At 57.9% G+C, this 69,340-nt stretch overlaps 2 protein-coding genes across 2 annotated transcripts; both read left to right on the top strand.

The window, feature by feature from the left end:
• The first annotated feature begins 21,416 nt into the window (after positions 1-21,416).
• Positions 21,417-28,362, top strand: FGF3 (fibroblast growth factor 3). The gene is made up of 3 exons (XM_032414830.1): positions 21,417-21,636; positions 23,714-23,817; positions 28,000-28,362. The coding sequence occupies exons 1-3, from the start codon at positions 21,417-21,419 to the stop codon at positions 28,360-28,362; spliced, it is 687 nt and encodes a 228-aa protein (XP_032270721.1).
• A 27,191-nt stretch (positions 28,363-55,553) lies between these two features.
• On the top strand, positions 55,554-57,315 carry FGF4 (fibroblast growth factor 4). Its single transcript, XM_032413814.1, has 3 exons — positions 55,554-55,893; positions 56,474-56,577; positions 57,139-57,315. The coding sequence occupies exons 1-3, from the start codon at positions 55,554-55,556 to the stop codon at positions 57,313-57,315; spliced, it is 621 nt and encodes a 206-aa protein (XP_032269705.1).
• The last annotated feature ends 12,025 nt before the right edge of the window (positions 57,316-69,340 follow it).

Genomic DNA, 69,340 nt, shown 5'->3' with positions numbered 1-69,340 from the left:
CCAAATTCAAGGTGCGGCCAGGGTCGTGCCCCACCCGCCCTACCCCTGCCAAGAGGCTCGACTCGATGGGAGGGTCTTTCCTGCCTCATCCAGTTTAGGGTAGATGCCTGCAGTCTGGGCTTGTGGCCACATCCCTCCCATCTCTGCCTCCTCTCTGGCTATCCTCTGTCTCCTTTATAAGGACATATATGTTTGCACTTAGGGCCACCCAGATAATCCAGGAGAAGCTTCTAATCTCAAGATCCTTCCTTTAATCACACTTTTTGTCATATAAAGTAACAGTCACAGGTTCCAGGAATTGGGACATGGACATATGTATTGAGGGGACCCATGCAATTCCATACATACCCCAATGTTCACATAACCCCAGCTCCCCGAACCCTGGGAACACGAGGCACATTTCCAAGGCCCTTCTCCCCTCTGGTGCACTGCCCCTCCCCATGGCCACCCCTAGTGGCTCACTCTAACCTCTTACACAAGACTTAGTGGTCACCTGTACTCCTTCTAAAACAGCACAACCTGGTCATTCTCTATCCTGTTCCTTGGCTTTATCACCACCTGACTTGAACACATTTGCAGGTTTATTGCCTTATTTCCCATCTCTCTCAAGCAGCGTGAATGTTCCAAAGGGCAGGGGCTGCATTTCTACAGCATAGGGGAGCGTTCTGACACTGTTGTGATATTCTGTGGTCATCAGGGACTCTGGCCCTTTCTATCTTTCTGCCCCTTGCCCCTCAGCATGTGACTTCCTTTCTCATGGCCTCATGATCTAAGATGGCACCTCCAGCTCTGGCCATCCTGTTGGCATCCCAGGCAGGGAAGGAAACAGAAGGAAGGATAAAAACGGTTTCTTAAAAGCCCCACCCAGTATCTTCTGCTCACATCCCATTGGCCACATCACCTTACAGGGCTTCCATTACCAAAGAAAGAGGCAGGGACATGGAGGAGGCAACTGGCAGACTCCACACACCTGGGGATCTAAAGCAAGTCATCTAATTTTGTGCACTCATGAATCTCAGGAGTTCACTTAGGGATTAAACCAGTTGTTCTCCATGTTCACCACCATCACCCTTAACTTCTTCACCATCTTCATCATTATCATCATCTTCCCCACGCTCATCGATATCAGCTTCCTCTTCATCATCAACAATCACATCATCCATCACCATCATCATTGTTACCACTGCCACTACCACCATCATTGTCATCACCATCATCACCATCACCACCTTTACCATCATCATCACCACCATCATCATCACCATCACCAACAACATCACCATCATCACCACCACCATCACCATCACCACCATCACCACCATCATCATCACCATAATCATCGTCACTTTCACCATCATCACCATCATCACCATCACCATCATCACCATCATCATCACCATCATCACCACCACCATCTTCACCACCATCAACATCACCCTCATCATCACCATCATCATCACCACCATCATCACCATCATCATCACCACTTTCACCATCACCATCATCACCATCATCACCTTCACCACTACCACAATCATCATCATCACCATCGTCATCCCAGCTCATCCTGAGCACCTACTGTATACCAGGCGCTCTATGAAATCACCTCAGTTGATCCTCACTGCAATGGTGTCAGGAGGTACTGCTGTCTCTCTCCACCTCCATCTCTAAATTGAGGAAACTGAGAGGCTCACGAAGGGTAAGTGATCTGCCAGAGGCATATGGCCAAAAAGGGCTGGGACTCAGAGGCAAACTCTGCAGGCCCCTGCCAGGTTCCTTCTGTGTGGTTCCAGCTTCAGCTGATCCACCCTGTGACCCATAGGATGTCGAAGCCCTGGCTTCACCCCAGTGTTGATAGAGCCTCCATGCCAATTGCTTCATAGACAGCCCTTTTCCCCCCCGTCCCCTCCCCTGCCCCCAAGGCAGTTGGGATGAGAAGGCTCCCTGCTTCAAAGCCAGGCACTCTGTGCAGGGCTGCCTATTGATGAGCCCAGTTATCAAAGGGCCACATCAAAGCCTGCCAAGGTGGCTTTCAGAAAGGCAATTTACAAAACAAAAAATGACTCCCAGGGAGCAGTGGAGGCCAGGTTGGTGAAGCCTACTTGAGAGTGCTGGCTATGAAGTTGGTTTTCTGCTAAAGGTGCGAGCTCACAGAGCCGCCCCTGCAGCATGATCAGCACCTTCCAACATGGGACCGGGGCTCTAGGCTGCTCCCGCCCACACAGGACTCAGGATACGGGAGGGTGAGCCTCTAGCTCTGCAGGAGCAGTGAACTGAGGAAGGAGCAAAGCCTGCATCCACTCAGGACCCAGAAGGGTAGCCTGCATCTTCCTCGGCCCAGCTGTATGTGCCCTCGAGGTGCAAGCGGTCTTTGCCATCGGGTGCTGCAGGGTGGCCACCCAATTCCCCATCCCCTCTGAGCTCACTTCTGGGCCAGCGAAGCCCCCCGGGCCCTCCTGAGCGAGGATCCTGTTGCTGCTCCTCTCGGGGTCCCCCTCCCTGAAAGTCAGGCTTGTATTGCAGCCCACCTTCTGCTCACCATTAACAACAGCTATACTTCTTTGAGGACGTACAATAGGCTAGACACTCGAATCATCATCACCATCATCTTCCTCATCCTCAGGATTAACTCATCGATCCTGATGACAGCCTATGAGGTGGATGTTGTCATCACCCCCTTTTTATAGACGAGAAACTGAAGCCATAGAGGGTAAGGAGTTGCCCAAGGCCACTCAGCTGGTAAGTGGCAGGACAAGGACTGGAACTCAGGTCTATCTGACTCCGGGCATCTGCCCTCTGGTTTGGGGGGTCTGTCTAATGCAGGGCTGACCACTCGGCACTGTGTGGTGGACTCAACTCTGGGTGGAAGATGGGACTAGTCAAGAATAGGAAGGCTTCTGTGGGACCATCCTCTCTTATCTGAAAGGATGCTCTGTCCTGAGCGTCAGAGACTGAGCACCTGCTTGTGGACACATGGACCTGGGGCTTCCTAGGGCCTTATGGGGGCCGCCTGTTGGTGAGCGTGAGGGAAGCCACAAAGTGGCAAAAGCACACATTCGTCCCCAAGCTGGGAGCCATAGCCCGACTCTGGGAACGCATCAGTCCAGTGGCCGCGTGTCGATGGCTAAGAGAAATATCTGTGCTAATGACGCAGGAACCGGACCCCATCATGACAGGGTACATACATATATATTTATATTTACATTGTTATATATACATATTCTACCTATACATAGATATCTCCTTGATTTATCCAGGCATTGGATCATGTGACTGTGGGGCTAGAAAATCTGAAATCTATAGGGCAGGCCGGCAGCTGGAGACTCTCAGATGGTTTCTACATGGGAGGCCACACTGGGACACTTCTTTAAGAGTCCAGCCCCCGGGCAGGTGGCTCCTGCTGGTTCCGCAGGTGCAGCGCTGGGTGTGCGCCGGACAGAGGCTCAGGGTCAGCTCTGCTGGCGGGCATGGCCTCCTTTGCAGCCCAGACCCTCCTGGCTCGCTGTTTGCTGGCAGCAAGCTGGTGGCCGGCTGCCCGTGGGCGCTCCTTCCACTTGGCTCCGGGTGGGACCCCACCCCATCCTGCTCTTCCTCCCACGGCAGGGGTTCTGGAAAGGCCCAGGCTGCCAGGGGAGCAGTAGAGGGGGGGCTGCCCCTGCCGGCCGGGCACCGTGCCGCTCAAGGTGCGCCAGACTGCAGCTGGCCCCCCGCCCCCGGCCCTTTCTTCCCGCTCCTTTTTGTTCAGGACCTTTTGATTTGGGAACAAGGCCCCTTTATGTGGCGCTGGGCCTCGCCAGGCCTCCCCGTCCCACCCAGGGCTGGGGATTTCCTTTTCATCTGGCACTAGGAGCCCGGGGCTCGGAGCAAGCCGGCAGGAGGGATTTGGTGGTGTCACAAAACCTGGGTGACTCAGCTTTCAGTGGGGCATTGTGGCCCCGCAGCTTTGATATTTTAAGTGGGAATCGCAACAAAGGGGAGGCCAGGGGCAGTGGGAAGGTAATGCTCCTCACGAGGGCTCTTAATGGCGAAGCCTTCTCAGGCTCAGCCGCTGAAAGGAGGCCCCGATCCCAGGAGGACTATTCCCTTTCGGTGGGAGGACTGGCCTGTGACCCGAGTCTCTTAAGGACGACATTGAGCAGGGCTGCTGTCTCAGGGTTTGGGGGGTCGACTGCAGGCGCATCCCCCCCAGCCCAGCTGGCTCCTCACCTGCCCTTCGTTCTGCAGCTGCCCACGGGGATGCAGCAGCAGGCTACTCTGGCCAGAGGTGTCCAGGCGGAGGGGCACCTGGCGGGCCTCTAGCCCAGGTCCAGGGGAGCTCAGGCAGCCTGACCAGGACGAGGGAGCCCAGAGGCGGGCCAGCCAGAGGGACTCAAGACTGCGCGGGCAAGCAAGACCCAAGAGCAAGCTAAAGCTCTTCCCTTTCTGCTGTGCTGGCCTCCAAGCAGCGCAGGGCTCGTGCAGAAACACACATAGGTGGGACCTGAAGCCAACGATTTAGATTCTCTGTGCCTCAGTTTCTGGTCTGCACGGTGGACCCCAGGAGTACTCACCCCAGTAGGGAGCTGTGAATGGCTGGTGCCCGCAATGTGTCTGAAGCATGAATGAACTAGCCTTAGGACGGTCACTTTGTGTTCGTCTGTTTGCTGGATGTTGACGCAAGACCACCTAGTGATGAAGCTCGGGGTCCGGATCCGGTGGTCCGGGTTCTAACCCTGGCCGGGAAGCCTGGGCTCCGGAGCCTGGCTCCGCGTCAGGCTCCTGCTCTAAGCGGGCGTGGCAGTTGAGGAGCGGAGTGACATACTGTGGGAGGAGGGTCTGGTGCTGTGCCTGGTCCCTCCCGGAAACTCGGCCCACGCGCGCTGTTTCCATGACGATGGTTTTGATGTGTGTCTGGGGGTTTCTGGGCTGCCTCGTGGTTGGATGGAGGCAGAGCCCTGTGGTTATGAGTGCTGGCTTCGCAGTCACATGGCTGGCTTCAGATCCTGGCACCTCCCCTCTGTGGCCGAGCGACCTTGGGCAAGTCACTTCACTTTCGGAGGCTCCGTTTCCTCTTCTGTCAAATGGAGGTGCTAAGGAGATCACTGTGGGTGATCACTGCCCGAAGCTCTCAGGACCAGCGCTTGGCGTCACTGTCCGGGAGGGCACTCGGGATGCCCTGACAGCCAAGGCAGGGGTGGTGGCGTGGGGGACTCTCGCATGTCCCTGGGGGCCTGGGAAGCCCGTCTTGTTGGCTCCCGTGGCCCTGGCAGGGAGATGCCGGGTGCACGTGGCCCCTGCAGCTGGCCCTCAAAGAACGGGCATCCTAGAGGTGTAGACACGGCGGCAAGGTCTTTGACAAGCTTCCCGCTGGGAGGCAGGGTCTCTGTCCGCTCACCCAGAAGATGGGCAGGGCTGGCACGCGGTTTGGGATCGGCCGTGCAGCTCGGTGGACGACAGTGGCCATTTTACTGCATGTCGATCCTACCACCAGAGCTAGGGTTAACTCCCAAGTGATGTGTGTGTGCTGTGTGTTGATCTTGGGGCTCTGCCCACATGTATGTGTCTATCAAATCATCACATTGTACACTTCAAATATATATCATTACCTTGTTCAGTTATTACTCAATAAAGTGAAAAAAAAACAGGAAACGCGTTGCATCCCTGCCTACTTCTCTTGCAGCGCTCGCCCTGGGGACACCCCCCCGACAGACCCAACTGAGCCCAGCGACCACCCCAGCCCCCACACCGCCACACCTGCAAGGGGCCCCAGGCGATTCCACGTCCAGCTGTCCAGGTGCCCTCGGCCTCCTGGTCTCCCAGACATTGTGAGGAAGAGACAAGCCATGTCCACCGTGTCCTGTCCGTGCTCCTGACCCGCAGACACTGAGAGCACAGGGTCGACGTGTGCCCCTGCGGGCCGGGCTATTTGTTACGTGGCCAGGTGTAGATTGAGCAGAGGAGTCTCGACGGCCAGCGCTCAGCCCCGACGCCAGTGGTTTTGCATCTTGGACATTGCAGGAGTCGGTGGTTGACTGTGCAGAACCACAGATCCAGACTCGTTCTGTCCAGTGGGAATGAGGGTATTTTTCTGTTTTCTAGCAGCCACATTCAAACAAGGAAAGAGAAACAGGTGAAACTAATTTAATAATATATTTTATGTAACTTGGTACATCCCCCAAATAGCATCATTTCACTATGTTTTGATATAAAAAATATTGATGAGCCACTTTACGTTCTTTTCTGCCACTAAATCTCCAAAACCTGGTGTGTGCACTTTGCTTATCGAGCATCTCAATCCAGATGTGACGTTTTCTTTGGGTATACTGTGTTTAGGTCTCATAAAATCTACGGCTGAAAAGTAGATTCACACGCCCAGGCTGTTCCAGATATACATAGATGTTTTCCAATAATGAAATGAGTCAGTTTTTAAAAAGATTTTATTTACTTATTTGAGAGAGAGAGAGCACGAGCAGGGGGAGGGGCAGAAGGAGAGGGAGAAGCAGGCTCCCAGCTGAGCACAGAGCCTAAGGAAGGGCTTGATCCCAGGACCCCCAGATCATGACCCGAGCAGAAGTCAGATGCTCAACCGAATGAGCCACCCAGATACCCCTTGGTCAGTTGTTTTTGAATCTAAGTTTTAATTAACTAAAATGAGGTAGGATGAAGCTTTTGTCCCTCACTCATGATGGCCACATTCCGAGTGCTCATTCACCACACACAGCTCTGCAGACAGTGCGGACCTAGACTCCTCCTCTTTTCCCAGTTGGGTAAACTGAGGCCCCAGGGAGGGGAGGTGTCTTGTCCAAGGCCGCTCAACAGGTCCTGCCTGAGCTGGAACCAGCTTGTGTGTGTCTGGCTCCTAGTCCGTCACGTTCTGCTTCAGGAATTCACAACTCACTCCGCTAAGGCCCGAGGCTTTACTGGCTAGAGATGCAGTGTGTGGTGATGGGCGGCCCTGGGGCTCGGCACCGGACAGCATGAGCTGCCAGAGGGCGGGCTACTGAAGTGTCCCGTTGTCCCCTCTAGGAAGGGGGCTCACAGTCCCTTCTCCTACAATCAGTCAAGGTGCCTAGGCTAGCAAATGAGCACAGGGCTTTGTGCCTCAGTTTCTCCATCTGTAAACCTGGAACCATGATGGTAATGGCAGTGTGTCTCCCTCACAGGGCTATTGCAACAGCCTCATGACGGTGATGCCCATCAAGGGACTGGCCGCCATGGACATCACTTGATGTAGGGGCAGAATTGTGTCCCCCTGAAAGAGATCTCCAAACCCCAACCCCCAGAACCTGTGATGGGACCTTATTTGGAAATAAGGTCTTTGCAGACGCAATCAAGGTAAGAGGAGGTCACCCTGCAGGAAGGTTGGCCCTGGTCCAAGGGCTGGTGTCCTTATAAGAAGAGAAGAGACACAGCTACGGGACAGAATATCATGGGACCAGGGAGACGGAGACAGGAGGGAACGCCTGGAGCCCCAGAAGCTGGAGGAAGCAGGAAGGATCCTCCTTCCGTGCCTCCCGAGGTGCTCAGCCTTGCCCACACCTTGACTTCAGACTTCGGGCCTCCAGACTGGGGAGAGAATGAATTTCTGTGGCTTTAAGCCCCCAGGTTGTTGTCCTTGGTTATGGCAGCCCCGGAAAACTAAGGGAAAAGTCAGCTGGTGTTTTTACAACCCCCTTCCCAGCAGGCACCCCAAGACAGCTCCCACCCCGTGCCCAGGCCCAGTGGGCCTCTCCTGGGGGCTCCTGGTTTCCCAAACCACAGCCAGAAGGGCTGCCTTGGGGCTACAACATGGCTCGGCTGGGCTGTGGGGCGGGGACACAGCTTGGCCACCCGCCTGCCCTCCCGAGACCGCCCCCAGCTCCCGGAAAGTGGTTGACCGGCTCCAATTAGTCATCATTTCAGGCACTTAGCAAAGTTGTCCCGGCCACTCACAATGCCGGTCAGCCCCTCTGGAGCCTTTTCTCTTCCAGGCTTTGAAGATGAATGATTTTTAAAGACCACAGTATTCCTTTAAAACCAGACGAATGGGGGGCAGGGATGGTTGGAGTCCAGAATGCTCTGAAGAGGGACTGCACTGGGCTCTGCTGGTCCCATTCCTGCCCTGCACCTTCCCCCTGGCTCGGGGAGGGTGGGGGGAGGAGACAGCAGCCCCAGGAGCAGAGCCTGGGTCCAAATCCTGCACCCCACTTTTAGGCAGTGAGATCCTGGGCAAGTCCCTCAACTTTCTGGGCCTGTTTCCCCCTCTGAACAGGGTGTGGGGATGTGGTCATCACACGGCGAAGGTCATTGCTGCTGACATTGCTAATAAAGAACCCAGTCTGGGGTGTGGAGGCTGAGCCCCTTGGTTGCAGCCTCTTGCTGGCTGTGTGGCCCTCCGGAGTCTCTTGCCCTCTCTGGGCCTCTGGCTTAGACTGTGAATAAGGTAGCGAGTGGGCGGAGGTGGTGAGGGAGAGCACCCCGGAGAGGGGCGGCGGGAAGGGCAGCAGGAGGCCCAGCCCAGCCCAGGCGGCCTCTGCCTTGAAGGGCAGTCTGAGCGGCACCAGGCCCACGGCTGCGGGGGATCCTCAGGGCTACCACTGGGAGCTCGTACCACTTTCCACTCCCCCACGCCTATAGGCCCAGGGCCTGGCAAGTCGCTGGCCAGAGGAGGGAGGCTGTGGACAGGGGGCGTGCTGGGCAAGGGTGCAGAAGGTCGGCTGCCCACGGGCTCCGGGGCTGCAGGCCCCTCAGTGCTGGAGGCCTGGAGCAGGCTGGCCTGTTGCTGGGTCCTGCGTGATGGGCCCCTCTACTCCGCATTACAAGCCATCTGCTGGCCAGTCTGGGGAGGTCTCCAGGGCGCGAGGCTGGCCCGCAGCCACATACCTGCCTCCAGGGAAGCCGGGGCGACCATGTAGCCATGACACGCACGGTGAGGAAGCTCTCTCCCGGCTCAGCTCCAGCCAAATTTTCTAAAACCAAGTGCACTTCCAATGCATGACCCCAAGCCCTGCACCTGCACCTATGATGTTAGCGTCCCCAAATCTTCAAGGCCGTGTACCCCATGCAGGCAGGGCTGGAGCTTCGGGAGCCTCACGCTCAGAGCAGCACACATGGGGTCCAGTGGGGTCCAGTTACCTGGGTCCCCTGTCCTGAGCCCAGGCCATGCCCCCGCCCCCCCCCCACCCGCTTGCTCCCACTGCAGGCACCTGAGTGAGCCGGAGAATCCCAAAGGAATTTGGAAGTGACACTTTAAAGAAACCCATTCATGGGGAAATGAGTTATTTTTGTCGTAAAGACAATGGGATGGGTGATGTGAGAGGAAATGGGGGAAAGAAGGTCACTCCCACCCCATTCCTCCCCGCTAATCACTCTCCTGTCTGGTTTTTTGTCTGCCCCCCCTTCCCAAGACCTGCCCCAGGTAATATATGGATACCATCCTTTTTCTATAAAAACATGCCTCTATTTTTTTCTCCTACTTGCAAACAAAATATACATACAATGTTGAATGCTGCCTTTCCACTTCCCATTTTACCAAGAGCTTTCCCTGTGCAATACGTAATCATCACAACTGTCCTGGAACTGCAGGACCAACAGCCTGACCAACAGCCCAGAGAGAGGCAGCAGAGCCTGGGGGCTCAGGCACCAACTCAGGAGCCGGCTCCCGGCCTCTGAATCCTGACTCTGTCCCCCAGCCACTGAGCACCTGCAGGCAAGTGGCTCAACCTCTCTGTGCCTCCGTCTTCTCATCTCTGAAATGGGCTACTCCTAATTGCTGTCTACGAAAGTGGTCACAAGCGTGTAAGTGAATGAGCATTTATAAGATGCTGGGAAGGGCACGTTATGCGTAGCGGGCACCATATCAAGGTCTGACAGAGAGCGTCACCTTGGGTCACGCTGGCTGTGCCCACCCCCTTTCGGCTGCAGACCAAATCCAGAAAAACAGCACTGTGGGCTTGGCTTTCTCTTTCTTGTCGAGGACGATGGGAAGGGGGTGTAGCCTGTGGGTTTGGGTCCTGGATTCAAAGCCTGACGCACCCACCTACCTGCTGCATGCTCCTCAGCAAAGTGGTCACTTTCTGTGCCTCAGTTTCCTTTTCTGTGAAATAGAGCAAGCAGTACCCACTCCGTCTGCTACGGGGACCTCGGGGCAGCACAAAGGGGAGCGTGGGTGTGAAAAGGAAGGTGCTGTGAAGGATAATGAAATCTGAGGGACTTGGAGGGTGGGAGGGACCTTGGTGCTTGCCGAGTGGTTACGTGAGGGTGCAAAGCTAGTGGTTCAGTGGGGGGCTCTGCTTCCTGGTCCTGCCCAGGCAGTGGGTGCCCGCCTGCACGACCCCAGATGGTCTGGATGTGTCACCCTCCTGCTCCCCGGTCCTAGATGTTTGCAGGCCATCCCTCCCCACTACCTGCTGCCAGGAAAGCCTATCCACCCTTGTGTCCCGGCTTGTGGCCTGGTGCAGAGCAGGAACTCAAAACGTTGCTGGGTGAATGTTAATTAAAAAGTGATCAGACTGTGGTCTGGTCTCACAGATGGTCTAAGAGAGCAATTTCCACAGCTGGTGCATGTCAGATTGGCCTGGGGAGCTTGTTACAGACATTTGGAAGCAGCGAAGCCAGGGGTCCCTATGGTGAAGACTGCGACATCTCAGTGCTCCTTCCCTGTGCAGGAGTTGGGGAGGCTGCCGGGCAGCAGCTGGGGGGCCCCGCCCTGATTGGGGCCTCCAGGTGGGCATTAGCGTCCTCCAGGTGAGCACGTGCCCTCTGTGTGGGTGTCGGGGGCCTTGAGGTCTGTCTGGCTTCCGTGGGTCATAGACGGTCACCCGTAGTTTGAACAAATACTTCCGAGGCCACCTTGAGAGCTGTCACCCATCACGGTCATCCCAGTGGAAGAGGTAGAGACGCAGGGGCTGAGCGGCTCTCAACAAGCTCTCTTTGGGGAAGGAATTAAGGTCCGGGTGTGTTGAGCACACTTTTGCAAGAGGTGAGAGATGGTGAGAAAGCAAGCATCTTCCCAGGTGGTCTTGTACCTTCGGGGCATCGGGGGCAGGTCCCAGGAACTGGGTCCTCGGGCAGCAGTACCCGAGGGACCCAGGCTTCTGGGGCTCTCCTGTCCTTTCTCCATCCGGGGACCAGCGATGGGCTTACATCCCAGGGCCGAGCTGGCCTGCGGAAGGCGGAGGCCACCCTGGCATCTAACACGGCGAAAGCAAAGACCGAGAAGACATGGAGGTGAAGAAAGGGAGACGCTGGCCCTTCCATGGGGCCTTCTGGGGGGCCCTCCTGCTCTTCCCCCTGGTCTGCGCAGCAGCAAACAGCACACAATTCTCCCCAGCTCCCCCGGCTGGCCGGCTTCTCGTCTGTAAGGGCTGGGAGTCAGCCATGGCTCCAAAACCCGCAGCCCAGGCTCGCGGGCTTAAAACTGACCCGGGCAACTTGAACCGTGTGCGCATGTGTGTGTGTGTGTGTAAGGGGAGGAAGGAAAAGAGAGAGGGAGGGAGGGAAAGAGAGGGGGACGGCAGAAAGGCAGGGGACAGGAAGGGAGGGAGGGTGTATCTGACCACAACGGTGGCTTTGCCAGGCCTGGGGCCAGTGGGCTTGGGCCCTCCGGTGGGTTTGGCTCCGAGTGAGGGCGAGAGTGCGGACCTGAACAGAGGCAGGCGCTGTGCCGGGGCTGGGGAGGCAGAAGAGATGGGGAAGGCTCTGGGCTCCCTGGGGCAGGGTGGCATCCCGGGGTGGCATCCCGGGCTGGGTGTGAGAGTCACAAGGAGGCGTTCATAGTCCCGTTCTCCTCAGAGGTGATGTGGCTACAGGGAGGGTGGACCAGTGTTGGGGGGCGGGGGGGACTGGAGGAAGGGGGGGGGGGGGGGGGGGGGGGGAAGGGGGGGGGGTTGCTTGCCCGCCCCCCCCCCCCCCCCCGCCGCCATGCAATCCTCACAACAGCCTCACGAGGGCATTGCTATGGCTGTGCCCATTTTTCAGATGCGGAACTGGGGAAGGTTCCAGAGCTACCCAACTCCCAGGTTTGGGAAGCACAGATACTGGGGCTCCTGCGGTCGGGGGGGGCAGAGGAAGGGGCTCCCTGTGCCTGGGGAGCCCCCCGGCTCTCGGCTCAGGCCGTGCGGAGGAGGGAGCCCAGCTCACGGAAGGACACAGGTGTGGGATCGGTGAGTGTGGGCCCACGCTGGTGAGGATTCCAGAGGCTCCCGGACCTCCAACCCCACCGCCGCTCGCAGCATGAGGGGTCTCTTCCTGTGCTCACAGTGCTGACTGTCGCCGCTATTCCTTCGAAGTTAGGCCAGGCTGGTCTGACGCGGGCAGCCCCTGAGAATTTCCCGAGGGTCTCCGACCACCCGTTTTCGGAGGCTAGCTCGGAAGTGGCCCAAATGCCTGTTGTCTCCACGCCAGGCGGGGGCTAGGGCCCTGCCTCCCTGCCACCTGGTATGTGTGGGTGGCTAGGGCGCTAAGATGGGGGGCACCAGGGAGGAGAGGGGGCCCTTTCTTGGTTTCAGAACTAAGGCCTGTCATGAAAGACCACCTACTGCGTGGTCTGTTTGTATGACGTTTGGGGAGCAGGCAGATTCATAAGCACCAAGTGCATGCAGACCTGCTGGGGGCCTGGGGGGATTTAGGATAAAGGAGGGGACTGCTGACGGCTATCGAGTTTTTCAGGGATCTTAAAACGCCCTACCGTTCATGGTAATGGTAGCTGCACAGCCCTGCATTTGCTCGAACCCACCGAGCTGGGCGCCTTGTGCGGGACGTGGGCTACGCATCAGCCGCGCTGCTACAGAAACAAGCCGGTTTGTGTGTTGTCCTTGCAGAAAGCACCCAGATATTGGCCTGAGGCAAAGCTCCCCGCCTGCCCCAGCCAGGTGGGCAACCCACCGGGCTGTCCCCGTGGCGCCGGCGAGGCACCTGAGAGAGCGGCAGGGAGCTTGGGTCTCTCTGCTGCCGGGCCAAGGCGACGAGATTCGGCTCTGTAGGTATGGGAAAGACCCATTTAGAAGCTGGTCTAAAAGTTATCAAAATGCAGCTGAGAACATCACCGTTTCACAGATGAGGCCGTCCCAGCCGCAGTGGGGACAGCTGCTTCCTCCTCTGCCTTTACTGGGAGCCCTGTTTTGGGGGATCCATGCTCCTCAAACCCCTGGGAGCCCCACCTTCATAGCAGGGGCTACTGGCAAGAGGCCTATGCCTGTGGGCAGAACTCCATCCTCGTCCAGGTGTAAATGGGCCCAAAGCCCCCACCCCACACCACGGCATGGCGACCCGAGAGAGCACCGTGAGGCCCCACAGGTCGGGGAAGGGACGTCTGGGGGAGCAATGGCTGATCTGCAGGGTGGCTGGGGACCAGGCAGCTCTTTCCCAGTCCTGTCCAACGGTGGGGTGCTCTGGATGAGCAGTGTTTGACTTGGATTCTGGTGCCGCTTTTTGCCCAGAACCAAAGAGCCCAAGAGCTGGCTAAGAACCTTCCGGATTGAGAGCCCAGAGCCCCAGGGAACATCTCCTCTGTGACGGCCAGCCGGCCACCCATCATGAAAATGTCACTGTGGCTCAGAGACATTCTTTACATCTGTGTGCAAGTCCCCGGGAGAGACACATGGCACCTTGAAATCAGCCAGGAACGAGACTGGCCCAGGAGTGGCCCTGCCTTCCGCCTAATGACGGCACCGTTCAGCCCATTGTCCCGTAATCTGTTGCTAAAAGGATTTCAAATCCAAGAGAGAACAATGCTGAGGCCAATTAGCTACATTGTGCAGGCCTCCGACCGGCAGCGGCCGCGGCCGCATGGGCCCCAAGTTCTCCTCTCAAGTCAAGTGGGGGCTTTGCTTAAGCCCGTCCGTCTGTCCCACCGGCCGGCCGTCCTGGAGTCGGAGCGATTTCATCCTGCAGCATCAGTGTTTTGTGTGTAAAGTGGGAGAGTGGGTCTAGGGCCTGGTGTCCCCGAGGAGCCCTGCCCAGGCCTCCACACTGGCTCCTGGCCTCTGATACTGAGGGGGAGAGCCGAAGGCTCTGGGTTGTCCTGAAGTGTCCACCTAAGCAATCTGCAAGGGGGTGCTTGGTCCTTCAGATTTTCTGCTCCCAGGGCTGTGTCGATGGGTGGAAGAGAACAGGGACCTTGACAGCCAAGCGGTCGGGGTCTGAACTCAGCGCCGGGGCCGACACTCGACGTGCCCATGCTGCCCAGGTCTCCACCCCGGGTGCTCGCTGCCCCTCCCCCGCCTCCCCCTACTGTCACTGCTGCTGTTTGTCCCGACCCTTGGGGTGCCTTGCCCCTCCTGCAGGGCAGCCCTGCACACTGACTCCTTCCATAGGTAAGTGGCGGATGGAATTTTCCTCCCCAGGCCGTGATCTCCCTTACTGCCACTTGGGGCGGGGGGGTGTTGGTTGTTTCCGGTTTGATATCCTTCCGGGTGAATGGTGCTGCGGTGGACGTTCTTGGCTGTATTTCTTTATGGACTTTGTGGGATCCCTAGAGCAAGGGGACACGGTTGCAGAAAGGCCTTGGTATGCGTATCCCCCCGACACCACAGGACATGCCTGCGCCCCATCCTGCTCACTGCACCGGACTCCTTCGGGGTTGAAAAGTGTCTTCGGATCAGCGATACACTCTGGTGTGTAGTCCTTAGGATGGGGGGTTTCCTCGTCTGCAGTTTTTCTGGAGTTTTGCCAGATGGAATGTTCCAGATATCCCCCTCCACCCCTCTTGGGAATAGGGCCTCCAGGGGGGCCACCGCCCCCTGCCAGGCAGCAGGAGGGGCCGGTACTATTCTGTCGCCTGCGCCCCGTGTGCCGGCCTCGGCAGGGCCCACATAGAACCTCCTTTCCTTCACTGCGCCCCCCCAACGACCAACAGCATCGGGCCAAGGGATGCTGCAATTTCATTCATTCGTTCACTCGTTCATTCGCTCACTCGTTCATTCACCCATCGTCTGCGGGGCGGTGAGGAAGCAGAGAAAAGCAGATCAGCCTGGCCTCCTTTGGACCCCACAGCCCCGTGGGTGAGACTGACCTGCAGCTGTCCTTCCACGAGGCAGGGACCCGAGAGGAGGGGAGACCCTTGGCCTAACCAGAGGAAGTGGCAGGAGAGGAGGGGTGCAGGGACTCCCTGTCCACGGAGGGCCTCTCTCAACTGGATCGCCAAGTACAAAAGAATCTAAACCAGTCAGATGTGGGGGCAGAGCAGTGGGGAAGCCAGCAGAGTCCCCGAGGAGGGACATCGCCACGGCTCCGGGGGACTGGGAGACGTTCACAGTGACTGGCTGAGGCCAAGGGTCAGGGAAGGAGCCAGAGAGACGGGCTGCGTCCAGACTGCACCCAAGCGGGAGCAAGGGGTGTGGCCTGCACCCCGAAAACACAGCAGGCTTGCAAGCTGCATGTCAGGGGGCCTGACAGCTGGTGGCCATGGACACGGGAGGTTGAAGAGGGCAGCTGGGGGTGAGGAAGGGGCACCAGCTTGGTCTCCAAGTTGGGAAATGGGAAACGTTTCTCGTTAACAAAAGCGTGTGCCCGGCCCGCTCCTTCCTGACCCCGCTCCCCCCACTGCCTTTGTTGGACTGTGGCTTCCGGCCACACGGGCGCATCCGGCACCAGCCCAGGCCGGCAAGCACAAAATCAAGGGGGGCTTGGGGCAGCCACGTCTTAGGGGCTCAACTTTGATTTGTGGGGCAGGTGGGGCTGGACCTGGCTCAGAGGGAGAAGGGAAAGTGCCTTCCCCAGAAATTGCCTGTGCTCACAGGGCTGTGGTCTGCAGAGCTACCCTGGCCAGGATCTGTTAGAGAGGGCTGGAGGCCTTCAGACTTCCTCAGGAGAGGCTGAGAGCTGTAGGAGTCCCCACAGCTTAGGTGTGCATGGCCAGTCCCGGGGACACAGGCCCCTCGAGTTCCCATGTCCAGTGGCCAGGTCAACCCATTGCCTGGGACGCTCATCCCAGGGCCCAGCTCCTCGGGCTTCTCTCAGCTCAGGGGACTAAGGCAGAGACTGCAGGGCCCTGACTCAGAGTCAGATGGCACGTGGGGGCAGGGGAGGCGGCAGATGTTTGGTGTGATACACTGGGTCTTGCAGGAACAGCAGGAGTTTCTAGAAGGAAAGGATGCAAGGGGTGGAGGGACCCACATGCATCAAGGCCAGAGGGCAGGTGGGGCAGGGGGTGATTTTGTGGGTGTGGGTTTGCTCCCAAAGCTCTTATCAGGCTCACAGACCCAGCCCCCACTCCACTCCACCCCATCCGCGGGCCTGGGGCACACCTCATTGTTAACATTTCTTATGGGCTGAGTTGTGTCCCCCAAATTCCTATGTTGAGTTGTAACCCCCAGCACCTCAGAAGGACTGTATTTGGAGACAAGGTCTTTCGATAAGTGATTAAGATAAAATGTGGTCCATAGGATGGACCCTGATCCCATGTGACCGGGGTCCTTACAAGAGGAGGGGATCAGGACACAGACACGCACGGAGGGACGACCCCGGGAGAACCCAGGGAGAGGACCCCTCACACACTCAAACAACACGGCTCTGAAGTGCACGGGTCCGCTTCTGTGTGTTTTCTATATAAAAACACAGCACTGTGCTGTAAATGTATTTCTCTTCCTCACAGTTTTCTTCATATCATGTTCTTTCCTCTGGTTTGCTTTATTGGCAACATACAGTATACGACACGTACCCCATACAAAGTGTCAGTGGACTGTCTATGTTATCCGTAAGGTTTCTGGTCAACCATAGGCTGTTAGTAGTTAAGTTTTGGAGTCAAAAGTTCTACTTGGATTTTCAAAGGCTGGGGGGAGTCGGCACTCGTAACCCCGAGTTGTTCAAGGGGCAGCGGTGCGTGTAGTGGGGGTTTCTGTCCCTCCTCTTGCAGACCAGGAGTCTGGGGCACACAGAGATCATAGACACAGGCCAGCGTCCCTGGAGGCCGTGCTCCGGGTCACGCTGGCTGCCCCATGCCAGGCACGGAGGGGTGCACAGGCCTGAGGTTGCCCTGGGTGTCATGGGCAAGGACCAGAAGTGTATGCCCACCCCACTCGATCCCAAAAGAATTCCTCTTCCTCCTTGCAGACTTCACTTGGAGCTTTACAGTAGCCAAACCACCGGGAAGGAGCCCCAAAGTCCATCAACGGATGAATGGTGTGGATAGACAAATGCGGAATGGCCATAGGATGGAATAGTACTCGGCCCTAAAAAGGAACAAAGCCCTGACACACGCTACACGTGGATGAGCGTGGATGAATCTCAAAGCATTCTGAGACGCGCAAGCAGGCAGACCCAAGACGCCTCATATTATATGAGTCTACATAGATGAAATGTCTCGAGCAGGGAAATCCGGGGAGACAGGCAGTAGATGAGTGTTGCCGGGGCCAAGGGAAGATGGGGGAATAGGGGATGTTAGCTGAAGGCAGGGGGCTTCTTTCTGGGGAGAAGAAAAGCTTCTAAAATGGACTCTGAGGATGGATGCACAGCTCTGTGGACAAACTAAAAGCTACCGAGTTGTGCTCTTTAAATGGGTGAATTGCAGGGTATGTGAATTATATCTCAGTAGAGCTCTTTAAAGTTAAAAAATAGAAATAAAATTTTCAGAAGACTCGGCTTGGGTGGTTGCAGTGCTAAGCCTCCAGCCTTAGGGGCCCTTCTGGGTCTCTCATTTGCCTCCTTGGGGAGCCACTCTGCGCTTGGGGTGTTCCTGGCCTATGATGCCATTCAGAAGCTGGACCCAGCCTGAGGTCCTGCGAGCACATAGGGAAGTGGGCGTCCTGTACCTGCCTGTGCCCAGCAGCCTGCGTACTTGGCCCAGGCAGGGTTCAAGCCCCCTGGGGGACCAGGAGCCCCACAACCCCTCTAGCCCAGGGTTCCCGGGACATTTGGCTAATGGCAAATGCCAGGTGCCATCCAGGAGCACCCTTGAGGGAGAGCTGTGCCCCCCAACTGGTGGGCTCCTGCCTGGCGCTGGAACCAAGTCTGCCCCTTTAGAGTGAGGAGGGCAACCCGCTGCTCCTCCCAGAGCCTTCCAGGCCGAGAACGGGAGCTGGCTGGGTGCAGACATTCTGCCTTCAAGTACTCCCCCTGCTGCTCCCTGGTTTCCAACTTAGCCAGAAGCAAAAAGGGGAGACTGAGAGCAAAGACGCCTCCACCCCACACCCCCACTTAGGCCCTGGACCCCGCAGCCTGGTGGGGGATGAAGGGCCAGGTACCCAAGCTGAGGCCTACAGATGGAGGTCCCAGTCTCTCCCCCTGGGCTACCAGTTGTGTGACGTCTCCGAGAGGGGCTGAGCAGGGCTACCTGCAGGCTTCCAGGGCCCACCGGCTCCAGGCGGCCACACTCAGGCCAGGTTCCTCTCCCACCACTCTTGGGGGGCTAATTAGAGTCAGTTTGGGGCCTGGAGCCAGATAGTCACCCCAGTTGGCAGGCGGGGACCACATCACAGGACACTGTTCTCTGTCCCTTTTGCTGGCTCCCTTTCTAGGGTGAAGGATTAGAGGTGTGGGGCCTGGGCCCAGGGGGTGACCGGGTACCTGATAGGGCTGGGAGGTGATCCGGGGGTGAGGGCACCCAGAGCAGAGATCTCAGGGACTGGGAGCTGGTGGTGAGGCGGGGGCTGGGACCAGGCCTAGGGGTGCCCATGCCGGGGTCTGGACGAGACCAATTAGTCAAATGGCAGCAGTGACCATTTGGAAGCAATTAACAGGGTCGCTATTACCACATTACACACCCCCCACCTGGCTCCATACTGGAGGGGGAGGGGCGGAGGTCGCCGTGATGTGGGTGGTGCGGCTGTCCCAGCACAGCCCAGCCCACCCCACCCCAGCATGACTGTGAGCATGAGATCAGGAAGACACCACGAAATCAGGCATCCCTCCCTCAGCTGGGCCGGTGTCTGAGGGCCTGGTAGCCCGGGGCGCGAGGGGGTGCCTGGGGGGCTGCCTGGGCCAGGAAACCCTGGGGGCAGGAAGCTCTAGATGAAAAGGTTGGGTGAGCAAAAGCTGGAGCCTGGAGGGAGAGGTTGGGGCTGCGGACTGGGGTGCAGGCACTTCCAGGAGCTGGTGCAGGGGGAGAAGGCGGCGGGGGGTTTTAGACAGCTCCCTCTGACTGCAGGGTGGACGCCGGTGCCAGGCGCCAGGGGAGAGGAGAAAACCCAGCCCAGGGAGCTTAGCTGCCTTGGAGAAGTCACCCCGACAAAAATGCGTGTTGCCAGCCAGGTCCTCCAGACGGGACCTCAGGCCGTGGGTGCGTGCTGTCCCGGCATGACTGCTAACACCATCCTCTTCCACCCTCAAAGCCATCCCGGTTGCACAAGAAACTACGGTCCCCTACTGCTGGGGCGTGCTCTGTGCCGATCCGGTGGCAGGGACCTTTGTGGGGCTAATTCTACCGAGTTACACTACACTGGAGGCATTTTATACACGAGAAGTCAGCATCTCCGAGGGGCCGCGCTACACGGCCGAGGTCACATGCCTAGGAAGTGGCTGAGCCATCCATTCATGCAAGGACTATGTGCTGAGGAGCTACTGTATGTAATCCCAGGCCAGGTCTGGGGATGGAGCCCCAGTGAGTAAGTTCCCCTCTTGGCTCTGTCCTTGGGGGCTGCCTGGGGCTGCCTGGAGGCTGTGCTCCGTCCTCTGTCACGCAGGGACCTTCATTCAGAGTCTGGGGCTCTAACCGTTAGTGGCCTGGTCTTTAGATTGTTCGTGGGCTCTGACTAGACAGACTCTGGCCTAGAACCACGTCCTCAGGGATTGAGGTACTGGGTGGCGCCCTGAGAGTCCCCCCACCCACCCACCCAAGGCCACTGGGGCACTGTGCATGCTGAGGTAGGCTCACTGTGTCAGGCCAGGATGGTACGAAATGTCCCAATGGGCTGTGTTCCTTCCTGCAGCTCACTGGAGCCCCCCGGTACCCTGCACACATGCACTCCCCTGGGAAAGACCCAGGTCCCAAATCCTGACGCCTGTAAAAAGAACGAGGGATGCCAGCCCACCCAGTTCACCGCAGAGCCCCCACACTTGGAGCCCAATAGACCCCTGGCCCCCGTGGGTGAGCTCCCTTGCTTGACTTGAGCCTGCATGTCTGTATGTGACAGGCTTCTGGCCCTGGGGCTGCTGGAGGTGGAGGCCAAGGGAGCAAGAGAAGGGACGGGGCTTGTGGCTTTTCCCAACACTATATCCACAGCCCTTCTTCACAGCGGTCCCTAGGGGATAAGGCCCCCAGTCAGTCCAGGGGCCACCCAGGGGCATCTACACTGCTGCTCCCACCCCAGCGTGGATATACACCCCCTCCGATCACGTCCCCCCTCTTTCCTCTCCCTTCTCTGTGGTCACCAGACTCTCCAGGCTTTTCTCAGATCATTCCCGGGCTCTCCCGTCTCTGTCTCTGCTTCTTGGTATGTCCCTCCCTCTCGCGCTCGCTCTCTCCTCTTCTTTCTCCCTGTCTTTCTCTCCTCAGCGGTCTCTCTTGCTCTCTGGGGCTGTCTGTCTCTGTGCCCCGTTCTCTGGCTCTCCCGAATCCCTCCCACTTCCCCAGCCCCCTCTCCGGCCGGCAGCGGGGACAGGATCCTCCGAGGCCCGCCCGACGTGCGCCAGCCTCGGCCTTCGGGATCTGCGGGGTCGCCGTGCGCGACACCACAGAGCACCTCCCGGCCCGGCCCGCCACGCCTCGGGCCGCCGAGGACAGCGTCCTGGCTCCAGCAGGGAGCCCGGGGCGCCGACCCAACCCCGGGGTCCCCCACGCGCGCCCGCGGCCCGGGCTCTCCCCTCCGCCGCCCTCCGCGGCCCCCTTCATTATGCGCCGCCTTTAATGGGCGTTTGTCAGCGCGACTTCCCCGCAAGTTGCTTTCGCGGACATCAGTCATCGGCGGCGCTCCCATTGTGCCGGGGGATTGATGGGGGGCGGGAGGAGGTGACAGGGCCTGGGGCGACCGCCTCGAGGCCTCGGTCTATAATTTTCGGAGGCATAATTGGCCTGGGGGAGGGGGCGGGGGAGGGGCGGGAAGGGACCTTTCAGAGCCGGGAGGGCGCGCGGGGGCGCGGGGCGCGCGGAGGAGCGGAGCCGCGGCTCGACGGCGCTGCGCGGGGGGCGAGCGGGCGCGGACGACACCCGGCCCGAACCCCGCGCCCCGCCGGGCTCCCCGCCCCTCCCGCGCCTCCGCCGGGGGACCACGTCGGCCTTTTGTTGCCGAACCGTCTTTTCTTTCAGCGCTTTGCGCAGCAACGGAAATTTCACCCGATCCTGGGTGAAAATTAAAGGAGGTGCCTCTCTCTCTCTCTCCCCCCTCTTTCCCCCCCGCCTCTCCCCCCCCACCCCCGCTCCCTCCCGCCCCTCCCCTCCCCTCCCCCACTCAACGCGGAGCCCGAGTCGGCACGGCCTGGCGCGGGAGCCGGCTCCGAGCGCCTCGCCCCGGCCCGGCCGCCCCCTCCATGGGCGCCGCGTTCGCCTGCAGCCGCCGCCGCCGCGGGGCGGGCGCGATGCCACGATGGGCCTGATCTGGATCCTGCTGCTCAGCCTGCTGGAGCCCGGCTGGCCCGCCGCGGGTCCCGGGGCGCGGCTGCGGCGCGATGCGGGCGGCCGCGGCGGCGTCTACGAGCACCTCGGCGGGGCGCCCCGGCGCCGCAAGCTCTACTGCGCCACCAAGTACCACCTCCAGCTGCACCCGAGCGGCCGCGTCAACGGCAGCCTGGAGAACAGCGCCTACAGTGAGTGTCGGCCCGCGGCGCGGCGGCGGCGTCCCCGGGGAGGAGCGCCCGGGAGGGCTTGGCGCGCCAACGGTGCCCGGGAAAGCGGGCCGGAGGGCGCCCGCCGGGGTCCCCTGCCGTCCCCTCGCGTCGGGGAGAGCAGCGCGAGGGGAGCTGGGGGTCTCAAGTCCGAGGGGACGCGTGGTCGGCAGCCCCGGGGCTCCCCGCTCGGCTGGGTTCTGTGGCCCTGACAAGTTCGAGCCCTTTGAGTTTTTCGGAGAAAAGGCTCCGGACGTGGCATTTATCATCTTCTTTATTATTTTGACGACTTCTCCTCCTCCTGCCGACCCCGGGGCGCCCCGCCGGCCGCTCCGCCCTCCTTGATCGCTGTCGCCCAGGTGGCCGCCCCGAGTCGCGGCCTCCACGCGGAAGACCCTCGCCGGGCCGGAGCGGGGCTCCTGGGCTGCTGCCGCGGCGGGTAGAGAACCATGCCCCCGGGCCAGACCGCAGCCCTCGCGCCTCTGCCCTGGGCCGCAGAGCGAAAGGCAGGGTGGGCGCGCCGCTTCGGGGTGGGGGGCCGCGGGATACGAGTTAGACGCACGGAGGGACCTCCGCCTGGGTCTGGGGACACAGGTATGCTCCCGCCCCGCCCCACGGCCCGAACCGTGCTCGCGCGGGGGTCCGGCGGGGCTCCAGGGTTTGGCTCCTCTGGCCGCGGGGACCCTGGCTCGTGCTGAGCCTCCCTGAGAGGAGCGCGAAGCCAGGGGACTGAAGCAGCTCGGCTTGATGGGGAGCAGGAGGCCCGAGCTCCGAGCGCGGCAGGAACGCAGTGGGAAGCGTGGGAGCGTGGCCAGGGTCCGGGGCTCCTTTGCTGCATCCCAAGGCGCTCGCCCCCGCGCCGAGGGTAGGAAGCCGGCGGTGGACTGAAGGCAGCGGCGGGAAACCGCTGCTTCTTCTAGGAAAGTCGCAGCCCCGGAGAGGGCGTCGTGGGAGGATGCCTCTGGAGCCGCGCCTTGGGCACTCGCGTCCCCGTCCCTGTGCGCAGGATGGGGCTGCCGGAGCGCTCGTGCTCCTCTTACAGCAACACCCCGGTGCTCTCCAAATCCAGTCTCCCCCTTGGAGCCACAGAGCATCAACATTTTCGGGGTATCCAAGGCAGGCAGCCTGGAGGCGGAGGAGGGCAGCGCATCCGCGGCTGCGCCTGTCCCGCATCCAGACGCTTGCTTCTCTGGCGTCTGGGCCCTGGGATTGCTGCCATGTTGGGGGCCAGGGGCGCGCCCAGAGAGCCCCCCACCCCAGAGGGCATCGCTGTTGCTCCAGCGCCCCTTGGAGCCCTTCTGGGGGGGGCACAATGGCCCCACTCGGGCCTTTGTTACAGGACCTCTGGTGAAAAAGCACTCCTGCATCCAGAAGGAAGGTTAGGGGAGGTTGAAACTTCCTTACATGCAGTGGGGAGTGGGAGAGCCCAGGGCCCCTTCCCTCGGTGAGCTCCAGCGTCTAACCCCGCTTCCTGCTAAGAGCCTGTATCCCGCTTGGACCCTGCCCTGGACAATTATCTCCTGCCCAGGTCCATTGCCAATGAGTTTGGGTGGCCCCCTCAATGCACTGCGTGGATTATGTTATCCCCTGGCTTCATCAGGGCCCCAGCTTCGCCCCTGCCCCAGACTCCTCAGACCCTCTAGCAGGGGCTGTGCCGTTGGAGAGTTCCAACACTGGTGTCTGCAGCCCAGGTTTGAATTCCAGCTCACACACATATGTGTGGTCTTGGGAAAGTCACCTAACCTCAGCAGTCTCAGCTCGCTGGTCTGTCAGATCACGAAACTGACATCCTGCAGGACCTTAGCACCTGGCACTCAGCACGTAGACATGTCAGTCGTATTGGAATTCTTCTCCTTGGAGCAGCCTTCCCTGATGCTCCCCTTGCTTCACCTTCCATCCAGTGACTTCTCCTTCCCCTGAACTTCCCAGGTCATCCCCCCCCCCCACCGCCCCACCCGAGCGTGTGGTGCCCTCACCTCGCCCAGCCTGGGCCCTCCGCCCCCGGCACTGGGCTGTGTGGGAGGTGCGGGGAGTGATGAGCCTTCACAACTCTTCCCAGGTATCCTGGAGATGACAGCGGTGGAGGTGGGCATCGTGGCCATCAAGGGGCTCTTCTCGGGGCGGTACCTGGCCATGAACAAGAGGGGGCGGCTCTATGCTTCGGTGAGTCCGACCTCTCCCGTGGGCACTCATGCGTGGGGCAGCCATCTCCCTTGGACATCTCATCGGGGGACAGAGGGGACGTGGGCAGCAAAATGCTTTGTCCAGCAGCATGGGGACATGCAGGATCCCAGCTGGGACCAGAATCTCAGGTCCTGGGTCTTGACACCCAGTGCTGTTCCAGCTGCTTCTGTAGGAGGCAGCTGCCAGGTTGGCTGGCTTGGAGCATGGCCCACGGGGAGGACCCCACTGGGGGTGAGACTTGTCTTAAGTTCTCCAGTGCCCTTGGGTTAGAAAATGCTCCTCCAGACCTTTTCTGTTCCCTACTACTGCCCTTCCCTCAAGGTCGCTGAGAGCAAGGCAGAGATTACCCCCAAGTTTCCACCGATATAAATGGACCTGGTGAGCCTTGGGGCACAGCGTGACTGTGTATTGGGCAAAGCTTTTCTGTGGGCTCAAGCAGAGCGCTCCTGGAGGGGGTGGGGGGCGGGGAAGCAGGGCATGGCACGTCCAGTTCTCCCCAGGGTGGAAAGGCAAGAGCTGTTAGTTCTTAGGACCCAACCTAGAGGAAGGGACACAGGACCCGTGTCCCAGGCACACAGATTTGGAACCCAGTCTGTATACCGCCTGGGGCCCCCACAACAGAAAAAGGGTCCTGTGACTCCGTGGGCATTGGCAATGTCCTTCCCCCAAGGGCCGGGGCGGGGATGCATGGAGTAAAATGCATGTAACCAGGAAATTTGCTACCTCCAACTAGTCATTGCGTGCAATTCGGCTGATACCCCCTTGGGCAATGAGAGGTTTTCCATCTGCAGGGAACCTAGACAACACAATCCAAGGACCTTCTCCCTGCAGCCCCCTCTCTCCATTGAGCCTGTTTGCAGGGGCCACACACCAGCCTCTCCCTGCCTGTCTGGAAGTTGGGCAAAGTGTGATCAGGGAAGAGTTGCAGGAAAACACTCCTTTAAGCTGCTTATTTTATCATAGGTTTTTTGTTGTTGTTGTTTTTTGGGTTTTTTTTGTTGTTGTTGTTGTTTTGCTATTCTGCTAAAGGAAATGCAAGAGTTGGAATGAGCCCATTTGTTTTCTCTGACCCAGGGGCTGCTTAATAGAAGCCAGGGACCCTCTGGTTTCCAGCGTTTCCTGCAAGTGTTCCCAGAGTCTGCAGACACCAATCGTGGCTTATAAGGACATACCCTCAGGCCCGGGGCTGGTCTGACTTTTTCTTGAGGTGGACTGTGGTTTCCAAAAGCCTCAGCCCTGGGCCCCTGGTGCCCAGTGGGCAGAATGGACTTTCTGTTCCTCAAATGACCTTAGACCACCTACAGACACCTCTGTTCCTTATGCAGAGGGGCCCCGGTGAGGAGTTCTTGTTCTTGGCAGTGATGATGCAGGTCTTGCTGGTCCCAGAGGGCCCTCCATCCACACCGAGGAAGTTCATAGATTGGGCAGGGAGGGCTGAATCAGAAGGGGAAGTCTAAGGACTTTGACACCTCTTCCGGGGGGTGGGGGCAGGCCCAGGGCTTTGGGTTACAAAACAAAACATGACCTGGGGGATCCCAGTGGGTCAGAGTCTACCTGTGTCTGCTGTCGCTGAGAAGCTGCAACAATGGCTTCCTTCCTTCCTTCCTTCCACCCATCCATCCATCCATCCATCAGGCATTTATTCCTTCATTCACCAATGCCGTGGGCATTTACCGTAGGTCACACTCTCTGCTAGGTGTTTGCTTCAGGATCTTACTCAACTGTGAATTCACTGCTGTCGTGGCCTCCGGTGTCGTGGAGCTCCCCATCCCCCACAAGTTATCCCCCAGGTGCCTTGGCCCCCAGGGGAGCTGCCCAGACCGCCTTCTGCTCCGACTTTCCACCATCATTCCCACCGCAGCCTCTGGAACCTTGCTGGGTTCTCCAGACTGGAATGCCCCCATCAGAAAAGCCCACCTCTCCCTAATGACTCTCTCCTAAATGTCCCCTCATTGGGAAGGTACCTGTCAGCCGGCTTCCTCCTCACACCTTCGACATGCTCACCATGCTGCCTGCAGCCAGCCACCTTCCCGCCCTCCCTGCACACCCCTGCCTGGTCCCCTGGGGCTCAGAACCAACTGGGGAGGGCAGCCTTGCCAGCCACCTCCACACCACCCCGGGCCGGCTTTTCTGGAGCGGCTCCAAGTGCTGGCAGAGCCTGAGAAGGAAGTGCAGGCTCCCCAAGTTTGAGGTCGGGCAGGGACAAGTAGAGTTTCGGCAGGTGGCCCCGGTGGGGGGAGTGATTGGGGGGAAGGCCCTGTAGAGCACAGGGTCTGGGGTGGGACAGCAGGACCCAGAGAGGCACTGGGAACTCTTGCCACGGTCTCACCTGGGGTCCCCTGGCGTCTGTGACCCTGGCCCTGAGCCAATACCCTCCTCTTGGTCATCCTGACCTCTCTAGGAGCCCCTACAAGGTGCAAGCTCTACCTGCCCCAGGACCCCCTTCTGGAGGGCCTGCGCTCTTCACTCTTGGAGGCTTGCAAGACTGGGTCCCTTCAGTTGTCCCACAACAAGAAAACCCTTGGCTTCCTGGTTCCTGGGCCTCAGCCATGGGACAGAGAGGCTGGGGAGAAGAGCCTGCTCTGTCCCTGAGCTCCTGATGGTTGAGTGTGGGGACCAGACACCAATGTAGGCGCCTGACATGGGGGTCTGCCCTGAGCCCAGCCGCTCACCCCCAGATGGCCCCTGATCCCCACACTACATATGGGGCCTTGAGCACAGACCAGAACAGCATCATAACCCTCTGGGATTTGGGGTCTGCCACCACTCCAGGCCTGGTCTTTGTCAGCGGCACCTGTACTGTGACCCAGGGCATTCTGGGCACCCCCCGAGGGGTGGGACAGCAGAGAGAGGTTGAGGTTATGGGGAGAGGCAGCTCCCTCTTTCAGTTGAACGGGAGCCCCCACCCTTCCCTCTGGACTTGGACGTCATCAGGGAGGAGGTATTTGGTGCTTGACCATCATGCATCCTGTGGCCCTTCCAGGTCTCATGCTGTCCCTTTCATGGGTCAGGCCCCAACCAGCCTGTGCCCCCCTGAGAATGGGCCCGGGGCCCTTTGAGCCACCTGCACTCAGTAGCAGCCCCCTTTCCCCTCTGCAGATGGAGACATGAGGGTCTTGGGCTCCTTCTGCCCACCTCCCCCTGCCCCTCAGCCCTGCCCCCTGGCATGGGGTGAGGAGGGAAGCCCAGGGGGTGCTTGGCATGCCCACCTGCTTACAGCTCAGACCGAAGCCTCACCTGGGTTGGTGTAAGTCAGACACCCCCAGCCCCGACCTGGAGGCACCCCACAAGGTGGCCCAAGGGACGTTGGTGAAAGCCCCTTGAGTTACGAGTCTGCCTCTCTCCGTCCGGATGCCTGTCTCGGAGAAGGCAGAGACCCAGGCCCAGCCCACGCCTCCCAGCCTGTCCCAGAAGCACACGGGGCCCTGTTCGTCTCTGCCTCTGAAGCGGTCTCCTCCACACCCCACTTGTGCGGGCGCCCCCGCCCCTGAGCCGCCCTGACAACAACAGTGTCTGTGCCGTTGCTGAGCACAGGCTTCGGGCTGGGCTCCTGGCTTCTGCTCCATGTGCCTGGGGCAAGCACCACGAGGCCAAAACAGCCCCTCTCCGAGTTCAAGGCCCAGAGCCAGGACCTAAACTCAAGTGTAATGGACAAGCCAGGCTCATGAAAACCCAGCCAAATCCCAGTGTCCATTTCTTCTCTCTTTCATGCACATTTTCCAAGAGCAGTCTGGGGCACCATCCTCCTCCTGTGTCCAGATGTCCTGCTGATGTCCCTGCCGCCAGCAGAGATCGAGGACAGGCCCTGTCTCTGCTCTGCTGAGAGAGCCACACGTCCCTGAGCCGGGACGCCCCCCCTCCCCAGTCAGTGCCAGGGGGACAGAGCTGGGGGAGCACTCTCCCCAGGGGCTCAGGAAACCTTGGCAGAGGAGCTGAACCCCGAAGGCCAAGTTCACCAGACTCAGAGGGAGGACGGGCACAGCCTAGGCATGGGTGTCATGGGTCAGATAAGTGCTGGACCAGGCAGGAGGGAGGAGGAGAGGGAGACCTGGCAAAGGGACAGTCGGTCCCCAAGACCCTGCTCCCCAGCCTCCGTGGGGGCCTCCGCGGGGGCCTCCATGGCCTCCCCAGCGGCTGACCGAGGCCTTCTGCCCCCCGCAGGAGAGCTACAACGCCGAGTGTGAGTTCGTGGAGCGGATCCACGAGCTGGGCTACAACACGTACGCCTCACGGCTGTACCGCACGGTGCCCAGCGGCCCGGGGGCGCAGCGTCAGCCCAGCGCCGAGAGACTGTGGTATGTGTCCGTGAATGGCAAGGGCCGGCCCCGCAGGGGCTTCAAGACGCGCCGCACCCAGAAGTCCTCCTTGTTCCTGCCCCGCGTGCTGGACCACAAGGACCATGAGATGGTGCGGCTGCTCCAGAGGGGGGCCGGGCTCCGTGGCGACCTGCCCGGGCCCCCCGGCAAGGGCACCCAGCCCCGGCGGCGGCGGCAGAGGAAGCGGACCCGGGGAGGCCGTGCGTAGATCGCCAGCCCCAGCGCAGAGAAGGCCGTCCACCCTCCGGCCCCAGGCGGGCTCCCAGCGAGCGGCCAGCCCAGCAGGTGCAGAGCATCCACCGGCCCGGCTGGCCCCGTCCTGGCCCCTTCCCTGCCCCTCCCCTGCTTCTGCCTGGCTGGTGTCTGGAGGCCCAGCCCTCCCCGATTCTCTCAAACGGGGTCAGATCAGAAGGGAGTCGGGGCTCAGAGGGAGGGCTGCTTTCAATCCGCACCTTTGTGGGCTTCCGTTGGCCGGGTGCCCCCTCGCCCACGGGGAAAACCGACGGCTGCCTCAGGAGCCTCCCTGCAGCTCCGCTGCGGGACGAGTGGGCGTTTGTGTAACCGAAACATTGAAGTATTTTATTCTACTTTGTTATTTAATAGATTATAACGCAGCCTGAGGAGACACTTGCAGTTTTTACTGGAAACATATTTGCTTGGGAGGATAGCAGCGTCTGTGCCAAGTCACTATTTTAAAATGTAAGACTGTACTCTGAGGAATCAAGCTAAAGATGCATTTAAGCCCCTGGTTTGGAAGATTGCTATTTTTTGAAACCAATAGGTGGTTTGTGTGCATGGAAAGAAGAGGCTAATGCATGTGTGTGTGTGTGTGTGCGTGTGTGTGTGTGTTCCTGTTCTGTTCCTGTTCGTGTGCACACGAGGCGGGGGTGGGGGAGGGAGAGGAACTGATTTACTTCGTTGAGAACTCCAAAACAAGTCCCTCCATCGTGCCGCTGTGTGTTTCTCTGCGGACAGTCCTGAGCACCTGGGTTGTATGCCAGGTAGGACTCTCTGAACTCCTTTATCCTTGCTGCGACCTGCCACCAAAGCCTTGAGCGTTCCTGTCTTTGCCTAAGAAAGCAAACTTGGAGGCTTAGGGAGGAGACGTGATTTGCCCGGGTCCTCAGCCAGTAGGTGGCCAAGGTCCGTCTTGGACCGGGTGCCTTCCCTGCCCCCCCCACCGCTGCTCCCCCGACAATGGCAGTGGGGGGGGTCACCTGAGTGAGAGCTACAGGGCATGGGCAGTGGCTCACTTTTCTGGGACTTCGCGGGCGGCGCTGGTGAGGGATGTGGGATGGGATGGAGCCGGTGCCACCATGGCTCCCAAGTCACCAATGAGGAAGCAGGTTCAGGTGGTGACCGTGCCCCGGGCATGTAGCAGGGGAGGTGTGGCAGCATCGTACCCACCCAGCCCTCATTGCAACGCTACTGACGGATGCTCCCTAAAGAAGAAAGGAGACATCCAGGCACTGGTGGTTAATATTTAAAACAGATTGGCGAGGAGAATGTGTTTTCTGCAGCGGGCAGGCTGTGCCCGGGTCAGTGCGGACCCGTCGGTAGCCCAAGCAGCTTCACCTCGGGCCTGGCTTAGGAGGGAGTTACGGGTTGAATTGCATCTCCCAAAGTTCACCTCAGTTAGGGGGACTTACTCGGGACCTCAGAAGCTGGCCTTATTTGGAAATAGGGTCATTGCAGATATAATCAAGCAGAGATGAGGTCCCACTGGGGTAAGGTGGGCCCCGATCCATTACGACTGTGTCCTTGGAAGAGGGAGAAATTTGGAGACAGACTTGAACACAGGGAGATGCCGTGTGAACGTGGAAGCGGAGGCAGGGTGAGAGCTTCGCAAGCCTAAGAGAATGGCAAAGATCGCCGGCAAACCAGCAGCAGCCGGTGCGGAGGCCTGGCCCAGACTCGCCCTCCCAGCCTCCCCAGGAGGCAGCCCTGAATCGTGGACTTCCGGTCTCCAGGACTCGGAGACAGTCAATCCCTCTTCTTTAAGCTGCCCGGTCTGTGGGATGCTGTTACAGAGGACAGGAGTCCTTCACTGCCTGGTCACTTGGGTGGGCCCCCAAATGAGGGGGACCCTGCTTCTGTCAATTGACAAGGAGGGAGTAGGCCCCCAGGCTGAAGGCCTTGGCCCCCCTGGCAAGGGTTCAGGGGGCAGCAGCTGAGAAGGGGCCACCACCCTGCTGACACCAGGCCCATCTAACCGGGCCTTGGGGAGCCCTGGGGTGCTAAGGATGGGGCCGCAGAGGGCTTCAAAGGGAGACCTGCACAAGCAATCCCATCCCTTTCTCCTCTTCAACCCCAGGCGCTCTCCTCAACCAGCTTAGTGTTTTCTAAGCAGTGAGAATGAACCCAAAAGGGAAAAAGGATTGAAGGTCAGTTTAAAAGCTCGTAGGTAAATGCAGTGGAATCCAGCCCCGTCCCCCAGTCTGTAAGCCCCCTTACTGAGTCTTGTGCCCAAGAGCACCCTGAGGGTGGGGGGTGCTCACCCTGTGTGGCAAGTACCAGAGTGTCACCCACCTCACAGGTGGGAAAGCCAAGGCTCAGGAGGCAGGACGTGTCCGAAGGCGCACAGCTCCTGGGTGGGGGCTTGAGGGCCAGTTACAAGCTCTGCCTCCCTAGCTGCGACGCCTCGTCTGGCCCCCAGGAGGCCCCCCGGTGCCCTGCAGGAGGAGGCATTGGTCCCCCCAGCGCAGCGGGCCAGGCCACCCACCTCCCTGGCCTCCCTGGCTTCCCTCCGTCCAGTTCACATGTCTGCAGGACTCCGAGGCTGGTGAGATTCTGCCCTGGGTGTGACTCTTGCCTTGGCACCCCCAGGGATATCCTTGTCCACACCCAGCGCTTTATCACATGGCCCCCACCGAGATAGGGCTGAGCCGGACAGAGGTCTGTGACCCCAGGGACACTAAGGAGGCCCCAGATCCTCCGCGTCCCCTGCAGCTCCCGTGTTAGTCACTGCCCTGCCTCCTCTTCTTGGCAGACGCAAGGCTCCTGGGCATCCTATGGAGGCCGGGCGGTGGGTATGCAGGTAGGATTTCCCAGAAAAGGAAATCTGGATCGGGGTGGGGCTTCGTGAGCCTGGCACCCTTCACTATTTGGCCTGGACCCTCCTGCATGGGCCTGGAGGGGGCAGAGGCTGGAGACTGAGCGCCCACAGCCCCATGAGAACATGCTGTCTGAGCCAGGACAGGGCACCCCAGAAGGTCCAGTGAAGACAGCCTGTCGCCCTCTCCTGACTTTGCTGTCACCCCCACCTGCCCGGCCGGGGTGGCATGGGAGGGGAGGAAGAAGGGTGAAGCGATTGGAGCAGGGTCTTTGCTTTTGAGAGTCTCTGGGACTTTGGGTCAAGAGCATGCAAGAATGGGGATGTAAGTGGGGCAGCTGCTGTGGGAAGCAGGATTGCAGTTGCTCAAAAAGTCACACGCAGAATAAGCATGTGACCTAGCAAGTCTGCTTTGGGGGATACGCCCGAATGTACTGGAAGCAAGGACTCCAACAGATATTTGCTCACCCTGGTTCATAGCTGTGTGTTTATGATAATCAGAAGGTGGGAGATCCCAAGTGTCCATTGACAGATGGTTGGATGAGCAAAGTGTGGTCCATCTACACGGCGGAATAGTAGTCAGCCTTAAAGAAAAAAGAAGTGCTGACCCCTGCTACCACACGATGAACCCTGAGGACATGATACTCAGTAAACAAGCAGAAGGACAAACGCTGGGTGATACCATTCACAGGAGAGAGGAGTCACATCTGGAGAGACAGAGGGCGGACGGTGGGCGCCGGGGCCGGGGAGGAGGAGGACGCGGAGGCAGTGTCTAATGGGGACAGAGCTTCCGTTTGGGAAGACGAAAAGTACGGAAGCAGATAGTGGTGGTGGTCACGCAAGACTGTGAAACTCCTTAAGGCCGTGAAATTGCACACTTAGAAGCGGATAAAATGGTAAAACAAAAACAAAAAGAAAAAAACAAAAACCAAAACCCAGCAAACAACACTGCAACACCCGGACTGCTGGAAGTAGGGAGTTGGCAGCATCAAAGATGCTCAACAAACAGCGCTGAATAACTTAAGGAGTGCTCAGCCAGTCACCCGCACCTGCGCAGGGCTGACAGGAAGGCGGCAGGTGGCCTTGGAGGCTGTGAGCCGCTCTGCCTGCCCAGGCCCCGCCCACTCCCCCACCTGCCCGTGTGAAGCCAACAGACCAAGGACCCGCTGCCTGGCCCCCTGAGCCCGGACCCTGGGCGGCTCTCTCTGGGTGGCGGAGCTTCGGCTACTCGGGGTGGGCCTTTGAACCTCCCCGCAGGTTCAGAGACCTCCCGCTTCCCCAGGGGTTGAAGGACTCGGAAAGATGAACAAGTAGATCTATAATTAGCGCCCAGCCATCGGAGGGGGGCCTTGCCCTGGCCACATTCCAGGGCCGAGCCAGAGATAGCAGCCCCAGAGCTGACCCCATCCCCTCTCAGACCGCAATAACTGGATGCCAGGGTGGCGCCCACTTGTGCCTGAGCCCCCCGGGCTGAGCTGGCTGTGCACACCTCCCTAGGGGACTGTGGGGAGAGGAGCATTGGGGTGAGAAAAGAGGCAGTACAGGTGTTGGATTTGGACCCACTGACTCAACCACTGTCTTGGATGATTGATCGTGGGAACCCAGGATTGGCCCCTGCCTCTCCCCAGCCTCAGTGTCCCCATCTGCCAAATGAGCTTCCATAGGGGCCATTGGGACCCACTGAGGAGACACAGTGAATGGTGTATCAAAACAGCTGCACAGCCATGAGTGGACAGAGGAGAGGTCGAGCACTTCTCTTTCTAGCGAGGGCTGGGAGATGCACCAAGAACAGAGTGCACCTCACCAAGGCGCCTGTTCTGTCATGTTCTTATTTGAATGGCTCCAAGGTAAAGAATGAATGCAAAATTTCGTGAGGGGCACACAGGGAGTACTGATGGCAAGGTGGGAATTCCTGGGAAACCTTGTGCCTTGGGCAGGCTGGGTTCGAGATATAAATTTTATACATTCATTTATTATCACTGATAAAATAAATATATTTATCTACCTTTTGTATGTTTAGGAGAACGGCGCTGTAATTCTCCATCCATCCACTTACTCATCCATCTGTCCATCCACCGATCTACCTACTCATTCATCCATCCATCCATCCATCCATCTACCCACCCATCCATCCTTATATCCCCCCATCCATCCATCCACCCACCCACCCACTCATCCATCCATCCATCCATCCATCCATCCATGGATACATCCATACATCCATCCATCTATGTATCCATCCATGCATCTACCCACCCATCCACCCATGGATCCATCCATCCATCCATGGATCCATCCATCCAGCCATCCACCCACCCAGCCTTATGGAAGACAGAGGCACAGCTCTAAAGTAGCAGGTTGGGAGTGGTGACCTGGAGAAATTCAGGAAAAACTGGGGCAGCTCCCTGTTAGTGAGGACAATGGGACACCATCAGTCAGAACCCCATTTTCAAGAACCTCGTGATCAGCCAGCCACCATCTAGATAGATGATAGCTTGACAACATCCTCACCCCCTTCAGAGCTGCCCTGGGGAGAGGAAAGGTCCAGAATGAAGAGCTGAGGGCATGGTTGGAAGAGATGGGGCAGAAAAGGAGCTGGCTTCCTGGCAAGGGCTGTTTGGGATCACAGTGCTTGAGGTGAAGCCAACCTGGGTCTCCACTGAGACTGACCCAGTCTCAGTGCTCTGTTTATGACTTGTGAGGCCAGGAAAGATGCTCTACTCACTCTGAGCTTGTTTCCACCTCTGAAATGGGGACAATAAAGACACCACTATCATAAGGTTGTCTCAAAGATTCAAAGCAGCGAAAGAGTGAAGGTGCCTGGCACGCAGTTAGCAGGGCTCTCATGTCAGCTGTGACGTCATCACTTGGCTCTGGCATGGGTCAGAGCGTCATGGCAAGAGTGACTAAAAGCTCCGCTTGGTTAAGCGCAGACTCAGTGCCAGACCATCCAAGTGCTTTGCATGTTCTCCAAACTCATCTAACGACGCTGGTAGCCCTCAAACAACCCTGGGAGGCAGGGGTTACTAACTCCACCTTCTCCGTGAGGAGCCTGACCCCCAGAATGGGTACGGAACATAGGCAAGATGGCAAGGCTGGTCAGGCCAGACTTGGGATGTCCGCCCTGGCGGCGGATTCCAGAGCCTACACACTCACTCACCATGCCCTGCAGCCTCAGAGAGCCCCTGGCCAGGCCAGGCTGCCCGGACCGAGTAGGGTGGACCTCCCAGGTTCTCCAAGGAGGATGGGGCCCTCCCTGGAGCCCCTGCCTCTTGCCCTCCAGCCCAGGAGGGATGCTGGTTGATATGTGAGGGGGGTACCGGCTGGGAAACCTGCCCTGCTCATTGGATTCTTAGGACTGGGCTTCTTTTTCATTACAGGACATTTCTCTCTGACCTCCCCCCTTCATGAACTCTTACCATGCACAAACAAGTCTACCTGAAAGCTCAAAATTCTTGTCTCAGGAGAGCAGACTGAACCCCCAAGCACACGCAAGGCTTAATGGGTTTGTCAAGAGTCATCTCTTCACCAGGATATTCTTCTAGCCATCCCTGCCTCCTACCTCCTGAGCCCCTCATTCTTTCTCCCTTTCCTCACCCCAGCCCCACTGCTCTGCCTGTCCCAAGCTCTTCCCTGCCACAGGACCTTTGCATATGTTGCCTCTTCACCTGGCTGGCTCTTCTGCATCTTCACTTACCAGGATGTCACTGCTCAGATACTTTCTGTGACTCCCCTATCCCAAACTGGGCCCCTCCTCATTTTTTCTCACAATACCTTGTTATTTCTGTTCGCCGAACCGGACAGTATCTATAATTGTTTAGTTAATTGTACACTCACTGCAGGTCCCCACCAATCACCCACCTGAGCGGGGAGGCACCTGGCCGATATCCACCAACCCAAGTTCGTCTTTGGTCGAGGGCTGCTCACAAAGACAGTCATCCCCTGAACTTCTGGCCACTCCCCTCAAGCAAAGAAACCCAGGGGCTTGTGATGGAAGTGCTGGGGTCCGTGACCGTGGGGCAGTGAAGCCAAGTGGATAGTATCTGCTACAGCCTCTTGTTAGCTTTTGCAGAAGAGAAAACAGCTCAGAGAGACTAAGCAGTTTCTGTAAGGTCACACATTCAGCGACAGGCATGTCACACCCTGGGCTGCTCCAAGGTCTCTCGGGCTCCAACGCTTGCACTACTCCCCTACGTGGTACCCGAGGACAGGCAGGCAGGACACCCAGGAGTGGGCACAATGGTGCAGCCACTTTGGAGAACAGTCCGGCCGTTCTTGAAAGTGTTAAACAGAGAGTTGCCTAAGATCCAGCACTTCTTCTCCTAGGCATGTACCCGAGAGAACTGAAAACACGTCCACACGAAAACCTGCACACACGTGTTTACGGCAGCACTATTCCTAGGAGCTAGAGAATGGGTTCTTCTACCCAAAGAGCCATTGGCTGATGAATGCATAAACAGAATGTGTTATTGCCACACAAGGAAATAGGATCTGGCCGTAAGATGTACCGATATACCCTACAAGACGAATGAACTCGGAACACACTGTGTGCCAAGTGAAGGCCACATACTTGTGATCCCATTTATGTGAAATGTCCAGAATTGGCAAATCCACGGAGACAGAAAGTAGGCAGATGGTGGCTAGGGCTAGGGGGAGTTGGGGGAAATAGGAGGATGGACAATGGGTACAGTTTCTTTTTAGGGCATGGGAATGTCTAACACGGAGGTGGTGATGGCACGCAGTGCTGTGAATCCAAACCCACTGAATCGTGCCCCTTATATGGGCGGATTTTCTGGCTTGCAGACTATATCCCAATACATTTGATTGTCACAGCCACGTCGGCAAGCCCTTCCATGATGGTTGGGCTGGTCAGGCCCTCCCCACGCTTTGGGGACGAGTGGGGATGGGGCAGCTGGGTTGTCCCAAGTGGTCTGGGGAGGGTACCCTGCCTGCAGTGCCGCAGCCCACCAGCAGATGGCAGTGGCCTCAGCAACAAGCTCCAGGTGCGCCCAGCTGAGGACCAACCCCACGGGTCTGCCCAAGCCTGGGAGGCCACCGTGGTGCCCCTGCTGGTGACCTGTTGGCAACACCTGTTGGGTCACCATGGCCAGGCAGTCGGGGAGGAGTTGGTCATCAGTTCAGGACTGACTAACCCTGGGGAGGCGGCCCCGTCCACGCCTGACCATCCCCGCATGGCCACGGAGGATGTCCCTCGGAGGGCAGAGGGTCCCCTCCCCAGGCACAAGGGCCGGGGCACGGCAAGGGGCAGGTGGTGGGCCTGGGTCCCGAGCAGGGCACATAACAGGCACCCACTCTTGCTGACCGGATGGGAGACAGAAAGCCGCACCCCGCCCTGCTGAGCACGCATTCGTCCACACAAAATGAGGACAGTGATGATAATAGGAGGGGAAGGAGGTCGAGAGGAAGAAGAGAAGCTTGTCTGGCTCGGTGCCCCGTCACTTTGATAGATCTCCACGGAGTGGGGTTCTAAGTCTTCCCAGGTGATAGATGAGGAGCCAAAGGTTCAGAGGAGGGAGGCTACTTGCCCAGGGTCACACAGCTTCCAAGGGTTGGAGCCCGCATTCAAACCCAACCACCTGGCTCTGGTACACGGCTTGGGCTCAGGCGGTCTTGAGGAAGGACTCGATTTCAGTTTTGTCTAAACCAGTGGTTCTCAAAATGTGGTCTCCTGACCAGGGATTTAGCTTGAGATGCCTTCCTGGGCCCCACTCCAGACTTGCTGAATCAGAGCCCCAGGGGACGGGCCCAGCAATCTGTGTGTGAACAGCCCTCGTGCTGATACACTAGTATTCACAAGTCCTGATTTGCAAGGATACCTCCCCAGTTGCTCACACTTAGCACGTTAGCACTTAAAGCACTTCGCTATGGGCTGGGTGCTTCTCACCCATCACCATACTGAATCCTTCCAGCCACTCTGCAAGGCTGGCCATTATGATCCCCATTTCACAGGTGGAGAGACTGAGGCTCAGGGGTAAAGCCCCACGTCCCTCATGGCAAAGCATGAGCTTAGACCGGGAGCTGGGTCTGAGCGGTCGCTGTGCCTGCTGCTCTGGGAACAGACAATGGCCCTGGGAGGCACGACTGCCCTCTGCCTAACACGTCCTTCTCTCTGGGCTAGAGGGCATGTGGAGAGCTGGGCAAGGAAGGGCTACCTCCACCCAGGTGCGTGGGTCTGGGGAAAGTCACTGCCACTGAAGTGTAGGCATCATTGTCTGGGGGCCCCTGCGCCTGCTGGAAGGAGACAGTCTGGAGTGAGAGGTCACAGTTCACCAAAGCTCACCAATACCTCATCTGGGGCATCCCTGGCCCTGTTAGCAGCAGCTTGGGTCCTCCAATGCTCACCGCCCCCCCATGCCTACCTCGAAGTTGCCTTCTGAATCAAATGGATTTGGACTTTATAGCTCATCTTTCCCCATTTGAACCTCCTAGGGTATCTGTTTTCACTCTTGAGTATTCACTCAGCTACAAAGGTCAGAAAACTTAAGATAAAGGTACTCTAAGCAAGATAAAAGTGTATATCTCTCATGTAAAAGAGGTCCAGGGTGATGAGGCTGCTCCACATTCATCAGGGACTCAGCTTCCTCCCATTTCTTCCCTTCATTTTCATTTTAATGGTTTTGACCTCATGGTACAAAATGGCTGCTTGGGCTCCAGCCATTCCAACCACATTCCACTCAACAACAGCAAAGAAGACAGGCACATCCCCACCTCAGGACATCTCCCAGAAGCCACACCCACTAGCCTCGCTTACCTCCTATTGGCCAGACTTCAGACACATGGGTGCTCCAAGCAGTGACACAACAGGCAAAGAGAGAGACAAGGAGAAGGGGAAAAGGAGAAAGGATATTTGGGGTCTCTGCCTCTTTAGAGTGGACACTGTGATTCCTCCTCCACTCGTGTGCCTCTGGCGCCCGTCAAGTCCTTCTTCCCCTGGCGGCTTCTTCAAATGTCGGAACGCAAGAGGAGAATGCTTGGCCCTTTGGATGTCCTCCCCGGGGGGAGAATGGCATTAAGATTTATCGCCAGCCCTGCCTGAGGCCACCTGCTAGAGGTCAGAGCCCCTGCTTGTCCCACATGGGGGCTTCCCTAACCAGGCCCCAAGAGATGCACAAAGGCTTTTCCAATGGGACACTGAGCGGCTGTTGTCAGAGGCCCCTCCCCGGGCAGGGGCAGGGCAGGGCAAGGGCTGGTGCCCTCACCTGTCACTCCCACCCTCCCCCAGGGGTGGGGCCATTTAGAGCGCGGCCAGCCAGGCCAGCACCTTCCTCAAAGCCACACCCCCAAGGGCGGTGCCAGGCAGGGGACTCTGGCCCAGCCACGAGCGCCGGAAGTTCTGACGTGCAGCCCCTCCTTCCAGTGAGACAGGCCGCCGTCTCCTCCGGGCCTGGGCTCTCCGCGCCGCCTGAGTGATGCTGGCGTGGCGGCCACAGGGCGCTGGCGGTGTCTGATCTCGCACGGCCCTCCGTGAGCCAGGGGCCCGCGCTGGGCACGCACGGCTGGGTTTGCATCCGAGCCAGGCCCCGTTTGGGCTTTGTCTGCAGTCCAGTAGCTTCTCCCTGGCAGAGGGAGGCAGGCAGCCCTCCTCCCCCTGGACATAACCCCCATGTGACTCAGGAGGGGCTGGGGTGAAGGGGGACGAGGGGCTGCGGCCGGGAACGGGGGTTCAAGTCCTGCCGGCCGTGGCTCACAGCCACATGCTCTCTTGCTCGGGCCTCACGGTTATCCTCAGAGGTACCCCTTTTGCTGATGAGGAAACAGTTCAGAGAGGTGAAGCCATCTGCCGAGGTCACACAGCATGGCGTCCAACTGTTCAGAGCAAGGGCCCAGCAGTCGGACAGACCCGAGTTCAAATCTGACTTCACCTCTCACTCACCTCTGCAGGGACGGGGTGGTTCCTTTGCCCCTCTGGGCCTGGTTCTCCCCGTAAAACAGGGGTGCCCATTCCTGCCCTGGCCCCTCGCAGAGAACCTTGTAAGCCAGGCAGTGCAAGAAGCTCGGGTCCCTAAGGCAGGCCAGCTGCAGGGGTCACGGGCTCCAGCCCCTGACGGTGTAGGCGAGAGGGACCAGGCAGGCTCCTGGAGAGGGAGCCCACGCTAAGTGTCTGGGGTCCTGCAGGAGGCGCTGTTGAGGAGGACGAGGCTGGACTCCAGTCCTGGTCAGAGAGGTGAGCCCTTGGCCTTGGGAAAAACTCACCGCTGTCCAGTGCCAGGCCCTCCTCCCTGGGTCCCACTCCCTTGCTCTGTCCTCAAGGCCGGTGCTGTGGTGGCCCTGCGCTGTGGCATGCAGATGGTGCTGTCTCATTGAGAGTGGGGAGGACCTACTTGGTGCCACCCGCACTCGCAACCTCCCCTTTCTCTCTGCGTTTACAGACCCCGCTAACCTCCCCTAAATGCCAGTCTGGTGCTGGCCCTGGCAGGGACAGGAGGGTGGGCCAGTCTCACTGCTGGGCCAGTGCAGCCAACCCTAGGGAGGCCCCCTTACCATATATGAGGGACAAATACCTACTTTCCGATGGTTGAGCACTGCTCATTTCTCAAAGCAAGCTGCGAAGTGGGCTAGAGAGGGATGTGGGGGAACGGGGGACACTTTGACCAAGAAGATCCATCTGGGGAGGTGATGGCCAAGCGGAGACCTGAGTGATGAGGAGCCACCGTGCAAAGAGGGTGGCCAGCAAGTGCAAAGGCCCTGTGGTGGGGAGAGCCCAAACAACCATGCCAGCTGAGAGGCCACGTGTGGCATGGGCGGAAGGGCACGGGGGGGGCCGGCAGGCGGGTCACTCTGCATTTTGTTTGCAGTGTGGTCAGGGGCTCGGTCTGGGACTGTGGCTCTGAGGGCAGGGCAGAGGCCCCTCTATGCCTGCCAGGGGGACTTTGCCCTTGGCCCACCCTAGGAAAGAGATGCCCGCTGCTCCCAAAGGACAGCCCGTGGCACTCCTGCCCCCAACGTATGTGACCCCCAGCTCAGGCCCTCCCTCGATCTCCCACAGAGCTGAGGAATATAAATATCAATATGGGCTTTGCCCATTAACACTGTCCCCCATCCCAGCACCCACCTACTGGAAAGCTTGCCACCAAGTACTTCGAAGTAACAGACCCAAGTGAAAAAAAAACAAAAAAAAAACAGAGGTGTTTAAATGGGGTGAGGGTGTGGGGTTGGCCATGCTAGGAAAGGGTTCATGCTCACGATCGCTAAAGTCACTCAGATTTCTAGGAAAACTATCAAGACCCCAAGAGACAAGGGGAGCATTGAGGAACGCAACTCCTGGAGCCATATTCAGCCCTGGTGGTCCTCAAAGACATGGGAGTCAAAATTAAAAATCACTTCAAAACCGTCAAGGTCATCGAAACAAAGCAAGTCGGAGAAACCACCGTGGCCAAGAGGAGTATGAGGCACATGGTGACCAAATGTGCAGTGGGGTCCTGGATGGGATCCTGGGTCAGAAGAGGACATTAGGGAAAAGTGGAGGAAATGGGATGAAAGCAGGACATCAGTTGGTAACAATGTATCGCTAGGTGGTTCGTCAATAGTAACAAAAGTACCCCACTGAGGCCCGAGGCTAACAGAGGAGACTGGGGGTGGGGCATACAGCAACGCTCTGTGACTGTCCGCAAACCTAAAACTATTAGAAAATTAAAAGTTTGAAACAAATAAAAGTCCAGTTTCACTGCTTACCTGTCAAGTTGGTAAGGAGAAAAACAAAAATAGAAAACAAAAAAAAAAAAACCCACCTAGTGCTGCTGAGGATGTGGCTGAAGGGACAGCCGCCCTCTACGGCCACCTGCACACAGACCCATCCTTTAGAGGACGGTAAGCTGAGAGCCCGAAATTCTCAGCCTGAATCCAGAGATTCTGCTTCTGAAGATCACATTCCAAATACAGGAAAAAAAAAAATGTTTATGCACAAAGATGTTCATCGCAGCATTGTTTATAATAGAAAAGGAAAAAAAACCAAACCCTCAGAAACCACCTAATATTAGAAACAGAGCAGAATGGTAAGGTCAACAACGGTCTATCTATAGAAGTCACAAAGTTTACAAAGATCACATCGTGGTGTGGGAAAATGGTAGGGTATATTTATTAAGTGAAAACAAATCGTATTTGCAGGATGATTCATTCATTCATTTGTTCCTTGAGCACATAAATATTTATTGAGGCCTTGGCTGTGCTAGAGGGGCCCCTACACTTAAGAGCTCGGGTGTCGTGGGAGAAGCGGACTGCCGAGCCCGCAATTATCACCCCCTGGGGTGAGGGCACCGATGGAAGTGACCGTGCTGGAACCCAGGGTCAGGGAGGGGGTTTCTAATGCAGCCTGGGGGTCAGGCAGCTTTCTGAAGACCAGCTGCCTTTGAAGCGGGTGGCCAATCTCACGGAAGGTGGGCAGCAAGCACGGAGAGGACAGAGTCCGGCGAGCGTGGCCAGTCCTCCTGTTGGGCGGGCACCGAGCAGGGAGGCGAGGTCCGGAGGCATTACCGAGGCCACTGAGCCTTTCCGTCAGCATAGGGAGCCATGGAGGGGCCAAGAGGCAGTGGCCAGATCGGATTGCTTACGAGCGTCTCTGGGGAGCCCCCCCCCCCGGGCTTGGGGCCCTCGCCCCCCCGCTTGCATTGTGATGGACGCGCGCACCGTGACCCGCGCCCTGGGCCACAGGAAGTGCCCCACCCCCCACCCAGACCTATCAGGGCCTGCATCTCATGGGACCTTTCTGCTGTCACATTCCTGACCTGGGTGATCGAGATGGACGGAGGCCGGGTCCCTTCTGAGCTCCACGGTCACTGCTCCTGGCGTGTCCACATCCCCTGCCCCCCTGGGACCACAATGGCTCGTGAGAAACCAAACATCCCAGGGCTGACTTGACGGCCATCCTCCGCTGGGCCCTGGGTCCTGGGAAGCATATAGTCACACAGTTGGGTGCCCAGGGTGTGACCGAGGACGGCAGGAAGCCTGATTTGCCCTGGCGCAGAGCATCTGTTCCGAGGAGAAAGCCTCTGGGCCCTCCTCTGTCCCAGTGTGGCACCTGCTACCAGCACACACACCCACGCCAGCCAGGGAAGAGAGACGGGCCACCATCCAGCCTCGCATGGGGCTCTCACCCTCCTCGCCCACATCCTTGTGGAATCCCCACCATGAGGGTAGGAGGGGGCTGAGGCTCAGAGAGGGTGAGCGACTTGCCTACAGTCACACAGCAGGTGATTAGAGGGCAGAGCTCCACAGAGGTCTCCCCATCAACGCTGGCTGGGTTGTCCCCAAGCTGGCCTGGGTCTGCTGCCCTCAGGGCAGCCGGGAAGTGAATCATGGTGGCTTGCATATGCCTGACCCCATTGCCTCAGTTGCCTCCTGTGCCCCCCAGAATTGTCGTTGGGAGACCTACACGCAGTGAGCAAAATGTCTGCGGCCCATGCTCAGTTACCGGGCACTGGTCTCATGATGTGCCGCACGTACTTACTCTTCCTGAGTTCTGGAAGTTTCTGAGGATGGAGATGGTGCGTTTTCCTTGGGGGGCTGCAGACGCAGCGGGGTCCCTCAGGTAGGTTTGGGGAGGGCAGCCGCTGGAGGCATGCAGTGCGCCAGCCCCCCACCCCGTCCTCTGCACAGGCCCTGCCCCCCACCTGTTTGCACAAATGCAGTGAATCTTCCAGGCTTGTGGCCGCACCGGCTCGCTGGACTGCCGTCCGGGGTGGTCCCGAGCTCCCCTGGTGGAGGTGAGTGGCCGGGACAGAGGCTGGTGGCCCACAAATACTGCAGATACTTCCCACCTGGCTCCTCCCAGGACTGGGCGCCCCGCCTGGCCCGTGGCAGCGAGCTTCTGGACAGACAGAGGACACGGGGCCACCCTCCACCTTCAGCTCTCCAACTGCTTCTCGGCTCTCAAGATAAAAACGCCTCTCCCAGGCTCATGAGACCCTGTGACCCACCTCCCAGGGCCCGAGGCCCCATCTCCTCCTCGGCAGCCACACCGCCACCTTTCGGCTCCCCTGGGGAAGGGGGGAAGGCAGGCCCCGGGTCGGCCTTCGGGTTGAGCAGGTGGAGGACAAATGCCAAGGCCAGCCTGAGCCCCGGGTCCCAGCAGCCCATTCAGATCTGGGGCCGTCCCAGCACTGCAGGGGGGAGACAGGGCTGGCTGCCGTCCGAGGCTCAGAAACCCGTGTGGGTCTGGTTCACCGTCCAATGCCGTTGGAGCCTTCCCTGCTGCCCCCACACCTGGCCCTGTGCCCGGAGCTGGGACTCCCGCCTTCGCCATGTTTGGAGGTGCCCACAGCCGCCAGAGAGTCCTGCCTTTAACACAACACTCGCCGTGGCCTCTGGCCCTTGCAAAGCCCTGCTGCACCCACGGTCCCCCTCCCACAGCAAGGCCCTCTGTCTCACCTCCAGACCTTGCTCTCTGCCCAGGTCACCCTCCCCACCCCGATCCAACCTTCAGGTCGACCAGATGCCCCTTCTTTAGGACTGTGCCCCTGGCTCCCACCAGCCCCCACCCAGAGGACCCCTGATTTCCCTTTCGGAATCCTCCCCTGTGGGTGTGCTTCTCGCCGTGGGATGGCCGTCCCCACCACCCCCCCCACCCCGCCGAGGTGGACTAAAAGTGGCAGCTCTGCCTCGTGTCCTGCGCCCGAGCAGAAGCACAGCCAACGTTGGTTGAATGACGCCCTGGGCTTTAACCCGCACCTGGGCCTGCCACCGGGACAATGCCTCGGGGCGGGGGGGAGCTCTTGAGCGGAAGGGAGGAGACGTGCTTCATTTAGCCCTCCGCTGACGTTCGGGGTACCAGGAGGCATGATGCACGCCTGAGCCACTCTGCAGCCTGCCGTCTCCGGCGGCCGGCGTCCTACCTTTAGTAAAATGGGAAGTGGCGTCACTTTACTGTTGGACTTCCTTTCTGGTTTTTTTTTTCCCCAAAGTTCCTCCAGTTAGTGCCTGCATATGACATGAAAGGACCAAGAACGTTTCAGTGAGCAAACACGTCGTGCGTCCAGCCGCGGGAACCAAGCGAAACGGGCTTATTAATCGGGGCTGCGATCCAGGAACTCGGCTCAGGGGGGGCTCCCCGAACTCAGGGCGTTTCTCGGACACACATTTCAGGGCAGGTGACTCTTCTCCCCGGACGTCCGTCCACGGGGTGAGTCTGCATGGGAGCCGGCTGGGCTGCCACGGCCCGGCTTGCCCTGCGCCCCGGGCTCTCGGGCCGCCTCCTGCAGCTGGCCCCTGTGATTGCACAAGGTAGGGCGTGCTTGAGGCAGAAGCCGAGGCACCTCAGAGGGTCGTCCAGGTTTTATTTTGGTTCTAGCTCCACGCTCGCCCGGTGGCATTTCAGGCCCTTGAGCCGGGGTCTGGGTTTACTTGAATGAGCTGCTGGGAAGAAGTCCCGGCCCATCTGACCTGGTTCTCAGGGAATGACCTCTGGCTGGGAGCATCTATTTTAAAGGAGGCTGCCATTTGGTCTTTGCCAAAATAGTTGAAAGAAGACCCCAGAATAGCAGGCTGGGTCTGCCCCGGCTTAGAAGCCGCATCTCGGGCTTACAGGCAGGCGCGTGGGATGTCAACAAGCAGGCGGCAGAGGCAGAAAAAGGCCTCTTGTCACCGAGGCCGGAGGCTCAGGAATGGCCTCCCGGCACCCCGGAGGGCCAGCGCCCCTGGGCTCGCAGCCGCGGCGGGAAGGCCCCCCCGGGGTGACATCAGAGGCGGGCCTGGCTCAGCAGCGCCTGCTCCTGTAGGCATTCACTTGGGTCATCGTGCCCCTGTTACCCATTCCGCAGATGGGAAGACGAGGGTAAGAGCCTGCCCAGGTTCCGACAGCCAGAGTCAGGGCCGGAGTGGGGCCTACAGCCCCCCAGCGTGCACCTGAGCCCAGTGGCCTCCGGCCTCAGTGGCAGCGGTCATGACAATGATGGTGGGGACAGAAATCCTAAGTTAACCTCCTGCAGGTGCTGCGTCTTCTGCCCCTGAGCCCTGGAGGAGGCAAGGGAGGGCGTAGGGGACCCAGTCAGGGGCTCGGCTCAGCACCTGTCCCCCAACCAGAGTAGGAGACTTGTGTGCAGCACGGAGTGGTTTGCATCCAGTGTGAGTCCTGCAAGCAAGCCGGGGTGAGCTCAGGGGACACAGCCCGTGAGGCCGACCCTGCAGGAAAGCCACCTCCGGGGGTCTGACAGGAGCGGGTCTCTGTAAGGGCTTTTCCTAGACACACGCGACTCCGAGAGGGTGTACTTTGCCAACACTGATGGTAGACCCCCCGTGGGAGGCACAACTCAGTGTCTCCTCCGGGCCTCGGGTCCCTTGTTGGTAAATGGGACTGATAATACCTGTGGGGATTGTTGACACGTGGGTGAGATGCAGGGCCCATGACAGGCACAGCGAGTCCCTGGAGCTACACAGCCTTTCCAAAGCACGGTCCCCTGGGTCACTCCCACAGGGCCAAACGCAGCCCTTTAAACGGCCAGGCTCGCACTCAGCACCGCAGCCTGGTCAGGGCAGAGGTGGTTGCGGGGAAACTGAGGGCACTGAGCCCTCTTCAGGAGCGCCTTGTCCACCAGGGAGGCAGCGTGAGCACGGGCCAGCAGCCAGGGTGCTCTCGGAGCCTTGGTGCGTGGGGGTGAGAGCATGCACAGGGAGGGGACCGCAGGCACGGGGAAGGGACCGCGAGCCCCCGTTTACCCGGAACTCTCTGGCTGAGCACTTTCGTCCCAGTGCCAGTTATGAGCTTCTCGTTTCTTCTTCTTCTTTTTAAATATTTTATTTATTTATTTCAAAGAGAGAGAGCGGGGGGAGGAGCAGAGGGAGAGGGACAAGATTCTGCACTGAGCACGGAGCCCAACAGCCCAACACGGGGCTTGATCTCACAACCCTGAGATCACGACCTGAGCCGAAATCAAGAGTCAGATGCTCAACTGACGCAGCCACCCAGGCGCTCTGAGAGCTTCTCCTTTCTGTCTCAAAAGGCTGGGGCTGAGCTTTCCTGTGGCCAAGCTGTGATGGGGTTGGACTGGAGAGGCCAGGCAAAGCTGCCTGGAAAGGTCAAGGCTGCACTGAGGTCAGAAAGGTGAGTAGGGGGAGAGCTAGGTTCCCTCCCTGAGCCACACCTGTGGCCCAAGCCCCTGTGTCCTCTGGTCCGGTGAATAAAAGGGACAGATGACCCGCTCCAAATGAGCACTCTCCTAGGACAGACCCCACCCAGAGAAGGCAGTCGGCCACCTCCCTCACAGTGTCCCCCCCCACTTCACGAAAGCCAGGCTATGCTTGGTAGCCCGCCCAGACCTCACCGGGAGCTCTCCTTAGGTGCAACAGCCTTAGGGCAGCAAACAAAGGGACAAGGTGAAGACCAGCGACACTCCTTCCAACTCTCCCACACCTGGAAGCAGCCCCCTGCTGGGGTCCAGGGTGGCTGTAGGAACAATCGGGACTGCACTGGGGAGCTGCGGACGCAGACATCTCAGGGGGCGGAGGCCCACAGGCACGCTGCTGTCATGCCATGACCTGTCCCCCGAATCCCACACAGTTGACCAAGATGCATTTCTCCCACAGGAGAGGCCCGGGACAGCAAGCAAAGATGGTGGCAGCCCCCGAGGTCAGCAGCGCGAGCTCCTGGCAGAGCTCGGGCCCTTTCTGTCTGCTTGTGGATGGACTTGTTCATCTGCCCCCTCTCTCAGAGCCGGAAGTCCAAGTAGAGAGTCGGCTGCAGACACATCGTACTTGCCTATGGGAACTGGAAAATGCAGTCAGATGTCTCCTGATTGTGGTCCGCATGGTCCTCTCACCCCGAGGACCGCTCCGGCCAGTCCGTTACACGGTGGCGGTTTCTATATGTCCGTAGGTCCCAGGTTTGGAAAGAAATGTACGTAAAGCACACGATACGTTAGAAGATTTTCATCCCCGTGTGCGGCCAAGCTGGACTGAAGTTAGCAATGTGTCCCCCTCTCCTTTTGCTTCCCCCTGCTGTGTCGGGTCTAACACTGGGCCTCCCAGTAAAAAAAATCACGGGCATAATTCATCCTTCTTTCAAGGTCTTGGTGAAGAAGCCTATGGAGAAACTGCCCAGAAGCTGAAAAAGTCCAACTCCCAGGACTGATAATAAATGCTTTGCTGACTCCAGAGGCTTCTGTGTCTTTGCTGTCAACAAATTTTATTTTTATTTTTATTTTTATTTTACTTTATTTTATTTTATGTCAACAAAGTTTGGTGGACAGAGTGGGAAAAACCATTTTTGACGCTAAATCGCATGTGATTTTGAACATACACTTCAGCAGATGTTCAAATCCCCGAGTGACTTCCCGGTAACTAAACTGTCATTCCACCTGCTTCTGTGAATGAGGCTTCTTGGCCTTTGTACCAGCAGGACTGGGAGATGGGTTGGAAATTGAGGCCAAATCCCATACTATCCCAGCAATGAGTAATAATGATCATGTGAAATCACTGAAAACCACAAACAAAAACAAAACCCTGTCCCCCCTCAAATTAAAGATTTGTTCCTTTAAAAAAAAAAAAAGATTTTATTTATTTACCTGTCAGAGAGAGAAAGCACAAGCAGGGGAAGCAAGCAGAGGGAGAAACAGGCTCCCCGCTGAGCAAAGAGCCCGATGTAGGACTCGATCTCGGGACCCTGGGATCACGACCTGCGCCGAAGGCAGACGCTTAACCAACTGAACCACCCAGGTGCCCCTTATTTGTGCTTTTTACTTATCCATCATTTGGCATTATATTCACAGTATTTTGATCAACTATGTATTAATATTTGCGATGAAAACAAAAGCCAGAACAAAAAAGCTCACAAAAATTCGTTTTTAAAACATTTCAATTCATAGAAATTGTTTGGTTCCAGACAATCATGATCAGGTGATCAAAAAAGATTTTCAAGGCTAAAATCAGCTTAAATCGGGGTAAATTTGGTGGGGGAATAGAGTGGAAACATAAATGCAAAGAAAAAGGTGAGGATTTATCGTTTTTGGCTTTTGGAGTAGAGTTGTTCACATTTATTTTAAAATAAAAGATGGCAGCTATCAAATCGTTATGACTCCACTGGATACGTTTTAAAAAAAGAGTAACAGAAGTATTTTATTTAAAAATGTCAATATTTTAGACACACTAGAGATCGTGTTCTTTGCAACTCTTCATGATACATTTTGGATTTCAACTTGATAAAGTGCAGGGCTCGCTCACAAGCCAGGATGGGCAGCAGCCGAGGGGGGGTGGGGTGCAGATGAGAAAGGGGGCTGGGGTCCCCTGGCCCCCCCCCCCCGGGGCGCCCCCCCCCCCCCCCCCGACCTCGTGTCCCTGTGGACAAAGAAACAGCTCCCCAGAGCAAATGGGAGTTTTCCAACCAAGGTCAATCGAAATCCAAATTTGGGTTGGGGGCTGGATTTATGGGGTCCTTCAGGGTGGTACGGCTGGGGCTCCTAAGCAGACTGACGTGTCCTATGTAGGTGACAAAGTTCAGAACTGCCCGGGAATAAAGGACACCTGATTTCTGTCTGAACAAAACTGAGGGCAGGACAGCCCCAAAGCCGAGGTCTAACTTTGTCCCAAGAGAAGGTGCAGCCTCCGCAGGACGGTCCTGTCCTGTCCCAGTCCCATTGCAGACACCTGTCCGGGCTTCCCCCTCATCTGGGCTCCCCAGGAGTGGGACGGAAGCAGGAGAAGGGAGAGGAGCCCCAGCCCTGTCAGCCTCCAGGTGGGCCGAGGCCAGCAGGGGAGAGACAGCGGGGATTTCTGGAAACGCCAGGACGGGGCTGTTCCATTTCAGCCCCGGGAAGCCGCGGCATGGGGGTGGGACTCACTGTCTCAGAGAACACAGGGACACTCTCTTCCCTTCCCTGAAGTTTTGTTGGGCCTCCCATTTGGTAGCGAGGGTCCCATTTCATTTACTCCTCCCAGACACCCCACCAGGTGAGCATCATCATCGTAGGCCAACTTTACAGAACAATCAACAGAGACTCAGAGACTGGGGGAGTGACTTGTCCGAGGCCACATAACACGTCAGGAGAGGGGCTGGCATCTGGACCCAGGCTGTCTGGCTCCAAGTCCCTGCCATTAGCCCCATTGGGACATCCTTGCCCCTTGATTTGGGGCCTGTGATTATTCTGCAAGCTGCATGAAGTGGGCCAGGTGATAGTTTTTGGACTGTTTCTGGCTTTGCTGTCTCAGAACTAGAGAACAGGAAAGAGAGAGGACCCATCTGGGGCACAGAAGCCACGCATAGCCTCAGCGTGTTGTCCAGAACTTTCCCTAGGCTCATAGGGTCCATCCCGGGGCACGGGGTGGGAGGGAGGAGGAGAGAGGAGCCCAGTTGCCTGCGCTGATGCTGACCTTTGGAAGGACCTTTCTTTCACCCCGCCTGACCCAGGATGATCCCTCTGAGGGCACTGCGGGTGGGGGGGTGAGAGGTGTGGGGGTCCAGCTCCCTCCCACACCAGTATTTCCCATCCACTTGCATGGAGCCTGGCTGATTCTCATGCCCACAGAAACAAGCAGACCCCCAGTGTTGCTGGGGAGAGGGCGGCCTCAGGGTCAGGGTGCTGGGACACGCCGAGCCTGGGGCCAGGGTAGCCACTCCCCACCACACCTCCGAGGATGCCCCTGTCCTAGTCTTCCTGATGGTCAGCCCCCAGGTCCCTGGGATAGGCACTGCGGGGTGAACTAGGACCCCATCCAGGTCCACAGGCCTGCCCACCACCCCAGCACTGACTTCCTCTCCCTTCTCGAATACCCAGGAGTCTCTACCTCTGGGCCTTCGCCCTGCTGTCCCCTCTGCCTGGAGCACCCCACCCTTCCCTTGACCGACTCCTTCTCACCTTTTAGGTGTTGGTTGAAATGTCCCTATGCCTACAACCTGGTGACTCCACCGAACATGCCCCATGACCTCTGAGCTGCAGCCTCCTGCTGGTTTGCTGGTTTGGGGGGCTCTCCCTCCCCAAGATGTAGGTTCTGCGGGTCAGCGGCTGTCAGACTCGGGCAGAGAGGACAGACCTCTGAGTGAGAGGGTTAAACCCCTGGGCAACCCTTTCCTTCTCTGGCCTCCCACTGTCCACCGTGAAATAGGAGGATCATATTCAGTCCACCTGGGTGGGTCCCTTCTAGATCCGACTGTCTTTGATTTGAAATATGAGGAGGGACTGGTAGGGAGCAGGGGGGCTGGTTATGCATTTTATGATTTTCCAAGTGGAAAGCTACTAGGGTTGTGATATCAGCTCCTGGAGCTTGATCCCCACCCTGGAGCTCACAAAAGATTTTCACCTACAGGGTTCGATCCCTAACATCCGAGTGTGACAGACAAGGTTGGGACCATGAGCTCCGTTTCACAACAGGGGAAACTGAGGCAGCGGGCAGCGTGGCTGGGAGCTTGGGCTTTGGTCCAATGGCCAAAGGGCTTGAGTCCTGGCTCTGCCATCTGTTAGCTCCATGACCTTGCATGAGCTGCAAAGTGATCATGGTGATGAGCACAGCCCAGCTTCCCTGTCGCAGGAGGAGAGACGGGGGAGCAGACACACCAAGCCTGGTCCAGCCTGGCTCCCGACAGCACCCAGTAAATGTCCTGGCCACATTCTGGAGAGGTGCTGGGGGTTCAAGGTCTGGTTATGCATCTAATCCTCATTCTCTCCACAACTGTGTGAAGGTGGAACCTGGGCACTGAGAGGCGAGCAAAGTGCCCACGTTTACCTGGTGTGGGAGGGCAATCAGGACACGTGCCGGGCCCCTGGGTAGGGGTGGCAATGCCCGCCAGTCAACCACGGCTGTGTGCATTGCTAGGGCGTGTGGCCTGCCTGGTCTAAGTGCTAACATGCATCCTCTCATTTAAATCCCCCAGAAGCTGTCAGGCATGAGAACTCTGATTCCTCAGTTTACAGATAGGGAAACAGAGGCATGGTTCTCTGATGCTCCCAGGCTTGAGTATCTAATTTGTACAGAGATGTACCAACCTGTGCATCCCCAAGGTGGACTGCTTTATTGATTTGTAGTTGTAAGAACTGTCCCTGCACCTGTCATTCTGCCCGGGCTGAGTCAGCTTCCACATAAAAGAGAAGCCAGGAGAATAACAAGGGAGAGGAAAATCTAGTAGGCATGCAGCCACCTCTGGGTGAGTTTCTGTCCACCCAAGACACCTCTGTGAGACAAGATGTGACCTGCTGTCCTGTCTCTTTGATGCCCTGTGATCAGGTGACTTAAAAATAAAAGTTGTGAGGAATATATATTGTTCAGTTGTGCCTCAAAAAATTACACATAGCATTCCCATATGATCCAGCAAGTTCCATTCTGGGAGTATTCCCAAAAGAAATGAAAGCAGATACTTAAAGACCACTTTTTTACCTATGCTGGTAAAAGCACCGTTCACAACAGCCAAGGGGTGGAAACAACCCGAGTGTCTGGGAATGAATGGATAAATAAGACGTGGTCCATCAGAATATTATTCGGCTTTGAAAAGAAAGGACGTTCTGACACCTGCTACCACATGGATGAACCCTGAGGACACTGGGCTTAGTGAAAGATGCCAGTCACGAAAGCCAAGCCCCATATGATTCCAATCCCATGAGGTCCCTAGAGTCATCAGATTCATAGAGACAGAAAGGAGAACGGTGGTTGGTGTTTAGTAGGGACAGAGTAAGGGACGGGGAGGGGGATGGAAGGGGTTAGTGTTTATGGGGGCAGGGTTTCTTCAGTTTGGGAAGAGGACAGAGTTCCAGAGATGGATGGGAATGCTGGATGCCCAACAACGTGAAGGTGTCTAATGCCACTGAGCTGTGCACCTAAAAATGATCAAGATGGAAAATTTCATGTTATGTGTATTTTACCACAAAAAAAAAAAAAAAAAAAAAAGCTATAAGAAATGGGCTGGATCTCCCCTGTCTTTGGATATCTGAAAGAAAGCAAGTGTCACCCATTGCTTGGGGTGTTTTGAGTCGGTGTAGACACGTCTATACCGATGGCCTTACCCTTCTCCTTGATGTTTGCAGAGAGACTACTGTGAGGGCCGTGTGGAGGGAAGGAGGCCAGGCAGAGAAAACAAGCTCCCCCAGCCCCAGAGCCCTGCCTGGGCTGTGCTGGCGTCCCGCCTCAGGACGGGGACTGAATTTATATACAGCTCTTCTTTATTAGGAGTAGTATTAAGCCAAGTGAGTTCCTAATAGCTGAGCGGGTAGTTCTGAGAAGCCCTGTCACTCCTGGAATAAGACATAACATAATAATAATCATTAAAAAATTCCCAAGGATAACAAATGAAAAAAAAAAAAAAAAGACCAGACCCTTGTGAAGATACGACATTGTGGGGTTTCTGTAGGTTAGAGAAAGTCACCGTTAGGAGGGCTCGGCGTGGATCCTTGGTTCTGTCCCTCCAGCCCCTGGTGATGATGCAAGGTGAGCCCCACCCAGAGGATAAAGACACGTAAATTCTGACCGGTTACCGTGAGCCAGGCCCTGTCCAAACCTCCACAGGTCTTGCTGCCAAAGCATCGACTGTCCTGTTAAGGCTGACGTCCAGCCCGACTGTCCAGCCCGGGAGTCGCTGCTGTTGTGCCCATTCCACAGATGGAGACACTGAGCACGATCGGAAGGGCAATGGCCAACGTTCCAGGGCCAACAGGGATGGGGCCTGGATTCAACCCTGCAGCAGGAGGCTGAGAGCCAGACCATCTACAGGGCATGACGCGCTTCCTCGGACCCCAGGTTCTTGGTAAATGGGGGTCCCTGGGGGTGTGAGCAGGGCCTGTTTCAAGTCCTTAGGGGGTCTGGATCTGGAAACATTAGTCACCTTGGTCAAATCAAAGGGAAAAAATCCAGCGTGGAGCTTCCCGTGGGGGCGCCGGCAACTCGATCCCGACATCTCCCTAGCACCCAGGTGTAGCAAGGGGTTGGGTGCTGCCACTTTGAATGGGAGGGTCTGCGGGCGGAGGGGCTGCCGAGCTGCCCGGAGCCAGGCTGCCATTCACGCACACCTCCTGAGCACCTACTGCGTGCCAGGCACTATTAAAGGCGGCGGGGGGGGGGGGGCACAGCTGGGAATAAGACACACCTGAGTTTGCTCCTCAGAGGTGACAGCAAGCTGATGGAGACTCCTGAGGGCCAGGAAGCAGCTTCTACCAGAGGACTGCCTTGGTGGGAGAGGGGCACTCCGAAGTTCTCCCCAAGTGACAGAAAAATCCGAGGCAGAGTCCTCCAGCGAGGAGGTTGGAGAGATGGGAGGAAGGCCAGTGTGGCCAAGGGGGAGCCTGCGGGAGATGGGGGGTGATGAGAGGCCACCCAGAGGGGTTCCTGCCATACCCCTCACCTGATGGCTGACTGATCCTCACCGTGCTTTGGCCGGCTCCACTGGACACTTGAGGAGGCCTGCACAGGTAAGGACAGGCTCAGGGACTCCCAGTGAGCTCCCAGCTCCTGACACCTCTGCTGGCTGTCAGTCCCTCCAAGGGAAAGTCACCAAGAGCACCTACTGTGTGCAGGTGGGCCAGGGGTTCTGGGAGATGAACCAGGTGAACCAGCTGCTAAATTCCTTCACTGAACTTGCCAGCAAATAGGAGACACAGGAAGGGAGCTCCCTGAGGGGGTCCTGGGAAGAGAGGGACCACACCCTGTGAAGACATCAGGAGGGGCCACCACCTGGGCCCAGAGACGGAAAGGGGAGTCAGGGGCCCAGAGACGGAAAGGACTTGGGACTTGTCTCTCGGTCCCCTGCATGTGTGCCCTGGCCAGAATTATCTTCTTGGCCCTAGATCCGAAGTCTCATCTGGGGGGTCCGGGGTCCCCACAGCAGCTCTGAGCCGACAGCCCAGAAAGGCCGTGGCCTGGGTGGGCACTGCTCCGGTAGGCTGCAGGCCTGGAGGGGAGCAAAGAGCCTCATGGAAGAGGCTGGAGACCCGGTTCTCATCCTGCCAAGGCCCCCGTCTCTGGGCTTCAGGACAAGAGACCTCAAATCTCCCAGCTACCCTCTCCTGGGGTGAATGAGCCCTAGCAGGGTTCGGAGGTTGGATCCAAGGGCAAGGAATGGGGTAAGAGGTGGGAGAGGCCGAAATGGCCTGGGCATGGCTCTGGTCACAAGTGCCGGGGGCAGCAGGGCTTGGGGTGGGCTCCAGGCCCCCCGGCAGCTGTGGCTGGGCAGGACCTGCTGGGGGGTAGCAGCAAGGCTCCTCAGCTACCCCAGAAAACAGGGATTTTCACACCTAGGTGAGCCAGCACCTAGCTGGGCCTCCAGTGAGTCCCGCCCCCATCAGGCTATAATGGGCACAGTGGGGAGTGGTGACAGCAGATGTCAAGGGTGGAGTGCTCCAGAGGCTTGGTCTGGGTCCCCACCAGGTAGGGGGCTCCAGCTATGGCCCTTGACTCTTCCTCTTGCGAATCAGCAGGGAGGGGGCCGTGAATATCCTGCATGGCCCTGAGCCCTGCCACCTGTCCTTTCCTGGAGGAGGATGTGTATAGAAGGTGCAGGGCTGTGGCCTCTCCTGGGTGCACACCCACGCCTCACCCCTTGCATTCCCTTAGCAGCGCCCACTGGGAGCACCCTGCTCAGGCGACGCCTCTAGCTGCCTTACAGAACTCCATCTCTGCATCCCCCCAGTGTGCAGGGGGCCAAACCAGAGTGGGGGGGACTGACTCCCCCCAGCCTCTGGCGCTGGGTTCTTCCTTCCCCGGCAGGTGCTCATGTTGCTGATTGCCCTACCCCACCCCCAAAACCCAGGCGGGTCTGCATGGTCCCAGCAAAGGAACCAGGTTCCCGGGAGTCCCTGAGAGGCCAGGCGCTGGCAGTGGCTGCTGGGAACCGAGGGTGCCTGGTTAGGGCGGCACTCGGGCTGCTCAGGCAGAGGCGGAGAAAGGGACAGACAGGGACGAAGTGCAGGAGGCAAAACTTTGGCTGGAAGGCAGGAGTGGAGGACACTCGAGGGGCGGGACCAACAGGTCGGTGAGCCGGCGAACCCAGGGGTGGGGGCCGGGGACCCTCCAGGTGGCACTAGCGGCGCTCGTCCCGGCCGCCACCCCTCCCCCAGCTCTGATTGGCAGGCGGCCTGCGACCAGCCGCGAGCGCCACAGCGCCCCGGGCGCCCAGGCGAACGCGAACGGCCCCCCGCGGGAGTAGGAGGGGGCGCCCGGCTATATATAGCGGCTCGGTCGCTGCCGGCCCAGCGCGCAGGGAGGCGCGCACCGCTCCGCAGGGTCCCAGCCCGGGCCGTGCGTCCTGCCCCGCTGCCCGCCGCTCCATGCAGCCCGGGTAGCTGCCGGCGCCTGGGGCCCCCGTCCCTCGCCTCCCGCTCCTCCCTCGGCCGCGCACTCCCTGCCCCGGTCCGGCCGTGCGCTCCCGCGGGCCGCCACAGGCGCAGCTCGGCCCCGCGGCTTCCCGGGCGCACGGCCCGAGGGCGGGGATGGCGGGGCCCGGGGCGGCCGCGGCGGCGCTGCTCCCGGCGGTCCTGTTGGCGCTGCTGGCGCCCTGGGCCGGCCGAGGGGGCGCCGCCGCACCCGCCGCACCCAACGGCACGCTGGCGGCCGAGTTGGAGCGCCGCTGGGAGAGCCTGGTGGCGCGCTCGCTGGCGCGCCTGCCGGTGGCCGCGCAGCCCAAGGAGGCGGCCGTCCAGAGCGGCGCCGGCGACTACCTCCTGGGCATCAAGCGGCTGCGGCGGCTCTACTGCAACGTGGGCATCGGCTTCCACCTCCAGGTGCTCCCCGACGGCCGCATCGGCGGCGTGCACGCGGACACGGGCGACAGTGAGTGGCGCGGGCCGGCGCGGAGGGTCGGGGGCCCCGGGCAGCGGCCGCCCCTTCCGACCCGCACTCAGGGTCCCGGCTAGCACCTGCTGGCGGCCGTGGGAACCGGGACGGACTCGGGTTCGGGGCCCTCCGGCGCAGGGACACAGACACTCTCGGGCCCGGGAGTCGCCGCGGGCACGGCCTTTGCGCAGCCGGGCGAGCCAGCCCCGCCTCCCCGCCTTCGGAAGCCCGGGCTCTGGGTGCGGAATTCCAGCGCCTGCGCCCGTGGGCACCAGGCAAACGGCGCAGCCAACCGGCACCCGCGGGGGGTCCCGGGAAGCGCGTCCAGGTCGGGCCGGGCTCGCGGGCCCGCGGGGCCGCCCGGCTCCTACCGACCGGGACTGGGCGCGGCGGCCGCGGGGCCCGGACGGGAGGCTAGCGACTCCGCGCCCGCGCACGCTGGGGTCCGGGGCCCCGTTACATCCACCCCCACCCCAGAAACCGGGGCCCCGGTGGTTCGCAGGCCGAGGAGGGGGTCCGGGACGGGTGGGGCGGGCCAGGGTCCCCTGCCCGGGAGTGACCCGCGCCCCGCCCCCAGGCCTGCTGGAGCTCTCACCGGTGGAGCGGGGCGTGGTGAGCATCTTCGGCGTGGCCAGCCGGTTCTTCGTGGCCATGAGCAGCAAGGGCAAGCTGTATGGCTCGGTGAGTACCTCCGGGGCCGGGAGAGCCCCAGGCTGGGGCGGCACCGGCAGGACCGCGACCCTTCCAGGACGGCCTATGCCTGGATCCTGAGACTGTGGTGGGTCGCAGGATTGGCACCGCCTCCCCCCAGTACACAAGTACCCCGAGGCCTCGCTGGTGACCCTGGGCCTGTCCAAGCAAGGCAGAGAGCCAGGACAGGAACAATGAAGTTTCTACCATCCCTGAGCCACACCTTCTGGTCCATAAAGAGTGCCGTTGGCAGCCCTGCCCTGTAGCCTCTCTCTGGTGGGTTCCGGCAGGCAGGACGGCAGTCTATAGGGTGGTCGCAGTGCAGATGAGATTCTCTGGCCGTCAGGTGCCAGGCAGGTGGCTGGAGCACCAGCTGCGGGGGGCTGGCCACCTAGGTCTTCTCACCCTGTGGGGGTCTTGGCACCCCAACTTCCCAGGAGAGACATCTCAGTCAGAGCAGGGCTGGGTCAGAAAGGAGCCCCTGACAAGTGGCCCTCAGGGTTCCTTGGCCAGGAGGTGGCCCCACCTGACCCTGTCCCTTCTCCCTCCCAGCCCTTCTTTACAGAGGAGTGCAAGTTCAAAGAGATCCTCCTCCCCAACAACTACAATGCCTACGAGTGCTACAGATACCCGGGCATGTTCATTGCCCTGAGCAAGAACGGCAAGACCAAGAAGGGGAGCCGAGTGTCCCCCACCATGAAGGTCACCCACTTTCTCCCCAGGCTGTGACTCCCGGCATCCTGCCTCAGTTTCCGGATGCTCAGGAGACTTTCTTCAGATGGACGATCTAATGCAAGAGTAGGTGTAAGATATTTAAATTAATTATTTAAATGTGTATATATCGCCACCAAATTATTTATGGTTCTGTGGGTGTGTTTTGTATTTTTCTGGGGGAAAAAAAAGACAAAAAAAACACAAACCAAAAACAAAAACAAAAAACCCCAACCCTGAGTTTTCTGGTAAGACGGTGAAGACCTTTCCACTGGATTTATTTAACTTGTCAGAAAGTTGTCACAAGTGTGCTGCTACTCTGTTTAAAAACGGTGACGTCAGACTCGAGTCTCAACCCTGCTTTGCATGGTCCCCTGCCTGCACTGCAGTGGTGAGCATCCATCCCCGTGTCTGGAGAGGCCTTCCCGGGGCTCTGGAGACAGCTAAGGACCCTCCCAGCCCTGGCTCTGCTCCTAGCATCCTCCAGCGCCCCGCTCCTTTGTGCCCTGTTGCTATTCATCGGGACATATCGCCTTACTTCGGGTACAGAAAATGCACTGTGGGAGCGCATCGCTGCCCCTCTGTTTTTAGATCTGCCAAGACTGACCTTTGAACTTTTCTGTAGTCAATCTTCCTCGATCTCCCCGATGGGGGAGACTCTTAGACAACTTTATAAACTCCTGTTTTCCTTTTTTGGATCAGCCGCAGCCCGTGTTTCTCTGTGGCCACTGGGGCAGAGGCAAAAGCAAAGCAATTTTGTAAATCCGACAGAAAGGAACCGATATCCCGCTGGAAGGCTTGCAATGGACAGACGGGTGTATTTGCGACCACAACCAAAACCCTAGTGATAAAATACAATATGTGATAGCTGGTACTTCTGATAAGTAATAGAATATAGATTTTTTTTAATTTATTTTTATTTTTATTTTTTTTTAGATTTTTTTTTTTAATGTGCTTCCCTGTGCTTGGGGAAGATTTGGGCTAGAACTAGCTGTTCGTTTTAGGTGAAATGTCCTTGTCATTGTGCAAAAACACTAAATGCAGTGTTTGCATGGAGGAAGGTGCTGCTTCTCTCCATTGCATTCCCTGATGAAGTGGATTTAACATCTACCTCGAAAGCCCTTAACCCACTCATCTGGCGAAATCTGCAGAACGCTCAGACCGGGCGCAGGCGTTGGCCATCCCAAGTGGCTCTTTTTCCATATGTAGCCAAAGAGGATTGCAGATAGCGTCGGTGCGTCCCATTGAAACCTTGTCACGTTTGAGCTATCTTTACCCCGTGATTTACTTTTAGTAAGGATAATCATGGTGAAAATATTTGCAGACAGCTGTTAGAGTGCGCTATATGGTCACCAAGTAACCTTATATTTTTCTTTATATATTTTACAAATGTAACCCCTGTCGCTGCAGCCAAGATGGAAGAGGCAGGGTCAGTGATGTTTAAAAAAAGTCCTGAGGTGATGGCAAACATTTAATTTTAATGAATGACTTTTTAGAGTTTATACAAAATGACCTTAGCTCGCTACCAGAAATGCTCCGAATGTTTTGTCAAGACTTTAATGCTCTCCTAGGATGTTTCTGAACTGCCTCCCAAATTAACTTTATGGGAGTCGACAGACAGCAAGACTGGAAAAGGCTGATTGGAGTTTGTGTCTTTCACATTCCTCTTTAAAACTCTTTGTTCGAATGCAAATCATCAACTTAAAATACTGTCCTTAAACGGAGGCTGAGAGGAGGAAGGAAGCCGCTTGTGAAGCCCGACGGCCGGGCCGTGTACATCCTAACCTGCCGTCTGTGCCTTGAAATAAAAACGTTTTTCAATGTTAAACTGCGTCCCAGGCTCCAGGAGTCTTGAGCAGAGGGGATGCTCTCGGGTCTCCGCGCTGATCGTGGGGGGCGGGGCTGGAATGTGTGGACATTCGTATTTCAAGTACCCTCGCTTCGTAAGTCTTAGCTGCCTCGGACGATGGCACGAAGTCTCGCCTCAGAGCCCAGTCAGCAATTAAGATGTCTTAAGTGCAGAACGTGGTCGCCCTTGGCCCCTTGCGCCCAGTCAGCGAGTCACGTGGGAAGCGTACAGAGATGTCGTTGGACCTCTTGAAATATTGCAAAGTGTTTCTGTTGTGATGGGATTTAAGGTTTCTGTACTTTCCGCGGCTCGCAGGATCTGTCTGTAGTTTTATACAGGTGCCGACCCCGGTTATGATGTATGTGCTGTGCACACTGACCTAACGCCGAATAAATGGAAACATTTACCATGTTTGAAAAGAACCCCATTGGACTTGATGTAAAGAACCGGGGAAGGTATTGAAAACGATTAAAACCTGCCTGGAAATGCTAAGCTATGGCTCCCTCCCGCCTCCCAGTGTCTATTTGAGGCCTCAAGCCTTGCCTGGCTGCGGGTGGGGGTGGGGGAGACGAATTTTCGCCAGCTGTGTCCACACAAATGTGGCCTTGAAGACGGGAGCCTAGTGGGGTGTGAGCGTCAGAGTTTCGCGAGGACTCTGAATCTTGCAGTTTATTCTCGTGATGGGGCCAATTCACACCATCCCCACCAAAGTTCGGCGCACCCCCCCTTGGCCTGGCACGGTCCACAGCAATTTGCACTTTCCTGGGGGGTGTGGGGAGTGAGCCCCCAGAGCTGGTCATCAGAGGACTGACTCCAGCAGAGTTTTCCAACTCTTAAGTAGACACCACCCATGAGTCTTGAAATCCATATAATGACTGCAACTAGCCTTTTGTGAAAAGGAAACGGAATGCAGTCAGGTTGCCCAGAAATTTCCAGAGTGTATCAATCCCGGGAAGGGCATAGATTAGTTTGTGACCATATGTATATAACTAGTCTCTACGAGGATGTGATGGAGAACGGGTTTGTTAGTGTGGATTGCAATAAAAAAATTCAACACTGACCTAAAGTGCCTAGAATGTGGATTCTCCTCCCCCCCAAAATAGATCCAGTCCCTTGACAAAAAGACCCAAAAAAGGCAATCAGGGCTGCAAGATCTTTAATTGTACTTATTGTGCCGTCCAAGACATCACCTTCTCCTTCCCTTCATTTCGATGCCCGTGACCTAGATGTCCCCAAGAAATGCATGGGCAGTGTTTCGGGTTAAATCGTGTCCCCGTAAAAAAGAAATGTTGGAGCCCCTAACCCCTAGTCCCTAGAATATGAGCTTGTTTGGAAATAGGGTCTTTAAAGAGGTGATTGCGTTAAAATGAGGTCATCAGGGTGGACTTTAATGCCATGAGTTGGGTGTGCCTCTAGAAAGTTCAAGTAAAGACAGAGGGAGAAGGCCCGGGAAGGAAGAGGTTGGGGTGACGTCTCTGAGCAAACGAATGCCAGGGAACACTGAAAACCACCAGCAGCTGGGAGGGCGGCCCCGAGCAGGTTCACCTTCACGGCCTCAGAAGGAGATTTTGAACTTCCGGCCTCCGGAACAGGAAGACCTGCGTCCCTGTTGTGTTAAGGCGCCCAGCGTGTGGTACTTTGTCCCTGCAACCCGAGAGAAGCTAATAAGGGTGGTTATTCATATTTCTTGCGGGGCCTGGGTTGGGGGGCCGTGAGGACTGGAGTGCTGACGGATGTCCGGGCTCGGCTGGCCTTCCGCCGTCTCCCATGGTCCCCAGAAGGTCTCTGGCCCAACACGGAAGGCCTCATCCCGCTGCTGGGGCGAAAGCCTGCCCAGAGTGGGTAGAATCCGACGCCTGGACTGGGCTTCCACTGGGCCTTTCCCCCGCCTGGCACAGACTACAGATGGGCCCAGAGGGGGACAGAGGGGGCACCCGCTCACGTAACACGTACTTGTGTGCCTCCACGTGCTGGGCACAGTGCTAAGAGCTTGGGGTATCCAAGTGAGGAAAAGGGAGGCCCCAGCCCGCATGGGGCCCCCGTCACAGTGAGGGAGGTGGCTGCACAGGAGGCCATGAGACATGTGGCAAGGGAAAGGGAAAGAGAGGGTCAGGTGGCCTCCACTCTGGCCTTGCTGGGAAGTGGCATTCGAGCCAAGACTTGAAGGCGCAGAGGGAGGAAGCCATTCTGGGAAAAGCATTCCCGGCCAAGGGAACAGCCAGGGCGAAGGTGCTGAGCTGGGGGCAGCGTCAGACGCCGGTCGCCAGTACGTGGGAGCCCCCTGTGGCTGGAGCCCCCTGTGGCTGGGAGGGGCGGGGAGGCCAGAGAGGACTGAGCAGAGAAGGGACACAGCCCAGCGGGAGGGTCCATGGTGGGGTGGCGGGAAGGGCTGTGGGCCTGGGGCCCCGAGACAGTAAGCAGAGGTACTGAGGACGCAGGAGGCGGCCCGATGCCCCGGGGTACCTTCTCAGGCCTGTGTTCCTCACACTTGCCCTCCCCAGTGACCCAGCCTCAGGCCCACTGCCTCCCAGCTGTGTGACCTTGGACCAGCCCAGGGACTCCTCTGAGCACTACAACAAACACTAAGGGCCGCCTTTTGTTATCATTAATCTCCAAAGAGACGGGGTCGTTATAGTCTTGAAGTCCCAATCCGTTTTACTCTGTGCCCGGGGTGCTGTCCTGTGAGCGGGGGCCCTCCGGCGGGCGTGCCTGCTCCTCGGACGGCCCCAGATCACACTCTGGATTCCTCCTCCTCCATGCAGCACGCGCTGGTTCGCTCCTGCCTAAGTGGGAGGGGTCGAGAGCTCCCCAGCTCCGAGTCTTTCTTTATTGGGAATATTTTCTAATTGTTCTTAGTTCGTAGTTTGAATCCTACACGCTTCTTAAAAAAACGAAACAACATGGGGCAAGGCTGGGGCCCACACGGGGCCTGTCGTGGGCAGGGGCAGGGAGAGCAGCGGCCCAGCGCCAGGGTCCTGCGACTAGGCCTGCCCAGGGAGGAGCTGACCGGCCACCAGAGTCCCAGGGCCTCAGACACCCTTGCTGGACTGTGATGCCCCCTCCCCTCTGGGAACCTCAGACCCGTTCCACTCGGGGCTGCAAGAGCACCTCAGCCTCCACGTGTCCACACCCTAGAATATCCAAATCCGCCCACCTGCCCTCCTCCTGCCTGAGATGGGGATTCCGAAGCAAGAGGTTATCAAGGGAAGAGCTTTTGGGGGGAAAGCCTATAAAAAAAAAAATGAGGGAAACAGAGCAGGACCAGGAAAAAGGGGAACAAAGACGTGATTGCAGTAGAGTCTGGGGTGTAAGCAGGACGCTAGAGCTGTCCCACCTGAAAGCATGGGGTCCCTGCTTTTGTACCCCCTATCAGCCAGTCCCTGCCTACAGGCTGCCCCGAGGGGAAAGCAGATCCTTCCAGGCACATTCAGGCAAGGCGGCTCCTTTCCAGGAGCAGGGGGGCTTGGCCATTAGCAGCTGGGGGATGAAGGCCCCTGGAAAAGGAGTCTGAGTGGGGACCACCAGCATCCACCACACCCAGCAGTTCTTCCTAACTCTCCAGGGTTCTCCACGAAGTAATGAGTTACATCATTCCTTGCTGGAGCCTGTTTTCCTTCTCTCCCCACGACTGGGATCTTCGGCGGCAGGGACGGGGCCAGGCTTTGCACACCATTCCCGTGTCCCCAGCACCCAGCACCAACCTGGGCACCTACCAGGTGCTCACCCAGGCACACCTGAGGAGCCTTTCCTGCCATCGCTGTGTGTGGGAGTTCAGTGTGTGTTCTCCACCAAGGGTCAAGGTCACACACCACCAGCCCCTGCTGACTGGGAGACCAGGAGCCGCTGGTCAAGGAGCTCACAGGGGGGCTCACCGAAGGAGAACTGCCTGGTGTCAGGGCCCGCTGGCTTAGGCTGCACCCAGGGAGCGCCCCTCTGCTCGCTAGATGGGATGCTGCCCGATCCATGGATCGCTTAATAAAGCCAATTAGATTAAAAAAAAAAAAAAAAAAAAGACTGTATTCCAAACTAGCTTCCCCACTCACCTACTTGCCCCATGCCCTTCCTGTTTATTTTTATTGTGATAAAATAAAACATAAGTCTACCATCTTGGGGTGACTCGGTCGGTTGAGCCTCTACTTCTGCTCAGGTCATGATCTCAGGGTCCTGAGATTGAGCCCCACGTCGGGGAGTCTGCTTCTCCCTCTCCCTCTGCCTACCCCCAAGCCTCCCCCATCCCCGTGCTTGTGCTCTCTCTCAAATAAATAAATAAAATCTTTTTAAAAAATCTACCATCTTGACTATTTTTTTTTTAATTTTTAAAAAGATTTTATTTATTTATTTGACACTGAGAGCATACGTGCAGGGGAAGTGGCAGGCAGAGGGAGAGGGAGAAGCAGGCTCCCCACTGACAGGGAGCCCAACACGGGCTCGATCCCAGGACCCCGAGATCATGACCTGAGCCGAAGGCGGACGCTTAACCGACTGAGCTGCCCAAGCACCCCACTATTTTTAAGCGGAATAGTTCGGTGGTATTAAGACTTTCACGCTATTGTGCAACCATCACCACCATCCATCTGCACCACTTTTTCATCTTTTAAACTGAAACTCCCTCCCTGTTAACCACGAGGTCCCCCTCCCTCTCCCCCAGCCCCTGGCGCCCACCGCCCTACTTTCTGTCTCTATGAACCTGACAGCTCTAGGGACCTCGTGTAAGTGGAATCACACAGGATTTGTCCCTTTGTGTTCGTCTGGCTTATTTCACTCAGCGTAACGTCCTCAGGTCCATCCATGTTATAGCGGGTGTCATCACAATTGCCTTCCTTCTTAAGGCTGGAAAATATTCCGTTGCGTGGATGGACCACATTTTGCTTATACATTCAAACATCGGTGGACACTTGGGTTGCTTCTACCTTCTAGCGATTGTGAATAAGGCTGCTGTGAACACGGGTGTGCACATATCTCTTCGGGATCCTGCTTTTAATCCTTCTGGGGATATGCCCAGAAGCAGAGTTACTGGATCCTAGGGTAATCCTAGTTTTCACTTTTTGAGGAACTGCCCTAGTGTTTTCCACCCGGGCGGCTCCATTTTACATTCCCACCAACAGTGCACGAGGGCTCCAACTTCCCCACATCCTCGCCAACACTAGGTTTTTCTGTTTTATTGATCGCAGCTGTCCTGATGGGTGTGATGTGGTATCTCATTGTGGTGTTGATTAGCATTTCCCTGAGGATTAGTGATGTGGAGCACCTTTTCATTTGCTTATTGGCCTTTTAATTGTATGTCTTCTTTGGAGAAGTGTCTATTCAGGTCCTTTGCCTGGTTTTTAATGAGCTTGTTGTTGGGTTTTAGTTCTCTGCATGTTCTGGGTATTGATCTCTTATTAGATATATGATGTGCAAACATTTTCTCCCATTGTGTGGGTGACTTTTCACTCTGTGGACAGTCTTTTCATGCACGGAATTTTAAACTTTTCATGACGTTCAGTTTGTCTATTCTTTTCTTTCATGGTCTGTGCCTTTGGTGTCGTATTCAAGAAATCCTTGCCGAATCCAACGTCATGAAGCTTCTACCCTATGTTCTCCTGCAAGAGCTTTATAGTTTTACGACTTACATTGAAGTCTTTGACCCATTCTGAATTTATTTCTGTACACGGTGCTGAATAAGACTCTTGTTTTTTATATGGCAGGTAGTTTGCTCACGTCCAAGCTTCTGTTTCTCTGCAGTCTGTGCATTGGATAGTGAGCTGGGTTTTCCTGTAGACGGGGACAGACTGAAATGTCCGCTGGGATGCGTGCTGTCTCTTGCCAGGCTCTGGGGGTCACCCAGGAAAACACACAAAATGCAAGATGCAGCTACCTGCTGGACGCTCTGAGCCTGGGGCTCGCTCTTTTTTTGTTCCAAAGGGAGATTTGCAAGTGTTAGAGATGTGTTAAGGACTCACTATCACCAAACAGAAACTTTCTCCTCTTAATGAGCATGGCCTAAAGGGACGATCTCACTGTGACATGCCCTGTGATTTAATGCCACTCACGTCCCACCTAAAATCAGTTCCCCTGCTGGGGGTCGGCAGGACGCTCTGCCCTTGGATCATACCCTCTTAATACACACAAAGGGGCAAAGACGGAGTCTCTGGGTGGACAGGGAGCCAAACCCCAGAGCGTCCTGCTGGCCTGCGGTGCAAGTGGCCAGACTGCTGGATAAAGTAGAAGATGGTAGATGCAGCTCTGTGGAGGTTTAAGAATGGCCTTGGCTTCTTCGACTCTCTTTCCATTGAGTGTCCCCTCCCCTTCTGACTGTCCCCCCCTAGCACAAGTGACCTGTGTGCCTTCTGAGGCTGGGTCATGAGAGGCAGCCCAGCCTCCGTCTTGGTCACGGAACCCCTGGTGCCTGCAGCCTGGATCCACCGTGTCACAGCCCCGTGCCCCGCGGCCGCCATGTTGGGAGGAAGCCCAGGCTGCATGCAGAGGCCTGTGTTCTCCCTGCCGTTCAGGGACAGTCCTTGCTGTGCCTGGAGGTCACACCGTCTCAGCCCAGGCCCAGGACAAGGAAAGAAACCTCCAGCTGCTTGTCTTCTTCTAAGCTGAGACTCTGGATAGCTTGCAGCAGAGACGAGCTACCCTGCTGTGTCCTGTCCAAGTCCCGTCCAACAACAGAATCGGTTAGCCCAGGAAAATGGTTGTTGCCTTCTGCACGAAGTTTCAGGGGAGTCGGTTATACGGCAGGGGATATGGGGAGCGGCTGTGAGGGGGGCGGATGCAGTGAGTCATACTCCCAGCTCTCTCTGCAGCCCACTCGCTCCCAGGGGCCACGGGCCGTGTGGGGCACGCCAGCCATCTGGGCATGTGCTTCCTCGGTGTTGGGAGGGGAACACGGACCCCTGGTGGAGAGCAGGGCTTGCTTCTCTCGGAGGCTTTGGGCAGAATCCAGGCTTTCCTTGTGCCGGGAGGGAACTCCAGCCTGCAACCGTTTCCGAAACCGGCAGGTGTCCGGGGCCCACACTTTGGGAAATGCTGAAATAGAACCACAAACTCAGCAAAGACATAAAGGCCTGGACACCAAGAACCCGCCGTGCTCTGAACACAGGCTGTAACAGATGGTCCTGCTTCCATGGAATGTTCTCAGGGCTGGATCACATACCTGGCTAAGCAGAAAGCTTAGTAAGCACCCCCTCAAGAAAATTATGGTGTAATAAGGCGATAAGTGAGCAATACTGAGATGAATTTTTGAATTTCTACCTTTTGAAAATAAAAAAAAAACACTGCTGGTAGCTAAGCTAGCCCCAGGCCCTTCCTGTTCCTGCCCCGGCACCTCCCCAAGCACTTGGGCACCGCGGGCTCTCCCGTGGAGGGCAGGAATCCAGCTTCCCCCTGCTTGAATCTGGCCTCTTGAGGTCAGTGGGGAAGCAAGCAAGTGCAGGCAAGGGGACCCCTGTGACCCTCACCCAAAGGAGCCCGGGCTGGCCTGTCATCCCTGCTCCTGTCCCCACAGCCGGCCCGCGAGCAAGGCCACCTCCGACCGCCATCACGAAGGCAGTCGCAGGCCCCGGGGGGAGGAGGAAGGCCCAGGAATCTGTACGGAGGGCAGAAGCCCAGAGCAAGGTGTGCGGATGGCAGGCGCGGAGGCCTGGACCGGCCTGGCTCGGGTAGAGGCCTGCGATCCGCGCCTCCCCAGACGCACTCACACTTCCCAGGGAGGCCCCTGGCCTCTTCCCAGCTCCTTGACACCAGCCCAGGAGTTGTGGGTTTGGTGGGGGAGGCAAACAGTGCCTGGAGAAAAGCCCAGGGACTGCCAAGCCCCCTGACCCTTTGAAACTGGCCCCAGGGCTGGCCTGATTTGTACTTCAGAGCTAATGTGATTAGAGATGAGATTGTCACCAGAATATGTTAATGGATTCAAACAGCCCCCAGTCACCTTCCTGGGGGGCTGCCCCATAGGGCTGGAGCCCAGTGTCTCCAGAGCTCTGGGGGGTCCTGGGGGCTCTGGAGGGCTCTAGAGGTCTCTGGGGGCTCTGAAGGACTCTAGGAGGCTCTGGGGGGCTCTAGGAGGCTCTGAGGGGCTCTAGAGAGCTCTAGGAGGCTCTAGGGAGGCTCTGGGGGACTCTGTGGGGCTCTAGGGAGCTCTAGGGGGCCCTGAAGTGCTCTAGGGTGCTCTAGGGGGCTCTGGGGCTCTGAAGGGCTGTAGGAGGCTCTGGGGGGTGCTCTAGGAAGCTCTGGAGGGCTCTGGGGGGCTCTAGGGGACTCTGGGGGGGCTCCAGGGAGTTCTAGGAGGCTCTGGGTGCTCTAAAGGACTGTAGGAGGTTCTGGGGGGCTCTAGGAAGCTCTGGAGGGCTCTGGAGGGCTTTAGGGAGTTCTAGGAGGCACTAGGGAGCTCTGGAGGGCTCTGGAGGGCTCTGGGGGGCTCTAGGGAGCTCTGGAGGGCTCTGGGGGGTGTAGGAAGTTCTGGGGGGCTCTAGGAGGCTCTGGAGGGCTCTAGGAAGCTCTGGAGGGCTCTGGGGGGTGTAGGGGGTTCTGAGGGGCTCTAGAGAGCTCTAGGAGGCTCTGGAGGGCCCTATGGAGCTCTGGACGCCTCTGGGGGTACTCTGGGCAGAGCCTGGGCTAGGCCTGGGGCCCCCACTTTGCTGAGATCCTTGCTCTTGGGTCTTATGGAGAGGCCCTAAAGCCCCATGAGGTGGTCGCCTCGTTTCACAGGTGAGGAAAGTCAGGTTAAAGGCCAGAGTTTGGCGGGCCAGTGTGGGGAGGGGCACATTTGGCCCCCAAATTTCTTTGACCCTCAGTTCTCCCTAAACCCCTTCTCCCCACTGAGAGGCATAAGAGACTCTCCAGGCTGGAAAGATAAGGAGATTCACAGGTGTCTGGGTCTCCTCTCCACTGAGCAAGTCAAAGAAGTCAAAGGGTGTTGTGCAAGTGTCCTGGGGCAGCTGTGACAAATGACCACACGCTCTAAAACAATAGAAGGCGATTCTCTCCCCATCTGGAGGCCAGAAGTCTGAGATCAAGGTGTGGGCAGGGCTGTGCTCCCTCCCGAGGCTCTGGGGGAGGGTCCTTCCTGCTCCTCCAGCTTCTGGGGGTGGCCATGCCCCTCCCGCCTCTGCCTCCCTCTGCCTGCATCTTCTCTGGCCTTCTCTGTTCCGTCTCTGATTCTCTTCTGAGGACACCTGCTATTAGATTTGGGGCCCACTCTAAATCCAAGATGATCTCACTTTAAGATCCTTACCTTAAGTACATCTGCACAGACCGTTTTTCCAAGTAAGTTCACACACACAGGTACCTTGTGGGGGTTAGAACTTGGACACATCTCTTGGGGGGCACAGACAGGAGGAGCAAGCCCATCTCCACCTCAGCCAGCCTCCTGGGCTCCAGATGGAAGAGGGGGAGAGCTGCTGGCTGGTCCCATCCAATGCCATGGCCCAGACACAGCAGACAGAGGAGCAAGCCCGGGCATGCGCTGTGTGCGATTAGAACAGAGACGTAAGCCGGTCGGGGCGGGGGGGGGGGGGGGGGGGGGGGGGGGGCGCGGGAGCCAGAACCACAGCTCTTATCACCCAGCCGGCGAGGTCCCTACTGCGTTCCCAGCCCCATTTCCCACCCTGCCTGTCCTTGCCTTACAACAGGCTGTACCAACTGGCCCCAGGGCCTTTGCACTTGCTCACTCGACCTGGAGTGTTCTTGCCCCAGATCTTCACAGGTGGACTCCTCTGCCTCCAAAACCCTCCTCCCTGACCCCAGCTAAAGTCCTTCCCACAGCCCCTGCCTTAGCACCTTCCCAGGCCCTATCAGCAACCCAAACCGTCGAATCGATGTCTACTGTGGGTCTCCCCCAGACTTGAGCCCCATGAGAGCAGGTCCCTGCCCACCTCATGTCTCTCCTTCACCGCTGCATCCCAGTGTCTGGAAGAACATCTAGCACGCGGCAGGGGACAATGTTTGTTGAATGAAGGAGTGAGCGTAGAGAGGTCTCCCACATCCCTGAAGATCTGCTTGCAGGCAACTCTAGTCCTGGATCGTGGCTCCACACTCCGAGTTGCCTCCTGTCTGCTATGCGGGCTCTGGAGACCTCGGGGACATTCCGGTCCTGGCTCCCAGCAGGCCCCGGGATGGCTTGGTCCAGCCAGGTCAGAGCTGGGGGGACCCCTGGGAGGGCCCAGCTGCCTTCACACCTGGTAGACAGGATCATCCTGGCTGCTTGCTGGAGTC

The sequence above is a fragment of the Phoca vitulina genome, unplaced genomic scaffold (genome assembly GCF_004348235.1).
Source record: "Phoca vitulina isolate PV1807 unplaced genomic scaffold, GSC_HSeal_1.0 scaffold16, whole genome shotgun sequence".
NCBI classification, from domain to species: domain Eukaryota; kingdom Metazoa; phylum Chordata; class Mammalia; order Carnivora; family Phocidae; genus Phoca; species Phoca vitulina.
This window is presented reverse-complemented; position numbering and strand designations above follow the sequence as displayed.

Coding starts and splice junctions, on each gene's coding strand:
- FGF3 (XM_032414830.1), top strand. CDS start 21,417: ATGGGCCTGATCTGGATCCTGCTGCTCAGCCTGCTGGAGCCCGGCTGG. Junction 21,637..23,713: donor CCTGGAGAACAGCGCCTACA/GTGAGTGTCGGC, acceptor AACTCTTCCCAG/GTATCCTGGAGATGACAGCG. Junction 23,818..27,999: donor GGGGGCGGCTCTATGCTTCG/GTGAGTCCGACC, acceptor TGCCCCCCGCAG/GAGAGCTACAACGCCGAGTG.
- FGF4 (XM_032413814.1), top strand. CDS start 55,554: ATGGCGGGGCCCGGGGCGGCCGCGGCGGCGCTGCTCCCGGCGGTCCTG. Junction 55,894..56,473: donor GCACGCGGACACGGGCGACA/GTGAGTGGCGCG, acceptor CCCCGCCCCCAG/GCCTGCTGGAGCTCTCACCG. Junction 56,578..57,138: donor AGGGCAAGCTGTATGGCTCG/GTGAGTACCTCC, acceptor TCTCCCTCCCAG/CCCTTCTTTACAGAGGAGTG.